At 45.1% G+C, this 61,919-nt stretch overlaps 1 long non-coding RNA gene across 1 annotated transcript; it reads left to right on the forward strand.

Annotated features, from left to right (window-relative positions):
* The first annotated feature begins 32,514 nt into the window (after positions 1-32,514).
* On the forward strand, positions 32,515-60,644 carry LOC140207703 (uncharacterized). Its single transcript, XR_011888627.1, has 3 exons — positions 32,515-32,634; positions 40,357-40,451; positions 60,330-60,644. It is a non-coding gene; the product is annotated as an uncharacterized lncRNA (long non-coding RNA).
* Positions 60,645-61,919: the final 1,275 nt, after the last annotated feature.

The raw sequence follows: 61,919 nt of genomic DNA on the forward strand, positions 1-61,919 counted from the left end.
TCCTCCTACTCCCCATCTCCGGGTCACTGCGGTTCTCCGCCTTGCTCTGACCCCTCAGCCCCTTACGGACACGACTAGTCACTAAAATGTGTCTGACTGTCAGAGCGTTGAACAGTATTAACACGAACGGGAGTAATGGCGTTAGGACGGGAGAAAGCCGGTCATATCCCACCCACCCGGGATCCGTATAGTAGCCCGGTATTTCAATACAGTCCCAGGGTGTATTGTCAATCACTTTCACAGGACGATATATAAAGACGAAGGGCACATTGTTAAAACAGAGCAGAACGCCGGTTGTTGTCAGAACCACAGGCGCAGTTTTCCCGGTGCAATATTTTATTTTCCACTTCTGGCAACAAATAGCGACAAACCGATCAAATGTAAAAGTGACGGTGAACCAGACAGAACTTTCTGTTGCTGCCTCTCCCAGGGCAGAGATCACACTGCACACGGGGTGATGTCCAGGAAAGTCCCGGGGAAGTAATAGTAACCGACCCGCCACAATATCACCGCAAACACGATGGTCAGTCGATCCGCCGCTGCCGTGGCCACCAGGTAGCGAGTGGTGCGGGTGGAGAGGCCGCACTTTCCCCGGGACAGGATCACCATCGCCACTAAATTCACTGGGAAGCAACAGAGAGAGCGAGTGAGTTACTGTCTGTCCGCTCCGTGGGGCAGCTGATTCCCGGAGGTTTAAAACGCAGAAGGCGGCGATCACCGGCGCCTCAAAGGTGCCGATGCCGGGAGAAACGTTCCGGTCCGGGGCGCTGACTGCACGGAGAGTAGGGTTCGGGAAGGAGGCCGGGAACGCTTCGGAAAATCAGTGTAAATCTCTGTCCATCAGGTTTCTGACTGATATGCAAAGCCGAGAAAGCCTTGGCAACTTTCTCAGCGACAATGATTCCCGAGATCCGGTCACATCTGTTCACACTGTCCGGTCCCGCTCAGCCCTGCTGTCTCCGACTTTGTCCACGGACAATTTCCAAAGCTCGTTGCGGATTTACTTCCCCCGTTCGCAGGCATCGATCTCCTCCTCGGCTTCCGCCCACACGGGCCCGGCTCGGCTCGCTTATTTTAAATTCTGCAGCTACTCTTCGCCGCGGCTCCTTCACACTCTGTCAGGGGATCGGATCAGAAAGTGTCCATGTTGGTTTCATTTAATATTCTCTCTGACCGGAATTACTGCGGCGTTACTTTAAATGCTCCGGTGCTGATGGTTCCGGAGCGGAGTGTCGCCTGTAACTTACCCCGTCTGACCTGTATCGGACCCCGCTGTGTCGGCTCTGAACTCCCGCTTCACTCCATCGATATCAGGACGTGGAAACAAACCCCGGGAAACAAAAACCCGCAGACACCCTCATTTAATTTATCCAAACTCCCGAAACTCTCAGGATCTAATATACAGTTGGTGTCATTTTCACGATATAAATGTGCATTTTTTTGTCAATAACAGACTGGGGAATGTTGACTTGGTCCCTGAGCCAAACTGTTGACACAGTTTGGGAACAACTGGGCTCCGAGCACCGGTCCCTACAACACCGACTGGGACAACCTGCAGGCCCAAGAAGGGTCTTGTTATTCCAGTGGCCACACATTTTCATTCCACGTCCCATTCCCATTCTGATATGTATGAAGCCATACTCAGGTTGCAGGAACAACACCTTATATTCCGTCTGGGTAGCCTCCAACCCTATGGCATGTATATTGACCCCTCTAATTTACGTTCATGCTCCTCTTCCCTTTCATACCCCATCCCTTATTTATTTTTAAAATATATTTGTTATTTTCCCCCATTGTTCTCTCTCTCTTTTTTCTCCCTCTGTCTCTCTCACTATAACTCCTTGCCTGCCCTCCACCCTTCGGGCTCTCCCCCCCCCCCCCCCTGCTTCTCTCTCCTCAGGCTTCCCGTCCCCTGATCCTCTCCCTTCTCCAGCCTCGTATCCCTTTTGCCAATCAACTTTCCAGCTCTTTGATCCACCCCTCCCCTCCTGTCTTCTCCTGTCATTTCGGAACTCCCCCTCTCCCTCCAATTTCAAATTTCTTACTATCTCTTCTTTCAGTTAGTTCTGACGAAGGGTCTCGACCCGAAACGAGACTATACCTCTTCCTAGAGATGCTGCCTGTCCTGCTGCGTTCCACTAGCATTTGTATGTGTGTTTCTTGTTCCTCCGAAATGTTTTCAGCTGTGAAATTGTTTTTTTATCAGAAATAACCATGGAGACTGAAATTTTCTAAGTTGAAATGTTGTCCTTCACTCGCTGACGTGCGTTGTAAACTTTTAACAGTGTAGAAAAGTCAAAGGATTTGAGTATGGGAACCACAAACACTACAGCCCGTTAGTTCCGCTGTATCTGTCAGTTCACCAGCGCTTGAATGCCGCCGATCCTTGAATGTGGAGGCGGAGATGCTGGAGAAGACAGCGCCCCACTCGCTACAAGGAGAGCCCGATCACGTGTCCATGTCCGTGATCTGATTGGATACATTGCCATGACGTTGATAGCAGTGTGACGTCATTCACTGGCTTTCATTTTGGAAGGGATTCAGTCGGCCATCGCAGATACACCAACAGCTTCGCACTGGGAAGCGGCCGTTCACCTGCTCCGTGTGTGCGAAGAGACTCATTCAGTTAACCCACCTTGTGATGCTCCGGTGAGTTCACAATAAATAGAGGCCACATTTCTGTCCGGAGTGAGCAAAGAGTTTTACTAAACCACCCCGGCTGCTGCAACACCAGCAACTTCACATCAGGGAGGAAATTTTGCCCTGGGAAAAGCCTCTGGCTATCCACACAACCAATGCCTCTCATCATCTTGTACACCTGCATGAATTCCCTGCATGATTGTCTCCAGGCTGAATAAGACAATGATTTCACTGTGGTTTTCACGTTCTTCAGGGCTCCGGACTAAGGCGGTTAAACTCCTCCTTCCCTGCTCTTTTCAACTTTTGGTGTCATTTTCACTAATTTCAAAGGACTGTGCCTCAGACAGTAGGGTTGTTGCAATGCACTGCTAAAGTCTGACAGCAGACTAAAGAGTGAATCTTCGATGGAGCAGAGTCAGAAACCAAAGAGTTACCAGCCTGAGTCAGGACTTTGGGGCTCCAGGAAGAGATGGGAACTAGACTTTACAAGGAGGAGGAGGAAGAGGAATCAGATCAGCAGGATGCGGCTAAAATGAAAGATCAGAAACATTTGGAAACTGGTTGATGGGAAAAATGTGGTTAATTTCTGCAAAATACTGGTGGAAATCAACAGATCAGGCAGTCAATGCGGAGAAGAATAAATGGGCAGCGTTCAGGCCGAGCCCCTTCAGCATGCATTGACTGTGTACTCCTCTGCTTAGTTGCTGCCTGAACTGCAGAGTTCCTCCAGCATTTTGTGTGAATGTGTCCACATCTCCAGCAACAGCAGAATCTCTTGTGTTTTATATCTGCATTTGTAAGAACGTTCTACTTTGGCATTAAACACGCGGAAAGTTTGCTGATATTAATTGTATTTTTTTAAGGGAGTGCTTTCTTCGTTAAAAGAGGTGCTGAGTTTTCTACACACAAAAAAAAACCTGGGGTTTGTACTTGAGCCGGTGCTTGCAGAAACTTTCAACGGCACCGTGATTAACTTGAAAGCTCAGCGTAACAACTTTCGCTGTCGCTGAAGCACCGATCGAATGCGCAGGCGTCAGGGTTTCGGGAAGTCCCGAATATCACGCATGCGCAGTACACAAAAGGCCTCGGATATCGCTGCCGGTGAGTGTTTCTCCGTGAGACCGTTTTCACCACCGACTGAGGGGCAATTGCTGTGAATCCGGACACCATGACCCCGCGATCCCGGAACAGTCCTGTTCTCTTCCCTCTCTCAGCCCCACGATCCCTACCCTGACCCCACGGAGCTTCCGGCTGATGAGGGAATGGGAGCCGATGGATCTCTCAGACAGAGCTGAGCTCCAGCCATCAAAGGGTTAGGAACTCGGAGAAAGGGAACAAAATCTTTTACATCGCCAGTTCTGATAATCACCTTTATTTTACCTCCAATCACAAACAAGAGACATTCTGCAGATGCTGGAAATCCAAGCAACACACACAAAATGCCGGAATTCTGCATTAGTACACTTTTCCACAGATGCTGCCTGGCCTGCTGAGTTCCTCCAGCATTTTGTGTGTGTTGCTTGTTCTACCTCCTCTTGTTCTGGACCTTTCTACCCGTGAGGACATGTTTTGACCTATTCACTCTGTGAAGATAATGATATCAAACACCTTTGTCCTGGGCAACAAATAGCTTTCACATCACAGATGTGCCAGACTCCAATGAGACAGACTACTGCGCCTCCCTTTATATTCATTGGCATTACCATCAATGAGTTCACCTCATTTGGGGGAGGGTTCAGGGGAAATATTTATGTACAATACAGAAACTGGTGTTACCTGTGTGTATTGCAGTGATGCAAAAGTTGCTGGACAATTTGCAAGTGGGAAGAAGTGTAGTGATATGTGGAAATCTGACTTCTTGAAGTGTATTTTAGCAAGAAAACCACATATGGACAATGTGCAAAAGCTCTGGTGAGAAAATCCTTCATTACCCATTACAGGCCTGCTGCATAGGTTGTGTGAGAGTGCAGATGAACTCGATCAAACCTAGAGGAGATCAAAGTTCCTATCGACAGTGATTTCCTAGCTGCTAAAATGAATACCTCTCTGTATAAAATTCACTGTGCACGTGTTGTCACTGGGTGAAAAATGCACAGTACAAGATTTATGTGCACACTGGTTGTTACAAATTACAGGTGACATTGGTGGGAAAGTGGGGAGACCTCCAGTGTCCCTGATGCCTTCACCTACAAGATGTGCATCCAGCTACAGCTTGTAACCCTTCACTCTAAGGAGTTGGAGCTGGAAATCAATGAATTTGGATCATCCGGGAGTTTGGGGGGCTGGGTGATACCTATGACATGAAAAGAGGTGATTTTCACCCAAGGTACAGGACACAGGAAACTGGGTGAGCATCAGGAAGTGGAATGAGTTTAAATAGCCATCGCAGAGTACTCTTGTGGTCATCCCCCACAACAAGAGGTGGACCACTTTAGAAACTGTTGGGGGGATTACCTGGCAGAGGAAAGTCAAAGGGGTGAGAGGGGATTTGTTAGTTAAGGGAACAGAACAAGAGCGGACTAATATCCTAGTGGTAAGGCTTGCTAGTGCTAGTGTGGGGGGAGGGGTGATGTGGTTAACATAAGTTGTAGGGGGAAAGGGAGCCAGAATGACAGAACAAATATTGGAGAGGGTGAATTAAACTGAATTGACTTTATTACATACATCCTTCATATACATGAGGAGTAGAAATCTTTATGTTATGTCTCTGTCTCAATGTGCAATGTGTAATTTATAATAAATAGTTTGTACATAAGACAGTCAATATAACAGAGAAATCAATTAATTAGTCTGATGGCCTGGTGGAAGATGATATTCTGGAGCCTGTTGGTCCTTTTGCTGTGGTACCTTTTCCTGAATGTTAGCAGCAGGAACAGTTTGTGGTTGTGTGATTCAGGTCCCCAATATCCTTTGGGCCCTTTTTACGCACCTGTCTCTGTAAATGTCCTGAATAGAGGGATGTTCACATCTACAGATGCGCTGGGCTGTCCACACTGCTCTCTGCAGGTTCCTGCGAATAAGGGAAGTACAGTTCCCATACCAGGCAGTGATGCAGCCAGTCAGGATGCTCTCAATTGTGTCCGTGTAGAATGTTCTTGGGATTTGGGGCTCCACCACAAATTTCTTCATCCATCTGAGGTGAAAGAGGTGCTGTTGTGCTTTTTTCACAACACAGCCAGTATGTACAGACCATGTGAGATCCTTGGTGATGTTTATGCCAAGGAACTTAAAGCTGTTCACCCTCTCAACCACTGATCCATTGATGTCAATCGGGGTTAGCCTGTCTCCATTCCTCCTGTTGTCCACAATCAGCTCCTTTGTTTTTGTGACAATCAGGGAGAGTTTATTTTCTTGACGCCAGTCAGATGTTGTTCAGACCTCACATAGAGTGAGCAATCAAATGTTCGAGCATGGTGCGATGAATGTGCAGAGCTGTGTATATCACAATGCATGAAGCATTGTACGAAATCCAGAGGAGCACAGGACAGGGATTTCTGATATTGTAGCCATTATTGGGACTTGGTTGCATGCAACAGTCTGAGGGATTTAGAGGAACAAATTTGTAGAGAGATCGCAGACCATGCCAAGAAACGAAGGTTGAGTCAGTAAGTGATTTTAACTTTACATATATTGACTGGGACTCCCATACTGTCAAAGGACTAGACGGGGTAGAGTTTGTCAAATGTGCCCTTAGTCAGTATGTAGAATTCCTGATGTAGAAGTGTGCAATGAGCTGTTAGGAAATGATCCAGGGCTGGTGACAGAAGTTAGTGATCATAATGCCATGAAATTCAAAGTAAAGATAAAAAAAATAAAGGTCTGGACCATGGGTTGAGGTTCTAAATTGCAGAAAGGTCAATCTTGATCGTATCAGAAAGGATCTGACAAGTGTGGATTGGAACAGGCTGTTTTCTGGCAAAGGAGTACTTGGTAAGTGGGAGGCCTTCAGAAGTGAAATTTTGAGGGTGTAGAGTTTGTATGAGCCTGCCAAAATAAAAGTTGAAAGGTAACTGGTGCAGGGAACCTTGGTTTTCAAGAGATATTGAGGCTCGGGATATTTTGTTCCTCAAAATGCCTCAGACTGTTGGGTGCTACCAAAACTCATTAATCAATATCATAATTCCATGCCCTGAGCCCATCTGACTTTTCTTTAGTCATCTGCTGTAGGTTTCTAAAAGCTTCCCAATAGTTTTTGCTCTATATTTTGCCATCCCTTTGGCTTTTCTGTTGGGTTCAGCATCTCATTTCAGCCACGGTTGTGTCCTCCTGCCTTTCCAATGCTTCTTTTGGATGTATCGATCACTCAGCTCCCGAATTGCTCCCAGAAATTCCAGCCATTGCCGCTCCGTTGTCACTCCTACCTCTACCCTTCCAAACAAGTTTGGCCAGCTTCTCTGTCATAGAAACATGGAGAAGTTCTGTTCGGAAACAGGCTATTTGGCCCATTTAGTCAATGCCAAAAAAACATTTAAGTTGTCTAATGCAGCTACCTGCACCGGGACCATTGCCCTCCATACCCCTACCATCCAGACCCCCATCTGAACTTCTTTGAAATGGTGAAGCTGACCTCATATTCACCACTTGAGCTGACATCTCATTCCACACACTCACGACCATTTCAGCGAAGAGCTTTTCCACCTGTTCCTGTTAAATTTTCACCTTCCCCACTACCCCACAACTTCTGGTTGTCATCCCACCGACCTCATTGGAAAAGGTTGCTTGCATTTACCCTATCTATACCCTCATAATTGTGTATACTTCCAACAAATCCTCAAAGCAATGTATAATTTCCTTGTTTATGTTCAGAGCCTTATTCAGATGTATAAGATGATGAGGGGCATTGATCGTGTGGATAGCCAGAGGTCCTCTCCCAGGGCTGAAATGGCTAACACGAGGGGCCATAGTTTTAAGGTGCTTGGAGATAGATACCGAGGGGCTGTCAGGTGTAGGTTTTTTACACAGAGAGTGGTGGTAGCGTGGAATGCACTGCTGGCTATTTGTGTGACAGGGTTTCAGTAACTGTGGGGCCAGGTCACAGATTGGAGATGGCAGAAATTCCCCATTCATATAGAGACAGAAAGAGCATCAGAGAATTTGATGATCATTCCAGGTACCAGCACTGTGCCCAGTTAGATGATGATCTCTCCTTCCAACTTGGGTTGAACTTCACTGTAACAGTGTGATGCCAGGTCACACCTTGACAACTCAAGTGATCTCATCTGAAATGTCGTCCTTCACCCATTGATGGATTTTGTAAATCTATTTACAGGTTAAAACTGACAAGGAATTTGTCTACGGGAATGTTGAACACAACACACCAGATTTGTTGTCTCTGTCCAGATATTTAAGAAGTGGAGCAAGGGATTCACTCGATCATCCTTCCTGCTCAGACTGTGGGGAGGGATTCACTCGCTCATCTGACCGACTGGCACGCCCGTCATCTTACACGGGTGAGTTCCCACTCATCTGCTCAGACAGCAGGAATGGATTCACTCGGTCATCTCAACTGAAGGTACATCAGCAAGTTCACACTGGGCAAGGCCATTCACCTGTTCTGTGTGTGAGAAGGGATTCAGTCGGTCTTCCCACCTGTGGACACACCAGTCAGTTCTCACTGGGCAGAGGCTGGTCATCTGCTGAATTTGTGGTGAAGGATTCACTCGGTCATCTGACATAATGGCTCACCAGCGAGTTCACACCGGGGAGGGACCGTTCACCTGCTCGGACTGTGGGAAGGGATTCACTTGCTCATCTAAACTGAAGGTACATCAGTCAGTTCACAGTGGAGAGAGGCCGTTCGCCTGCTCAGACTGTGGGAAGGGATTCACTCGGTCGTCTCAACTGAAGATACATCAAAGAGTTCACACTGTAGAGAGGCCATTCACCTGCTCAGTCTGTGGGAAGACATTTGCTCGGTCATGTCAACTGAAGGCACATCAGAGAGTTCACACTGGAGAGAGGCCATTTACCTGCTCAGACTGTGGGAAAAGATTCACTCAGTCATCCACCCTAATATCTCACCAGCGAGTTCACACTGGGGAGCGGCTGTTCACCTGCTCGGACTGTGGGAAAGGATTCACTTCATCATATCAACTGAAGGTACATCAGCGAGTTCACACTGGGGAGAGACCGTTCATCTGCTCAGAGTGTGGGAAAGGATTCAGTCAGTCATCCAACCTACAAGCACACTGGTCAGTTCACACAGGGGAGAGGCCATTCACCTGCTCAGTGTGTGGGAAGAGATTCACTCGGTCATCTAAACTGAAGGTACATCAGCGAGTTCACACTGGAGAGAGGCCATTCACCTGCTCAGACTGTGGGAAGGGATTCACTCAGTCATCCACCCTAATGGCGCACCAGCGAGTTCACACCGGGGAGTGGCCGTTCACCTGCATGGAATGTGGGAAGGGATTCACTTCATCATCTCAACTGAAGGAACATCAGCGAGTTCACACTGGGGAGAAGCCATTCACTTGCTCAGAGTGTGGGAAAGGATTCACTCAGTCATCCCACCTACAAGCACACCAGTCAGTTCACACTGGGGAGAGGCCGTTCACCTGCTCAGACTGTGGGAAGAGATTTACTTGGTCATCTCAACTGCAGAGACACCAGCAAGTTCACACTGGGTAGAGGCCGTTCCCCTGCTGTGAATGTGGGAAAGGATTCACTCAGTCATCTAACCTTGTGTAACTCTCACTTCAGCTAGCAGCTTAATATAGGGGGTGATAGCCCCCCAGCCGAGCCAAACTTAAGAAATCTCGTTTGGGAGGATGCTGCGTGATCTGTCCCCTGTTACCATCAGTACCCTGAAATAACAAACAGTACACAATATGTGATTAAACAATTAAGCTTTATAATTCTTACTTTGACTATATGGTTAGTGAAGAACAAAAAGGGCCCACTCTCTCCATTCGCATCTTCGCATCTCTCCCTGGCAAAAGACCACAAAAATCTCTCTTTCAGACTCACAAGAAAGAACATTTCACTCATTGGATTGCTCCGCACGCCAAAACCCTGTTATCTCTAGTCGTAACCTAAACATTGCTGCTACAGAGAAACCATTACCTCAGCAGTGAAACACTGCACCGAGGCCGTTACATTAGCAGTGAAACGTTACAGTGTGTTACACTTGTGACATACTGCTGGGTTCACACTGGGGAGAAAGTTTCAATAAGCTGCATGCTGGATATTTGTCCATCACCATTGCTGAATGCAATTTCGAGACTGACTGTCGGTGCTGAACTCTGTAATTATTACTGCTGCTCACCACGAAAGTTTGAACAAACATGTGACATAAAATATACTGAGCTGAAAATGTGTTGAATAATTTATCCATGTCTTGATCGTTGTTCATCTGCACAAAAACTACAGCTGTCATTTAAATTGTTGTAGCGAACTATAAATTTATTAAAAGCTTTTTATTATTGTCAGATTTATCGAGATAGGGAATGCATCATATTTAGCATGTCATTATTTTATTACCACAGTGTTCTGACAGACGACAACATATTAGGCCAAATAATGCAGAATTTCAGATCGAAAATACACCTCATTGTACTCCGGTAAATCCAATCGTCAGCTGAAGCTCTGAAAGAAATAGTCCTTCAAATCTGTCTGCATTTTAGTCAGGTTGCTGTACTTTCTTCTCGATGAGAGAGGAGACAAGTGAGAATGGTTGAAGTCGGTGTTGGATTTGATTTGAAGTATTTCCCAGGCAACGAGAAGGTAACATGGGCTCCATTAGGTGGCGTTGATTTCCATTAGTGAGGAGCTGCGACCACCTGCGCTCTTGCGATCTCAGGCACAGCCGCTGCCGCAGCAGGATTGCACGCTTCAAGGGTGCATCGATCAGACTTTCAAATAAGTGTAACGGCAATAGATGGGTATACTTTAAAAATAGTAAATTTAAATATCAGATGCAAAGTATAATTGGCAGCAAACTTTACAGTAAAATCCAAATTATTCTTGCTTGCAATTCCAGAACGGTGAAAGCTTACAGCATTACTGACCCAGAGACATTTTTGTACGTAGACCGTGAAATTAGGAATGATGCCCTGCCTGGTGACTTTTCCAGAAAGTTGATTACATTGAAATGGATTTGTAGCATATGCAGACTTCCTTGTTTTTTTTTTTCCTGAAATGAAACAATATCTCCAGATTCACAGTGTGGAAAAATGCTTACCTTGCAGTTCTGGAGAGGATGGCGTACTTTTATAACAGATTAGCGATTTGAAAACTGAATCGCTTAGCGTTTGAAACTGAATGGTTGCCTTGCATCTTACGGTTGCAAAACGTTGAACATATTACAGGAATAGCAGAAGCACGATGAAGCCAGATGGAGAATTTTAGACTTTCGTTGGCCTCAGACACAGGAACAGAGAATTGGGCTATTGTAAATGTGGTATCTGTATTCAAAAGCAGCAATGAGGAAAAGCCTGATACTTCTTGGTCGGGAAGTTTAAAAGTTTGTGTTAGACAATAGATTGCAAAAAGAAAAGAACGACAACATCAACAACATTTTCCAGGACTGACTATCGTATTGCGTATGCGTGTATTATATATGAGCAGTACATCGTTTGAAAAACATGACGTGAAAGTAACTTGGATGAAATCAAACGAACAACAAAAGTTTATTTTCTCATTTTAAATCAAAAGAAAGAGTATAATGGATTGTTCTTGAATCAAATATGTAATGTATGACCGAAACGTCCAGAGTTAATAGCTTAATTGAAGCAACTTTTTTTGTGTGTTCGAAGCATGATGACGCAACGTGTGTAAGGGTACAGTTGCAAAGTGTTAAATATATGGTATATTTGTGATCATTCATACTCTGTGAATTTGCATTCCGGCCTCAGAACATTACATACTTATCTTGTTCTGATTTATCCTTATTTTATTTTATTTACTGAATTAAAAATAAATATCCTGAATGGTGGTACAACGTCGGTGTCAGAACTGATACAATGTTCAAACTGAAGGCAGAGTAAGTACATTCGTTTGTTTTTTAATGAAGAAGTGTAGTATGTCACCCACATCACTTGATAGTTTCACATATATTGCTAGCAATGAGGGACATTTCCCGGAAAATAGATTATTTTATCAGTGGTATTGATTCTAAGCAGGTTTATAATTTGGTGTAAAAATTGTGCTTTCAAATATCAAAACTGAAACATGATAGTAGACAAGGAGACAAACGAGTCTCAGTTGGAAACTACAAAATAAATAAACAAGATCACAAATTTAGGAGAAAGAGCCATACATTTTTTTTCAAAGGAATTCAAACCTAACAGACTGAGCTGAACGAGCATTTCGGGAGTACAGGCGGCGACAATTATGCGGAGCAGGAGCTGATGATCCCAAATCGGAAAAAAACAAAGATTACAGTTGAGGCCAGTTCATTGGCTATATTTAAGAGGGAGTTAGATATGGCCCTTGTGGCTATGGGGTCAGGGGGTATGGGGGGAAGGCTGGGGCGGGGATCTGAGTTGGATGATCAGCCATGATCATAATAAATGGCGGTGCAGGCTCGAAGGGCCGAATGGCCTACTCCTGCACCTATTTTCTATGTTTCTATGTTTCTATTACATTGGTATCAAGAGGACCGCCTGGCCAGCGTAGCCTCTTTTTCCCGGATGTTTCCTTTCCTATTATTTGATTATTTGTTAAGGGGATTGGAAACCTGGCGGGTGCCGGCACACCGATTTACTCTACGTCTTCAGCACGGCTGCTTTAGACAATATGAACCCTCGTAAGTTTTTGTTTTGTGTGATTCGCCACGTCAGCAAACACCTCTTTAGTCATTTCCATAGATCGGACTGTTTTGGCCATAGACATCTGGCAAGCTATGACCCACTATTTTATTCCAGCGTGGATCAAGTGACAGATTTTGTTTAAAGTTGGTAGTGGAGAAAGCTGACGTCAGAAGCAAAGAAAGTCTGAATGTCAGTGTTAAAGAATTGAAGTGTGATAAGATCAGGGAGCTGACAATCAACCACGTGACTGTGAGGATCGAACATTCAAACTAAAACTCAGTTGTTTTTTTTTCTCTCGAATGTAGTGGACACAAAATTGTGAGCACTGAAAGTGCAGTAGCCTAGGTCGGCAGGTTTGCAATTCAATTTCCGTGTCATGTCCTTATATCAGAATGAAGGTCGACACCTCATGCTAATTTATGCTGAAACTTACTCTTCCAGTAAGCCAATGCTTTCCGTATTAGATTCAGCTGACAGAAAGAAATGATTTCACCACTGAACACAGTTTTAAGCTTCTGTGAGAAGGACCTCTTCCTCCCCCGCTTCAAGGGGAGAATTGCGTATTCTCTGCTGCTAACTGAAATGTTCATTTCCTGCTGCAATGTAATCAAGTGCCATATATTTCTATTGTAAGATCTATAACCGAGGCAATTCCGGGAGTGAAACAGACAGCCTAATGACCGTATATCACTGGTAGGCGGTGACCAACTCAACGGAGACGAGATATGGCCAAAATTAACAATAACAACCATGAAACTGAGAGCTGAGTGTGGTTGGAAACAACAGTCAATGACCTCAAATCGTCATTTCTTTATCTTTGAGATTTAGCAACTTCTTGTCAAGCTATCCATACCTCATTAGAATTGGGATTTAACTTGACTGAATTCATGTTTATTTTTACCGCAGCTGTTGGAGGACACGTTAGCCTTGTGTAGTATTATAGAGCGGGAATAAATGAATGACCGTGGAGATTCATCGCTCAGAGTTTTTTCAGCGAGATCGCACGCAGCTGGAAGACAGGCTGAATATCACACAGCATGCTTGCAACATTTTACTATGTGAGAAAGACATATTTCATGATCATTGCAGTTATTGGTACCTGGTAAGAGCCTAGGCGAACTAACATTTGGTCTCCATTGTGAGAAGTTTCTGGGCTCATTCAGTTACCGACAATGTTGTGACGCCGTTGTAGCAGTGAATGTAGTTGCAGTTTAACACGTAGCCTTCGCTGAAATACGCCGACAGTTGAAACAGATGTAGAGTGGAAACTCGGGGTGATGGGTTCATTTTGTGGATTCATAACAGACAACTTTGATTTTTCGATGCAAAACCGCTATCAAAGTAAATTCTTATAATCCAGAACGCTCGCCACCTTTACGTATTAATCACTGTTATTTTGTATCCATAATGCAACATGTTTTAAGTTCAAATTTAAAGGTATTGCATTGTGCTTTAAGGAATTGCTGCAATTTTGAAGGAAATGTACGAAGCGAATCACCGGTGAGATCCGGGGAGAGCGGTTGACATCGCTTGTGAACCATCGGGAGTTTCGAAAATTCAAATGAGGGCCTGTGTATATTTTAGAGTGGCAGTCCCCCGCCCTTCTCCCTCCTCACCCCCTCCCCCAACCCCACTCCATCACACACACGCACGTCCCGTTAGTCTCCAGTCCGTTCTGGAGTTGCTGCCGATGTTCAGTGCACCCTGGAGACGGCCCGTACTTGAGCTCGGGCAGAGTTAACAAGGGAGCGTCTCCTCCCTTAGCGAAGATCCGGCCCCAGTCGTGGTGGCCTACAGCCTGGAACAGCCCCTGCCCTTTCGCTCCCATCCACTGCTTCATCAATATGGAGCACGGTATAGCCTCACTTCTATTCCAGGACCCAAAGCACCCTAACCTCTCGGACGTACCGCGGGCTGCTGTTCCAGGCGCTAAGGAATCTGAAGGAGCGGGAGCCTCCTGGGACTGTGTACAAAGGGGCCTCGCTCTCCTTCCAGGCCCATCAGGAGTAGCCGTTGTTTGGGGCGTTTTTCTCGGCCTCGGCTTCTCGAGAAGTGGTGGAAGCTTTACCGAAGGGATTGGGACCTTCCGGACGGACAGAGGGGTCGCGGTAGGCTCTCCCTCCCGCTTCTCCAGCGAGTGGGAGATACTGATAAGCCATTCTGAGGCGTTCGGAGTTGATTGGGTCCTGAGAACAGGGGCCGCGGGGTGGGGTGGGAGCGTTGGACATTTCCCGCAAGTCGGACTGATCAATGAGGCACGCAGTGGAAGGGGGTGCGGGAATCCAGGTTTCCCGGCAGTCGTGGAACCTGCGGTGTTCCTGAACTGAGGATTCAGTGATCTTGAGCTCAGAAGAAGTGTAGCATGAGAGCGCGAGAATATGGATTAGGGCACTGAGGCGCCGCTCCTGGCTGTATGGCCTTAATCTAGCTCGATAGACCACTCTAACTATTTATGGAATAACACAATTCGAGGACTTCAGTAATAAATATGTACTGTATATATATTTAAGTGGCATTCACTTTGTTCCAGCAGCCTCTCTTCGTAAACAAGGAACACACACTAATTCCACAGCTCCGTGCCAGTCTCAAAGTAATCGCACTACGCAACTATTTCCACACACTCCGTTAGTCCCCAAACACATACTGCCCTGTTCATTTCCTACAGCCCCGTGTCAATCCCCAAACCAAGCTTCCTGCCCCGCTTACACCTCAAAGCCCTGTGTCAGTCCACAAATTAATCTCACTGCTCTGTTCACTCCCATCAGCCCTGTGTCAGTCTCGAAAGTTATTAATTGAGGGAAGTGGATAACGATGCCATTAGACTGGAACCTTGGAGCAACAAATCGGGAAGGGGTATGCTCTGTGAAATGCACAACGGAAGTATGGACGTGTTTTAGTCAGCACTTGCATGGGGTTCTGGATATATTTGTCTTTTGAGGCAGAGAAAGGATGGCTATTCGAAGGAGCCATGGTTGACAAAAGATGTCTAACATCTAGCCAAGAGGAAGAAAGAAGCTGACTTAAGGTTTATGAAGTAAGGGTCTGACAGGGCGATAGATAACTACAAAGTAGATAGGAAGGAAGTGGAGAAATGAATTAGGAAAGACAGAAAGGTCTTCAGAATGTCTTTGTGAGAAAAACCCCAAGGCGTGCTAAACGTGTGTGAAGAACAGAATGACTAGAGCGAGGGTAGGACTGGGAGGGATAGAAGACGAAACATGCACCTGGAGTCGGGGCAGGGTGGGGGGGGGGGGGGTAGGATAGTTCCTTAATGAAGATGTTACTTCAATATTCACCAGTCAGAGGGATCTTGCCGCTTATGAGGACAGCATTAACTGGGCAGATCTGCTGGAACATGTCGAGATTAACAGAGAGGATGCGCAAGGGACTTTTGAAAAACATTAGGATAGATAAGTCCACTTGTGTGGTCAGGATAACCCCAGGTTACTGCGGGAAGCGGGTGAAGAGATCTTCGCACCTTGGCAATGATCTTCGTGTTATTATTCACTGCAGAATTAGTGCCAGGAAATTAGAGCATGGAAAGTATTATTCCTTTTGTTCATGGAAGTGAGTAGGGGATGCCTCTGAAGATTATAGTCCAGTGAGTCTTACTTCACTGTTGAAGATGCTTCTTAGAGATAGGACTTATGAAAACCTCTCGAAGCCGAGCTGATTGGGGAAGGTTAGTTTGGCGTTGTGAGGGGCAGATCAAGTCTCACGAGTCTGGTTGACGATGTGACAAATAGTCATAGTCATACCTTATTGACCCCGGGGGAAATTGGTTATCGTTACAGTTGCACCATAAATAATAAATAGTAATAGAACCATAAATAGTTAAATAGTAATAATTATGCCAGTAAATTATGAAATAAGTCCAGGACCAACCTATTGGCTCAGGGTGTCTGACCCTCTAAGGGAGGAGTTGTAAAGTTTGATGGCCACAGGCAGGAATGACTTCCTATGACGCTCAGTGCTGCATCTCGGTGGAATGAGTCTCTGGCTGAATGTACTCCTGTGCCCACCCAGTACATTATGTAGTGGATGGGAGACATTGACCAAGATGGCATGCAACTTAGACAGCATCCTCTTTTCAGATACCACCGTCAGAGAGTCCAGTTCCATCCCTACAACATCACTGGCCTTACGAGTTTGTTGATTCTGTTGGTGTCTGCTACCCTCAGCCTGCTGCCCCAGCACACAACAGCAAACATGATAGCACTGGCCACCACAGACTCGTAAAACATCCTCAGCATCGCCCGGCAGACGTTAAAGGACCTCAGTCTCCGTAGGAAATAGAGACCGCTCTGACCCTTCTTGTAGACAGTCTCAGTGTTCTTTGACCAGTCCAGTTTATTGTCAATTCGTATCCCCAGGTATCTGTAATCCTCCACCATGTCCACACTGACCCCGTGGATGGAAACAGGGGTCACCAGTACCTTAGCTCTCGTCAGGTCTACCACCAGCTCCTTAGTCTTTTTCACATTAAGCTGCAGATAATTCTGCTCACACCATGTGACAAAGTTTCCTACCGTAGCCCTGTACTCAACCTCATCTCCCTTGCTGATGCATCCAACTATGGCAGAGTCATCAGAAAACTTCTGAAGATGACAAGACTCTGTGCAGTAGTTGAAGTCCGACGTGTAAATGGTGAAGAGAAAGGGAGACAAGACAGTCTCCTGTGGAGCCCCAGTGCTGCTGATCACTCTGTCGGACACACAGTGTTGCAAGCACACGTACTGTGCGCATGCGCCGGTCGTGTATGCAGCCTGTTACAGTTGCTCCGTAGTGTCTTACTTTTGAACTTTTGAACTCAGTTATTTGTTGTACTTTTTTCTGACATTAACACGTTGAAGCTGCACCCTCACTAGCACGCTGGACATTGATAAAGGTGGAGAAGCTCATCTGCTATAAATGGACTTCAGTAAAGCAGTTGATAAGGTTCACCATGATGGTCTCCTTCAGAAAGTAAGTAAGCATGTTATCCAGGTAAAGCTTGCTGGTGGATTTGGGATTGACTTGTCCATGGAAGGCAGAAGACGGCATTTTCTCGCTAGAGGTTCTCGCTGTTGACCGGTGGTGTTCGGTGTGGTTCCGTTCCGGGATCCCCTTGTATTAGGGCTTTTTATATAAATGATTTGGATGAGGAAGAAGGGAAGAGTTTGTATCTTTGTAGATGACATGGGGCTTGTTGGAGTTATGGATAGTGTAGAATATTATCCTAGACTACGGCGTCAGGATGCAGAACTGATCTGAGAAATTGCAGATGGACTTCAGCCTCGAATGGTGTGAAGAAATTCACTCTAGAAGGACGAATTTTAAGGCAGAATGCAGGGCTAATGTTCAGATTGTCCGCAGTGTCAAGGAGCAGAGGCATAACGGTCCAAATCCATAGATCCCTCAATGTTTCTTCATAAATTAGAGTAGTTAAAAAGGCATATGCGGTGTCGGACTTCATTAGTCAGGGTCTTGAGTTCAAGAGCGACGAGATAATGATGTAAATCTAAAATCCCTGTTTAGACCACACTTGGAAAATAGTGTTTAGTTCTGAGCGCCTCATTGTAGGAACTATGCGGAAGCTTCAGTGAGGTTGCAGAGGAGGTTTACCAGGAGGGTGCCTGGTGTACAGAGCACATCGTATGAGGACAGGTTGAGCAAGCAAGAGCTTTTCACTTTAGAGTGGAGGATGAGAACTGACTTGATAGGGGTGTACAAGATGAAATGCAGAGGAGAACAAGTGGATAACCAGAGACTTTTCTCCAGGGTGGAGACGGCTGGGATGATCGGGCATAATTTTAAGGTGATTGGAGAATAATAGGGGGAATGCCAGAGGTAAGTCTTTGTACATAGAGATTGAAGAGAGCGTGGAATGATCTGCACTACGTTTATCTCTCATCCACGTGCCTATCAAATTTGATGAACACTGAGGCAGATTAAGACCGATGTAAAAGCAATCGGGTTGCTGTCATGGGGAATTTTGACTTCCCCACTAGCAACTGGTTTTTTCTTAGTGCTGCTGATATAGATGTGCCAGCGTTTGTCAGGTACATGCAGAACAGTTTCTTAAACCAGTATTCAGATAACCTAACAAGACGGGGAGCTTGTTCAGAGGAAGCAGGTTCATGGGTCTGGTAAGTGTGATAGAAGACACTGATTATGAATAAGCACATTAATTATTTAATTTAAACATCCTTTAAATTTGAAGAAATCTGGCGACTTTTCATTCAATATTTTCATCTGATCTGATTCTCTTCCAGCTAATTTTTCAGAACCTTGGATTTGATCAGCGAGTCTCTCTTTTTTCAGTTTTTCTCTCAGGCTGGAGAATCCTGGTCTTTTTTTTTCTGTTTTGGATAGTGCTTTTTTTTTTTGCTTTCTTTTAATATAAACTTTCTAATAGTCCTTCCTTTCTTCATAAATTGATAAGAGAATGAGTTTACATTCTTTTTTTCTGTATTATACATTCTGTATCAAATTTATACTTTGTAGATCAACACTATGTGTGATTCTGATATTGTTTATTTTACCTTTTGTATGTACTGTTATTGACATATTGTCAGAGATATTCTCCTCCTGTTTGTATACACACTTCTTTTTTTCAAAAACCAATAAAAGGAATGAAAAAAGAAAGAATTATTTATTTACAAACAGTAAAAGGTTCTATCAAATACCTATCTCCCCGCCTCCCCACACAAGTTACACAAGCTACAAAACTATATTCCACAAACAGATACTTTGCCAGGAACGCGCATGGGCCCTTCGATATCTGCAGCAGATTTTCAGTGTTACTTCAGTGTCGACGCTGAGGATGAAAGAGGAGCGAGCCTGCCATACCTGATGTTCTTATATCCCTGAGATACCCGAAGTCGGACACCGGTGCCGTGGCATACAAGGCAACCAATGGCAAGCTGCTACTGCATCATTCATGCGGGCCAATCGATGACCAGCATCTACAGAAAACGTGTAAACTAAGTCCTCACATGACAGAGCTGTAGAGAACCTGGTGAGTAATGAGCCTGGCCAGGTGATAAACATTTCACTGAGTAAGCAGTTCAGAAACAGTGAACACAACACCTTAAGGTTTAACATAGCTACAGATCTCTTCCTGTTTACCCAGTATACCTTGGACTTTAGATACAACACTGAGTCCTGCTATCTGCAGAAATTTTCTGTGGGCTCAGTATTATTTGGGTGTATAAGGGGAGGATGGGAAGATGAATACAGGGTCCTGGTGGAGGACTTTGTCAAATGGTGCAAGGCAAATCATCTGCAGCTCCACGTCAGTATGTCAAAGGAGATGGTGATGGAATTTATGAAAACCAAGTCTGTACTGCTCCCTGTTACTACAGCTGATGAGGACGTGGATGTGGTGAGGACCTACAAGAAACTTGGGGTCGACAGATGTGAGTGGAGCACCAACACAGAGGCTGTGTTCAAGGAGCGACAGAGTTGCCTCTACTTCCTAATGAGGCAGTGGCCCTTTGGAGTATGCAGACCTCTCCTTCACATGATCTACCAATCTGTTGTCGCCAGTGCAATGTTCTATGCGGTGGTGTGCTGGGGCAATGACGTCAACACTGTGATGCCAACAAACTGATGAGAAAGTCTGGTTCTATGGTAGGAGGTAAACTGGAAACACTGGAGGCTGTGGTAGGACAAAGGACCCTCCGGATAATCAATTCTGAACAATGTTTCCCACACTCTGCACGCCACCTTGGCTGAACAGAGGAGCACTTTCAGTAATAGACTAAGTCAACCGCGCTGCTCCAAAAAGCGCTATAGAACGTCACTAAAATGAGTCAACCAGTAGCCGGGGAAGTGATGCCGCTTTCCTGTTAGACTGTTATTAACCTCGGTTAAGCAGAGTTCTGTTTACCAGACCCTGCTATCGCCAACACCCTGTACAATACTTCTATCACTTCTTATCTGGATGGTGCGAACTTGGAAATCTTGTAAGGTTTGACTTGTAAATTTGGACATCTTATTTTTAAGGTTTTGTTCTTTCTTACTTCTCTGCTAATATTTGTATATCTGTACACTTGTACTGTTACTGTGGCACTGAAATGTCCTATCTGTCTCTCTCTAAGGATATGCATGGCCCTGACCAGCCTATTGGCTCAGGGTGTCTGACCCTCCAAGGGAGGAGTTGTAAAGTTTGATGGCCACAGGCAGGAATGACTTCCTATGACGCTCTGTGCTGCATCTCGGTGGAATGAGTCTCTGGCTGAATGTACTCCTGTGCCCACCCAGTACATTATGTAGAGGATGGGAAACATTGACTAAGATGGCATGCAACTTGGACAGCATCCTCTTTTCAGACACCACCGTCAGAGAGTCCAGTTCCATCCCCACAACATCACTGGCATTATGAATGAGTTTGTTGATTCTGTTGCTGTCTGCTACCCTCAGCCTGCTGCCCCAGCACACAACAGCAAATAGTCTCCTCAGGAAATAGAGTACCTTAGCTCTCGTCAGGTCTACCACCAGCTCCTTAGTCTTTTTCACATTAAGCTGCAGATAATTCTGCTCACACCATGTGACAAAGTTTCCTACCGTAGCCCTGTACTCAGCCTCATCTCCCCGCTGATGCATCCAACTATGGCAGAGTCATCAGAAAACTTCTGAAGATGACAAGACTCTGTGCAGTAGTTGAAGTCCGAGGTGTAAATGGTGAAGAGAAAGGGAGACAAGACAGTCCTCTGTGGAGCCCCAGTGCTGCTGATCACTCTGTTGGACACACAGTGTTGCAAGCACATGTGCTGTGGTCTGCCAGTCAGGTAATCAAGAGTCCATGATACCAGGGAAGCATCCACCTGCATCACTGTCAGCTTCTCCCCCAGCAGAGCAGTGCGGATGGTGTTGAGCACACTGGAGAAGTCAAAAAACATGACCCTCACAGGGCTCGCAGGCCTGTCCAGGTGGGCATAGACACGGTTCAGCAGGTAGATGGTGGCATCCTCAACTCCTAGTCGGGGCTGGTAGGCGAACTGGAGGGGATCTAAGTGGCCTAACCATAGGCCGGAGCAGCTCCAGAACAAGTCTCTCCAGTAAGGTGAGTCAGGTGTTTGAGTAAACTCCCACATGGGAGGTTGATCCAGAGTGTTAAGTTGCATGGGATCCATAGGGAACTGTGTTCAGAACTAGTTTGTCCATAGGAGACACTGGGAAGTGGTTGAAGGGACTGATTCTAACTGATTTGTGGATCTTTGTGATCTATATAAATGACCTGGATGAAAATGTACATGGCTGCATCAGTAAATACGTAGATGATACAAAGATTGGCTGACTGGAAATGAATACAGTGGGATATCCTGTAGAACTGTTACAGATATGGGCAGAAAAATGGCAGATGCTCTTTTAACCCAGCCAAATTAGAGGTGCTGCACCTTGGTAGGTCAAATTTAAAAGGAGACAGTACACTGTTCCGGCAAGACCCAAAAGAATATGGTCTCACAAGCAACAAGTTCTGATGAACAGAGGGATCGTGGGGTCCAATTTCATCGCTTTCTGAGAGTAGCTACACAGGTTGATAGGGTGGTTAAGAAGGCAAAATGCATGCTTGTCTTTGAGACCAGGCTCATTACTGCAGCTCTGTCTTGTAAAGGGAGCGGTTTGGGGGTCGTTAGTTTCCTAGTTGGTTGAAAGCCGCTTCTACAATGATGGTCATTGATTGGCCCGTATGAAAGATGCAGCAGCTCTTTTCCGTTGGTTACCTGTTATGCCACGGTGCCAGTGTCCGATTTCAGGTGTCTCAGGGGTATGAGGATAGGCAGTGTGGGAGGCTCGACTCCCTTCTTTCATCCCCAGGCACTCGTGCTCACACTGACATCACAGCCATTGCTGAAGGCACTTTGGGGAAGTCTGCTGAGATATACACAGTGCCACATGCACTCTGAGCTAACTGTCTGTTTGTAAAACATTTAGTTTTCTAGTTTGTGTAACTTAGGAGGGGGTGGTTCTTAGATGTTTGGTTGACATGTTTGCAAATAAGTGGTTTATTTGCTTATTCGCAATGAGTGTCTTCTGTTGCCCTCAGCAAACCTGTGAATTTTGACCTTGAGCACAGGAACAGTCAATGGGCAGCCAGCGGGAAGGAGCTGCTGCATCATTCATGCAGGCCAATCAATCACTGGTACAGTAGAAGCGGCTTTTGACCGACAGTGAACTCTCCCATTACATGACAGGGCTTCAACTTGTCTTTGACAGGAACAGTGAATGGACAGCCTCTTCACCCATTCTGTAAATTACTGGCTTCAGACATTCAAAGCAGAGCACTGACTGTAGAAATTATAAATCAGAATATTACTTACAGCACAACAGAACCGAAAGAGTTTTTTTTAAACTGGCTAGTTCCATCCACCTGCACCACAGCCGTCAGACACCTCCCGTATCCAAATTTCACTCTAGAATGAAAATCAAACCTGCATCCAGGACTTCCGTTGGCAGCTCGTTCTACTCTCACCAATGTCTGAGCAAAAAATGTACCCCTCAGATTCGCCAAAAACATTTCACCTTTCAATCTTAACCTACGACCAATGGGGAGGGGGTGTTGAGGGGAAGACAGGGAGGAGACAGAAGGTGGGCAGGGAGCGGTAAGGAGCAGGAAGAGGACAAAGGGGTGTGTTTATACCATCTTTCAAAAAAAGTGATTGCTTGAAGTTACTTGCTACAAACTTGCTGACTGTACTCTGTACATTCTCAACCACGCTCAGCTCTGATTGACTCTCTTCCTCAAGAAGCCTCTCCCCTCTTTCACCATCTGTGAGATCATAAAAAAACTAAAACGATCTATCAGACAGCTTCTCCACCCCTTCAAACCTGACCATGTTTCCTCTGTTAAGACTCTCTCCTCAGCCCCTTCCCTCTTCACTTTCTCACATCCAGATGTCACCAGATCCGAACCGACTGTAGGAAATGTATAAATCACAGGAGGCTGTACAAACCCGTGTCCTTCTCTGTTGCATGGGTCCCTGACTTCATGTCCACCCCCCCCGCCCCCGCCCCCGCCACCAATATGCACTCGCAGCCCATGTCGGTGACGGCTGTTCCCAGACTTTCGGGCTCTGTAACAAACACAAACTTAACAGCAGAACTAGACAGTGATTAATATGAAGAGGGAATTGCTGTTTCCTGAAAGGACACGCGTGCTGTCTGCCCCAATGGACCAGATCCTCCCTAGTTTGCGATTTAATTTGCCCTCGGACCCATTCACCCCGGGGTCACGCAATGTCAATAATCATAACAAATTCTCCCAGAAGCCCCCCTCCCGCCTGTGGTCCCACACCACTTCCCACCACTTACCCTACATCCATCCATAACCTCGCCCCACTCAGACAGACAGCTCCCCTTCACTTCAATCCCCCTCCCAGCTTGGGAACCACAACTAACTGATCCCGCAGTCCGGGCTCGGGCGTAAAACTCAGATCGGGGCTGCGGCCCTGGAGAGCCTGCAACCTCCAGCCGTTCAGCAGAGCTCCGTCCCGGCCCTTTCCCACTGCCATCGACCCTCGATTTAAACAAACTCGGGATCAGTCAGTTCCTCACCGCCGCCCGAACAGGAACACCACCAACGACACCTGGGGGAGGATCGGACCGCTCCTGCACTTACCAGGAGTTCGCCGCAGCGCCACCCGTGCTCGGAGGTCGCCATGTCGCCAACAGTGGATGGAGGCCCTCGCGGCTCCACCGGTGGTGGAGGTCGCCATGTCGCCAATAGCACGGCGCTATCCATGGTCGGAGGTCGGAGCGACAACGCAGAAGGTTCGGCATTCCGGCCCTTTCACTTGGACACCCCGACCTCCACATCAACTTCGTCCAGCCGTCTCTGGGTGAACTTTAAAGATGAACAAACATAGTTCTTCTCAGCGATCAACTATCTGAATGATTCCGGCTGCTAAAGGAAGGGTCATCTCAAATTTGTCAGTGTTAATTTACCAGGAGAGGCAGTCGAGAGGTTGTGTATACACACCGCTATAATTCTGTTTTAGATTTGGATTCAGGATGAAAACGGTAATTAATTTTGTTATACCACTGAACTTATGAGAAATATCTATTAAGGTGTTTTAAAACACAACCGCACCCCCAAGTGACGTCACACTGGCACCCACACGCGCTCCCCATTCGGGATCTGTCGTCACGTGCGCCACACACGCGCTGAAACGGTTTAACGGCTGAGCAAACGATCATCTGACACCTCCCCCTCCCCCTCTGACAACAGAGGGTTTTGGATCTACTGCAATTCCCATTGGTGCCGGGTGATGTCAATCACTGGTTACACCCAATAGCGGAGGCGGACCCGCCGAGAGGGCGTTACCCTCGCTTATATCATCATCCGCTCCCATTCGAAAGCACCGTCAAAGCGGAACAAATCCCAAAGTAAATGTCCGCTTTCTGATTTATTTCCATTTCCCCCCGAGGGAAGTTGGGGCGTTTGTGAAGCGTCTCCTGCGGCCGGAGTCGCTGACGATGAGAGAGGGGGCGGACAGGATGTTTGTCCCGGTGGGGTCAAGAGGGGCTCATCTGTGGAAATGTCTGAGCCCACGGTGGTGGCGATTCACCACATTGGGGGGCAAACACCGGCAGACTGTTGACCTATTGCAATGGTCATGGCAAAGTAGGGCTAGGAGTGGTGCTGGTGGTCAACGACGGACAGGCCCGGGGTCTTACTGAATGACAGGACGAGCTGGAGGGGTCGAGTGGCCTGCTCCTGTTCCTGTTGTCTTTGTGTTTACAGAGATGGAATAACCGGACTCTCCCCAGACCTGCAGGATGTCCCAGTCGGTGTTGTAGGGACTGGGGCTTGGAGCCCAGTTGTTCCCAAGCTGTGTCAACAATTTGGCTGAGATACCAAATCCAACATAGAAACGTAGAAAACCTACAGCATGATACAGGCCCTTCGGCCCACAGAGCTGTCCCCAACATGTAGTTAGCGCAGAAATTACCAAGTGTTACCTATAGCCCTCTCTATTTCTAAACTCCATGTTCCTATCCAGGAAAACACCCTACCATATCCGCCTCCGCCACCGTTCCACGCACTTGGCACTCTCTGCGTAAAAAACAACTTACCCTTGACATCTCTCTACCTGTACATTCCTGAGTGTGTTGTTGAAGGAGAATTTATATTTATATGGCAAAATGATGCAAAATTCATTTCTTTTATTTTGTTTGATACAGAGCTGAATAATCTAACTAATCTACATTTATAAGCACAACTTCAAAGTAATTTTGTTATCAAAGTATGCCTTGTATAATGCTGAGATTCATTGTCAGCATTGCGGGCATACATAATCAATCGAAGAGACACAATAGATTCAGTGGAAGACCACACACAACAGGACTGACACAATGTAAAAAAGAGAACAGACTGAGCAAATCCAGAAAATAATAACAATATATAAATAATTGAGCAAAAAATATCTGAAGCATCAGGTGAAAGGTCCTTGAAGTTGGCTCCATGGATTGTGGGAACGGGTCAGTGATGGGGTGAGTGAAGTTAGCTCATTTGCTTCCAGTGTCCAATGGTTGTGGGCAATAACAACCATACTTTATACTTTATTGTCACCAAACAATTGATACTAGAACGTACAATCATCACATCGATATTTGATTCTGCACTTCCCACTCCCTGGATTACAAATATTAAATATTAAAAATAGTTAAAATTAGTAAATATTAAAAAATTAAGTTAAAAAACATAAATAGAAAAATGGAAAATAAGGTAGTGCAAAAAAAAACCAAGAGGCAGGTCCGGATATTTGGTGGGTACGGCCCAGATCCGGGTCAGGATCCATTCAGCAGTCTTATCACAGTTGGAAAGAAGCTGTTCCCAAATCTCGCTGTACGAGTTTTCAAGGTCCTGAGACTTCTCCCGGAGGGAAGAGGGACGAAAAGTGTGTTGGCTGGGTGGGTCGTGTCCTTAATTATCCTGGCAGCACTGCTCCGACAGCGTGCGGTGTAAAGTGAGTCCAAGGATGGAAGATTGGTTTGTGTGATGTGCTGCACCGTGTTCGTGATCTTCTGCAGCTTCTTTCAGTCTTGGACAGGACAACTTCCATACCAGGTTGTGATGCACCCCAGAAGAATGCTTTCTACGGTGCATCTATAAAAAATAGTGAGGGTTTAGGGGACAGGCCAAATTTCTTTAGTATTTTCAGGAAGTAAAGGCGCTGTTGGGCCTTCTTGGCAGTGAACTGTGCTTGGTTGGACCAAGTCAGGTCATTTGTGATATTGACCCCGAGGAACTTAAAGCTTTTGACCTGTTCCACTTGGGCACCACCGATGTAAATTGGGTCGTGCGGTCCGCTACTCCTTCTGAAGTCAACAACCAATTCCTTTGTCTTGCTGACGTTGAGGGATAGGTTATTGTCTTCGCACCGTGCCACCAGCTTCTTAATTTCCTCTCTGTACTCAAACTCATCTTTACCCGAGATACGGCCTACAATTGTTGTGTCATCAGCAAACTGATATATTGAATTTGATGGAAACTTGGCTACACAATCATGGGTGTACAGTGAGTACAGCAGGGAGCTGAGTACACAGCCTTGTGGGGCACTGGTGCTCAGTGTGATTGTAGAGGAGAGCTTGTCCCCTGTTTTTACAGCCTGCATCCTGGCTGTGGTTGATGTGTGCCATAACCAATCTCTCGAAGCACTTGATAGCAATTGATGTCAGAGCCACAGGTCGATTGTCATTCAGGCATGCCACCTTGCTCTTCTTCGGCACTGGGATTATCGTTGCCTTATTAAAACACGAGGGGATCTTAGACTGAAGCAAGGAGCAGTTGAAGATGTCAGCAAACACTCCAGCTAGCTCATTTGCACAGGCCCGGAGAAACCGTCCTGGGACGCCATCTGGGCCCGTCACCTTCCTTGGATTTATCTTCAGGAAGGCACTTCTATCGTCCTTCTTGGTGACGATGGATCTTGATGCCACCAGGTCCGGTTCATCCGGAGGGAGCGGGACGCTCCTCTTCTGTTCGAATCCTGCGTAGAATACGTTAAGTTCGTCAGGAAGAGAAGCGCCACAGTTATTGATATTCCCAGCCTTTACTTTGCGCCCAGTGATCAAATTTAGACCCAGCCATAGTCTTTTGGCATCCCTTTGGTTAGCCTGGGCTTTCAGCTTGGCTTGATATTGACTCTTGGTGCCCTTAACGGCTTTCCAGAGTTCACGCCTGGACTTCATGTAGCGACTGGTATCCCCAGACCTAAAAGCCGCAGCTCTAGCCTTTAAAAGGGACTTGACCTCATAATTCATCCAAGGTTTCCGGTTAGGGAATACCCAGATCGTCTTGCGAGACACGCAGTCCTCCGTGCATTTCCAAATGAAGTCTGTGACAGCTGAGGCATACTCATCGAGGTTAGCTGCCGAGTCCTTGAATACTAACCAGTCCACCGATTCAAAGCAGTCATGAGGGACCTCATCCGTTTCCTCAGTCCAACGCGACACTACTTTTGACACTGTTTCCTCCCGCTTCAGTTTCTGTTTGTAAGCCGGGAGGAGGAGTACGGCCTGATGGTCCGATTTTCCGAAGTGAGGTCGTGGGACGGAACGGTAGGCATCCTTGACTGCTGTGTAGCAGTGGTCAAGTATATTCGGGCGTCTAGTGGGGCAGGAGACATGTTGGTATAACTTTGGCAGCGCCTTTCTGAGGTTGTGATGCTGCTGCAAGTAAGTGTTTCGCTGTGCCTGGAACTCCCTATACTTGTGCACTCGGCAATTAAACTCAATTGAAAGTGAGAAACCTCCTGAGGTTTGAGTAGTGATTGTATCGTCAAGAGGCTTCAGGGTGACAAAGGGAAACTGAGTGGATGGGGACAGGTCAGCTGGCAAGGAGCGGTCACCCACTTCTGCAGCAGACACAGAAACACTGTGTTTATATCGTGAAGGGACTGATGTGCAGTGGGTAGGGAGGGAGGTCAAAGGTATTTACTGGAAGAGTTACTGGGTAAAAGACTGAAAATATCCTCTCACTCTTCCTTGAGCTTTGTTGAGATTGCAGCTAAAAAACTGTGTAAAATCCTGCTCTCTTTTCTCACAGAGGTTCGTTGTGCAAAGAATGAACTCCTGGAGCACCTCAGGCAACACACGCAAAACACTGGAGGAAATCAGAAAGCCAGGCATCATCTATGGAAGAGGGGAAACAATCAACATTTCAGGCTGAAATCCTTCATCAGGACTGGACCTCAGCCACAAAGGCAGCATCTGGTGACAGAAATGGTTAGTTGAGATTTTGGGTCGATGCCCTCGCTCTGGACTGTAAGTGGATGGGAGATGACCAGAGAAAAAAGGGCTGAGGTGTGGGTGTTTGACATCAACTATAGAGCGAGAGCTGGATCCAGGAGAGGGGAGGTGAGAAGTTGGAAGTAGTGACAGGGGGATGGAGGTGAGTGTTCAGAGTCACACAGGGCTGTTGAAGATGGAAATTAATTACACAATGGTTTAAGAAAGAGGTTAGGTAATATTTGTCATAGAGAGCAGAATGAAGATTCTTCATAACGATCCCAGAATGGTGTGGTAATCCCAGAAGAAAGATGAAATGTGGGAACTGTTCCTTTTAGAGAATTGAGGACTGAAAGGTGAACTGATTGAAATGCACAACATCATTAGTGGTTGAAACAGGGGCCACAATAGCAGAAAAGTGGTGGGCTGTTCAGGACTGGGAGGAGGAGAAATGTCTTCCCTCAGAGTATAGTGAATCATGAGACTCAAAGGGCTGTGAAGACTCAGTCAGACTCCTCACATAAGGCAGACGTCACCAGATGAGCAGGGACTGCAGAAAGCACGAAACTGAGGATCGGGCAGAAATCTCAGGCGGCACCTGTGGAGGGAAATGAACAGCTGACATTGCAGACCCAGACTGAGGGTCAGGGGACAGTGAGGGGAAGGGGTGAGGGCAGAGCTGGGAAGATTTAGGTAAGTGTGAGGTGGATCCGGGGGAGGAGAGTGATGAAGGGTGGAAGTAGTAATCGGGCCTGGGAGATCACAGAATAAATTTACTCTGAAATATGAAATGAAATTACACACAGGTCACCATATGCAAACCTGAGATTTGTTTACTTGTGGGCATACACATTAAATTGAAGAACCAGAATAGAATCAATGAAAGACCGTTCCCAACAAGGCCGACAAGCAAACACTGTGATAAAGACTATTGTGCAAATAAAAAAGTGATCCCCTGATGAGGACAGGCTCATGGACGTCTGGGTCCCTCCTCCTGAAGTCACTAATCAGCTCCCCGGTCTTGCTGACATTGAGTGAGATGCTGTTATTGTGGCAACACTGGGCCAGATTTTCAGTTTCCTTCCTACATGCTGATTTGTCACCACACTTGTTTCGGCCTATGCCGGGGCTATCATCAGCAAACCTGAATATGGATCGGAGCTGTGCTTAGAAGGGTAACTTTGAAGGTATGAGACGTGAATTAGCTAAGATAGACTGGCAAATGACACTTAAAGGGTTGACGGTGGATATGCAATGGCAAGCATTTAAAGATCGCATGGATGAACTACAACAATTGTTCATCCCAGTTTGGCAAAAGAATAAATCAAGGAAGGTAGTGCACCCGTAGCTGACAGGGGAAATTAGGGATAGTATCAATTCCAAAGAAGAAGCATACAAATTAGCCAGAAAAAGTGGCTCACCTGAGGACTGGGAGAAATTCAGAGTTCAGCAGAGGAGGACAAAGGGCTTAATTAGGAAGGGGAAAAAAGATTATGAGAGAAAACTGGCAGGGAACATAAAAACTGACTGTAAAAGCTTTTATAGATATGTGAAAAGAAAAAGATTGTTTAAGACAAATGTAGGTCCCCTACAGACAGAAACAGGTGAATTGATTATGGGGAGCAAGGACATAGCAGACCAATTGAATAATTACTTTGGTTCTGTCTTCACTAAGGAGGACATAAATAATCTTCCAGAAATAGTAGGGGACAGAGGGTCCAGTGAGATGGAGTAACTGAGGGAAATACATGTTAGTAGGGAAGTGGTGTTAGGTAAATTGAAGGGATTAAAGGCGGATAAATCCCCAGGGCCAGATGGTCTGCATCCCAGAGTGCTTAAGGAAGTAGCGCAAGAAATAGTGGATGCATTAGTGATAATTTTTCAAAACTCTTTACATTCTGGACTAGTTCCTGAGGATTGGAGGGTGGCTAATGTAACCACACTTCTTAAAAAACGGAGGGAGAGAGAAACCAGGGAATTATAGATCGGTTAGCCTAACGTCGGTGGTGGGGAAAATGCTAGAGTCAGTTATCAAAGATGTGATAACAGCACATTTGGAAAGTGGTGATATCATCGGACAAAGTCAGCATGGATTTGTGAAAGGAAAATCATGTCTGACGAATCTCATAGAATTTTTTGAGGATGTAACTAGTAGAGTGGATAGGGGAGAACCAGTGGATGTGGTATAATTGGACGTTCAAAAGACTTTTGACAAGGTCCCACACGGGACATTAGTGTGCAAACTTAAAGCACACGATACTGGGGGTATGGTATTGATGTGGATAGAGAATTGGTTGGCAGACAGGAAGCAAAGAGTGGGAATAAACGGCACCTTTTCAGAATGGCAGGCAGTGACTAGTGGGGTACCGCAAGGCTCAGTGCTGGGACCCCAGTTGTTTACAATATATATTAATGACTTGGATGAGGGAATTAAATGCAGCATCTCCAAGTTTGCAGATGACACGAAGCTGGGCGGCAGTGTTAGCTGTGAGGAGGATGCGAGGAGGATGCAGGGTGACTTGGATAGGTGAGGTGAGTGGGCAAATTCATGGCAGATGCAATTTAATGTGGATAAATGTGAAGTTATCCACTTTGGTGGCAAAAACAGGAAAACAGATTATTATCTGAATGGTGGCCGATTAGGAAAAGGGGAGGTGAAACGAGACCTGGGTGTCATTATACACCAGTCATTGAAAGTGGGCATGCAGGTACAGCAGGCGGTGAAAAAGGTGAATGGTGCTGGCATTTATAGCGAGAGGACTGGAGTACAGGAGCAGGGAGGTACTACTGCAGTTGTACAAGGCCTTGGTGAGACCACACCTGGAGTATTATGTGCAGTTTTGGTCCCCTAATCTGAGGAAAGACATCCTTGCCATAGAAGGAGTACAAAGAAGGTTTACCAGATTGATTCCTGGGATGGCAGGACTTTCATATGATGAAAGACTGGATGAACTAGGCTTATACTCGTCGGAATTTAGAAGATTGAGGGGGGACCTGATTGAAACGTATAAAATCCTAAAGGGATTGGACAGGCTAGATGCAGGAAGATTGTTCCTGATGTTGGGGAAGTCCAGAATGAGGGGTCACAGTTTGAGGATAGAGGGGAAGCCTTTTAGGACCGAGATTAGGAAAAACTTCTTCACACAGAGAGTCGTAAATCTGTGGAATTCTCTGCCTCAGGAAACAGTTGAGGCCAGTTCATTGGCTGTATTTACGAGGGAGTTAGATATGGCCCTTGTGGCTAAAGGGATCAGAGGGTATGGAGGCTAGGCTGGTACAGGGTTCTGAGTTGGATGATCAGCCATGATCATACTGAATGGCGGTGCAGGCTCGAAGGGCCGAATGGCCTACTCCTGCACCTATTTTCTATGTTTAGCCACATGGTCATATGTGTAAAGCAGAGGGCTAAACGCACAGCCTCATGGTGACCTATGCTGATGAGGTTGTGGAGGAGATGTTGCTGCCAATCTAAACTGACTGGGAACAAACTTTTGAGAATCTGCATATCATGAGCTGGTCCCCACCACAAGTAGGAGCTGAGGATTCCAGAAACCATTTCAGAGTCTATCCTCTAAAGGACCCCTACATGATTCGTTACTTTTCGATGACTGACATCGGGCAATGATTAATTAACAGTAATAACAATCGATATAAAACTGACCGGCGTCTGCAAGGCAGCCGCCGGAGCGTCCAGTAGCACAAGGGTATATTGAGACCAAATTTGAAACGTATTGTTTAGGTTTGAGGGGGTGATAGTATTAAATGCCGAGCTGTCGTCGATAAAGAGCATCCCGATGTTTGTACCTTTGCTGTCCAGATGCTCCAGGGTTGAGTGAAGAGCCAGTGAGACGGCAACTACTGCAGCTCTGTTGCACCGAGAAGCACACAGTCGCGGATATCATGCTGCGCATGCGCTGATCTCCGGCTGGGCGGCCGTTTCCCTCCGTCCTTCCGCATTCAGTGTTACCTCGGTCCGGAGTTTGGGGAAAGTTTTCGCCCGTCGAGAGAGGCTCCCGGCTCACCGGTGAGTATTTGCGCCTGTCGCGGAGTGTTGCTGGTCTGATATTCGGCAGTGTCCCCAGTTCAATTCACCGAACAGAAAAAAACACTTTAAAACGGATAAATTGTACTTTCCGGACGTAGCTCCACTTGTATGAGTTTCTGCCTTGTTGGCCCGTTCAGGCAAGTCAATCAGATACAGATCTGACACACACTCTCGTTTTGTACAGCCTGTGATTCCTGATTCTTACTCTTTATAGTGTTGCCGCCGCCCACTGCAATGGGAGGATAACAGAAGCCACATCCCGCCTCCCAAACTTACTGTAATTTAAAAAGTTCACCAGGGCCCTACACGACTTATCCGTCCCTGAATATCCTGCAAACAAGCCACCCCAGATCTACCCCATAAGACAGAGGACCAGAATTAGGCTATTTGGCCCATTGAGTCTGCTCTGCCATTACATCGTGGCTGATCTAATTTTCCTTCTCCCTGTATCCCTTCATGCCCAGACTAATCAAGAATCTATCAAACTCTGCCTTAAATACACATTAAGCCTTGGCCTCCACAGCTGCCTGAGGCAAAGCATTCCACAGATTCATCGTCTCTGGGTAACGACATTCATCCTCATCTCCGCACTGAAAGGACGTCCCTCCATTCTGAGGCTGTGACCCCTGGTCTTAGACCCTCCCATAAAACGGTCCCGAGCACTGAATCAGCACTGAATAGCACTGGCATATGTTATGGAACTTGTTGTTTTGTGTTACATCCGTTAACATTTTCTAGAGTCTGGTAACATCCAGGATCGCATCAAACTCCTGATGAAATATAGCGGCTGTCATGCTATTTGTAATTGTATCCATATGTTAGGCCCTGCATAGATCTTCAAAGATGTTGACAAACTGAAACTTGAAGCTGCTGGCACCACCCTTCCACTGCTCTTCCCTCTACTTCCCCTTCCTGAAATCCACAATCAATTCCTTGGTCTTACTAATTTGAGTGCAAGTTTGTTGTTTTGTTACTGTTCGACCAGTTGATCTACCTCACAGCTGTACACCTCCTTATCACCATCTGAAATTCTGCCAACAATAGTTGTGCCATTGGCAAACTTCTGGTTGTCCTTTGAGCTGTGCCTAGCCACACAGACGGGTGGAGAGAGAGAGTAGAGCAGTGGGCTAAACACGTATCCTTGAGGTGCACCAGTGTTGACTGTCAGGAAGGAGGAGAAGCTACTTCTGATCCGCATAAACCATAGTCTCCCGATGAGGAAGTTAATAATCCAGTTTCAGAGAGAGGAACAGGGGCTCAGGTTTTTGGTGCTTGTCAATTAGAATGGAGTGTATGTTTGTGATGAACGTGAAACTGTAATCTTTAAAAAGCAGTCTGATGTAGGGTTTACTCTTGTAGTTCCATCTGGCCAACATCTCCCTCATCTTGAACCAAAGATGTTAATCTTAGGATCATTATCCTCCACTCATTCTGTTGACTACACATGGACACCTAGCAGGTGTGCTATGGTCACATTATATACAGATAGAGGTAAAATTTACCTCAGAGGACACTTTCCAGTCCTTGGAAAACTTGTGCCTGCTGTTGATATGTAATACGACTGTCCCACCAATGCATATGGCAAAAAAGACTTGATTACTCACAGGCAGAATAAACAGTTCTCATTGGCACTGAATCTATTAAGTGTTTTCACGACACTTGACAACAATGTGAATCCCTTTCAAAGGGCAGGTTACATTATTCCCCCATTGTGGAATGTGGAACTCTGCAGCAACATAATAGTCATAGTCATGGTCATACTTTATTGATCCCGGGGGAAATTGGTTTTCGTTACAGTTGCACCATAAATAATAAATAGTAATAAAACTATAAATAGTTAAATAATTTACATATTATTATACCAGTAAATTATGAAATAAGTCCAGGACCAGCCTATTGGCTCAGGGTGTCTGACCCTCCAAGGGAGGAGTTGTAAAGTTTGATGGCCACAGGCAGGAATGACTTCCTATGACACTCTGTGTTGCATCTCGGTGGAATGAGTCTCTGGCTGAATGTACTCCTGTGCCAGCCCAGTACATTATGTAGTGGATGGGAGACATTGTCCAAGATGGCATGCAACTTAGACAGCATCCTCTTTTCAGACACCACCATGAGAGAGTCCAATTCCATCCTCACAACATCACTGGTCTTACGAATGAGTTTGTTGATTCTGTTGTTGTCTGCTACCCTCAGCCTGCTGCCCCAGCACACAACAGCAAACATGATTGCACTGGCCACCACAGACTCGTAGAATATCCTCAGCATCGTCCGGCAGATGTTAAAGGACCTCAGTCTCCTCAGGAAATAGAGACGGCTCTGACCCTTCTTGTAGACAGCCTCAGAGTTCTTAGACCAGTCCAGTTTATTGTCAGTTCGTATCCCCAGGTATTTGTAATCCTCCACCATGTCCACACTGACCCCCTGGATGGAAACAGGGGTCACCGGTACCTTAGCTCTCCTCAGGTCTACCTCCAGCTCCTTAGTCTTTTTCATATTAAACTGCAGATAATTCTGCTCACGCCATGTGACAAAGTTTCCTACCGTAGCCCTGTACTCAGCCTCATCTCCCTTGCTGATGCATCCAACTATGGCAGAGTCATCAGAAAACTTCTGAAGATGACAAGACTCTGTGCAGTAGTTGAAGTCCAAGGTGTAAATGGTGAAGAGAAAGGGAGACAAGACAGTCCCCTGTGGAGCCCCAGTGCTGCTGATCACTCTGTCAGACACACAGTGTTGCAAGCACACATACTGTGGTCTGCCAGTCAGGTAATCAAGAATTCATGACACCAGGGATAAAACCACCCTTTAACATCACCATCTGTACCCAGTGCTCTGTTGGTCAGTGTAAGACATGTAATGTGACATAAGGGTCCCTTGTCTTCAAGCCATTCTTTTATCTGCCCTCCTGATACCCAGTTTGGTACTTGATATGGATCAAGTTGTAATAAATTTGTGCCAATCATGGCTATTAAGCATGTAGACTATGTGGCACAAATCTCAGTCTTTTGTGTTTCCTTCGTAGTTGAGTCTATATGGTCAGTAACCAGGTTTGTTGTTCCTTGAAGGGGCTTCACTGCATCCAGAGTTACCTGGGATACGTCATGAACAATCTGATTAGTCTGGTACTGATCTTGATAACCTTCTCCAGTAATACCGTATCCTGTATTTTCTACTGAAGGGACTGTATTTAGCTTTCTAATTCTACTATATTTAAGGTAGTAACAGTGAGTACCCCTGAGGCATAACCTGCTTCCAGTAATTCTAATCATCGCCGTTTCCTTCTATCAGGTTTAAACTCTCTCCTGCTTCGTTGCCTTCCAAGAATGTGAGTGAATAACTGTCTCATTGTAGGCGAGCACCATTATTTTGGTTTGATTAAAATTTACCTGCAGGTGCTGGTATCTTGGTGCCAAAGTGACAAATTTGCTTGCATCTTCTAACACTAATCCCAACCCCTCTGTGTTACCCTGGGCTCTGGTATCATTTAAGTCACTTGAGGGTGTGGGGTGGTGGATGGTTGATGGTCTAGTAGTTTTGAAAAACCTGAAGGGTCCTGGGCCTTGAAAGTATAACTTATCCATGTCCTTTCATGCCCTTCCCATCTACTATCCTGGTGTACGATGTCCTCCTGTGAATATTTTATAATGATTGAAACGACAGTTGAAAAATGCTTGGTGTGACCACCTCAACCGATAGCCTCTTATGTGAGTCGCTATCCAGCTCAATGTTCACATGAGTCTGCTCTCACCGTACTGTAACCTTACCATGGCTATCATTACCTGAAAGCTGTTCAGTAAGTGGGCCTAAAAGCTGATAATTATTATTTCCTCTGCGATACTTCATCTTGAGAATTTTATTTCAGATCTGTACATTTGCAACTTTTGGAATTTGGAAGGTTTTTGTCCACGCCCATCACACCATTCTCCCAAGCATAGCACATATTTGAGTCCTCTTTCTCTTTTGGTAGACCCATAAGCCTAACCTGTTGTTCCTTCTGCCTTCCGATCTCACCAGTCTGTGGCAGCCATTCCTGCCCATTTAGCACCTTGCTTTGCAAATCTCCTTCCAACTTCTCTATTTTTGTTTTGATTCAAATGGTCCCTGTAGATAATCTGCTGTCATATCATAATGTCCGTGCTATTCTCCAGTACCTGAAGGTTATCTGCAAGGAAGGCAGAAAATGTTAATATCCTTTACAACTGCATCTCATCCCTACAGTGTCAGGGCAGACTGAACAAATCATTTCGATTCGACCACCCAGCAACAGCTGGATAAATGTGTGTGTTAAAATGGTGGGGCAATTAATGGCAAACTGCTTTTTGAAACAACCTAGTATTTAAATTGGTAATTTGCATGACAAATACTATGATTGCATCATAACTATTTTTAAAGGAAATTCAAATGTAAAAATTACGATGTCTAAAGTCTTGAGCAACATATTTTATGTTCTGTAAAAAGAAGGCACTCTTGTGAGTAAAAACAACTTTTAGGATTGCTCCCCAAATATTCCAATCTTCCAAAATGTTAACTTAAAATTCCTAATTTAACTGTCTACCTATGGGCAATTTCCCTCTGAAATGAGAGGGTCTCATATCTGGAATAGAGATGCAGAAATTTCCGTTACCTTAATCTGGATTCTACATGGCCAGTGTGGAATCTGGGTCTCTATGTGACAGTTTTCATTGAAAAAACATAAAGTAACACTAAACGAAAACAAAGACAGGACAGAACAAAAATCCATGCTGGTAATTTTCTTCTTTCAATACCTTCGTAAGTAACTGCAAAGGTTAGAATGAACAGTTAATTCCCACTATGGAAAACTCCAACATTTCTTTTGGCACCATGTCAGTGCGCATCGGCATTCTTAGGTCCCATTGTTCCACCTCAGACCTCAGTCCCCTAACACAGACTGTGTAAGTTTTAGCCTGGCATGTCCTGTCAAAGTGCAGCACCTTGCAATTGTCTATGTTAAACTCCACTTGTTATTTTTCAAGCAACACACACAAAAAATGCTGGTGAACGCAGTAGGCTAGGCAGCATCTATGGGAATAGGTACAGTCGACGTTTCTGGCCGAGACCCTTCGTCAGGACGATCTGAAAGAAGAGATGGTAAGAGGTTTGAGAGGGGGAGGGGGAGATCCAAAATGATAGGAGAAGACAGGAAGGGGAGGGATAGAGCTAAGAGCTGGAAAGTTGATTGGCAAAACGGATACAAGGCTGGAGAAGGGAGAGGATCATGGGATGGGAGGCCTAGGGAACTTGGTAGTTCTACAGTCATTCTACCCCTCGGCCATTATGTTCTCTAATGAGTCAGTCTATAACCCGGGAAGTGAATATCCCCTTCAGTTAGATTGTTTGAGGCAACTTATTTTTTGTTCTTTTCTTACTTCTCTTCTAATGTTTATGTATCTGTGCATTTGTAATGCTACGGTGCCATTGCAATTTCCTTTGGGGTCAAAAAGTATTGATCTATCTGTCTTAGCCTCAGCTCCACTTTCCTACCTGTTCACAGTAACAATGGAATTGCAAAATAACTGTGAGGACATACTCCTCCCCAGGAAAGTGAAACGTATTCCATCACACACCTGACATGACTGATATGTAAGCAGCTAAAGAACTCTTACAAAAGGTGTCAAAAGATTAGTCTCATGTCTGGGGCTCTTCTTTCGTAGCTCATTCACTGGTGAAACTATGTGCTGTGTGCTGATTTCAATTATTGTATCACATTGCCAATTCATTAGCATGGGCAACATGCTATATTCTCAGTGAAGGTCCACAATTTATTTTTGAAACCTTGCATGTAAGACTGTAGATGGAAACGACAAGCACCATTGTGCATATTTGCACATGAAGCAGCTCCAAATTAAGTACTATGGTGCATATGTTTCCATAGCTGTGAGAATCTCACAAGTCGCAAGTTGTGTTTGAAACTTCGAACACAATTCACTCTCTTTTTCACTATTATAGATCCTAAAACATGAGAATGGAATAAAGCTGCTTTTTCTACAGACCTGTGAGTTGGTTTTTATCTGTTTGTTTCATTTATTGGTTCCATTCCCAGAGCACTCATCCTCCGCTGATTCTTTTATGAGAAATGCACGATTTGAGGAAAATTGCCAAGTATTGACCATTTTTATACATGGCTTTTCAACATTCAAGTTAGTCCAGTAAGCCTAGTAGGTTGTTAAGCAGAGGTATGGCTGATTAGCTCCGATGGAGAATCACAGAACCATCCAACAGTGCTTCTCCTTCAGTCCAAACTAGCAACTGCCAACAAATAATTTTCATTTATATACGCCAGGCCTCATTGAGTACTTTTCTACTAATTAAATTTTCAGTACATATGAACCTGCGATTAAGAAGAAGGGTAATTTAGATGGAAATTTTGTTCCTATTTGACAATGTATCGTAGCGATGGGTTATACCTGTACTTAGAATGAGCCAATGTCCTTCTAGGCAGGACTGGTAGAGCTTCTGAGGTCAATTTAAACTCGGTTGGTCAGGGGATGGGAAAGAGAGTGTTAGGTCAGATGGTGGAGCAGTTGATATAAAGGTCGATGCAATGTTCAGAGAATGATAGGCTGTGGAAAGGGTATCACTGGATGAGTTGAAATGTGTTTAATTCAGTACAATAAGTATTTAAAATAGGAATAATTTAGAACATGTTTCAGTCTGTGCATGATACATGCTATCACCATTACACAGACATGACTGTTAGATGGGCAGGATTGGATGTCTGATGTAGCAGGGTTTATTTGTTTCAAAGGCATATGGAGGGAGGTGAAAGGAGGACAAGTGGAATTGATATCCGTAGCTGCAGAAATGAAGGACATCGGGGGGGAGGGGCATATGGTGTGGATGAAAATCAGAGAAGTGGAAGAGAAATCACTCAGTGTATCCTATGGTCCCAGACCCCCCCCCCCCCACCACCCCCACCACCACCACCACCACCACCACCAAAAAAGCCCACCAGAACAATGAGAAGCAGGTAAGTTGGCAGGTTTTGGAAAGATGCAAATATCACAGAGTCATTGTCTTTGTTGACTTCAATTTCCCTAATATTGGTTCCCATCTCCTGATTCAAAAATGTTAAATGGGACACAATATGCTTGGTGTCCAGGAACGTTTCCTGACTTACTATGTGGTTGGGCCAGCTAGACGGTTTGCCATACTGTATCTAGTACAAGGTAATGAACCTGGTTCGGTGACAGAACTTTTCGCAGGTTTCCTTTTCGTAGATGGAGACCAGAACTAGGGAATTAGATTGAGGATGAGAGGGAAAGATTTAAAAGGAATATGAACAGCAATGTTCTTCATGCAGAGGCTGCTGATTATGTGGAGTGAGATGCCGCAGGGAGTGGCAGAAGCGGTTTGCACGAGTACATGGAGGGGCAGGGCATGAAGGGGTGTGGGCCCATCACAGGAAATTGGGACCATCGTGGTGGGCATCATCATCAGCATGGTCTCGTTGGGCCAAAGGGTCTGATTCCGTCGGGTATTGCTCTGTGACTCTATCATTGGGATGCGCTAGATATCACTGGACAGACACACAGACATGATGCAGTAACTGATGGAAATGGGGAAAGCTTGGTCCCTGGGCCAACCGCTACTCTGATATGGGGGATGGTGATACCATCATACTTTGTAAAGTAATCATACTCTCAATGACTGATTTGTCTGCTTGTTGTGTGCAATTCACAGAATCACCAGCAGGTGGAGGTTTCCTGTGCGGGGATAAAAGTGTAAGCAAGAAGACGACAATCAATAATCGTTGGTCAGAATCAGAATGGACACAGGTATAATCACTGGGATCTGTATAATTAAACGTATAATTATAAAAAAGGCCAGTGAAAGAGACATACACGGGTGCTAACGGGAACAGAGAGAAATGCCATCTAATGGGTTCATCAATCCTGTAAAGCGGCCTTGAGCACTGGAACAACCAAACAGGTACAGCACTGCAAATGGTCGAATTAGTCTTCTCCCCATGCAAAGCTTTATGAGGAAAGGGATCAGGAGGCCCTGAATCAGGCGGCTATGGATGAAATGCTGACAGCTTTATGACAACGGTTCTTGTAGGCGATGTAAGAGTCCAGGGAACAGACAGGATCTGTTTCACCAGTAGACTGTTTCTAAAGTGGTAGATTCCTCTACCTTGCAATTATAAAGGTAACATCGGATGATTGGCAGATTTCCAGGAGTTCACAAATGCGAGAGTCTAGTTTGTGTTCTGGAATGGCGTCAGTCAATTTCTCATCAGTTTTCGCTGTTGTTGCCCAGAGGAGATGAGGGAAGTTTCTGTAGTGTGTTTTCCTGGCTGACATGAAGGGGATAGTGAGAGGTGGTGTTGGATCAGGAGACAGCTCTTTGTAGATAAGTTGTATTTGCTGACCTTATGGTCTGTTCTGATGTGTTCTGTTATTCACTGATGAATGTTTGGCCTGAGGACCAAAGGTGAATTGGTTTCGTCAAAAAAATATTTCACGTTATTCGGTGAAATGGGACAGGACTCTGAAGTATATAGAGAAAACTAGTAGACAGTGTGTGAGGGAGGATAGGCAGGGGGCAGAGATCAGGAGTACTCAGACCAAAGATGTAGGGGACAAGGAAGAAAAAGATAACAAAGTTGTTCGCTACATTAAGGATAAAAAGAGAGTAAGAGGTGGAGAGTTTCTTAAATGCATCTATTTTAATGCTAGGAGCATTGTAAGAAAGGTGGATGAGCTTAGAGCATGGATCGATACCTGGAAATATGATGTTGTAGCTATTAGTGAAACCTGGTTGCAGGAGGGGTGTGATTGGCAACTAAATATCCCAGGATTTCATTGCTTCAATGATAGAATAGGAGGGGCAGGTGTTGCATTGCTTGTCAGAGAAAATATAACAGCGGTCCTCTGGCAGGATAGATTAGTGGACTCATCCAGGGAGGCTATTTGGGTGGAATTGAGGAATAGGAAAGGTGTAGTGACACTTATAGGGGTGTATTATAGACCACCTAATGGGGACCAAGAACTGGAGGAACAAACTTGTAAAGAGATAGCAGATATTTGTAGTAAGCATAAGGTTGTGATTGTGGGAGATTTTAATTTTCCACACATAGACTGGGAAGCCCATTCTGTAAAAGGGCTGGATGGTTTGGAGTTTGTCAAATGTGTGCAAGATAGTTTTTTGCAACAATACATAGAGGTAACAACTAGAGAAGGAGCAGTGTTGCATCTCCTCTTAGGCAATGAGATAGGGCAGGTGACGGAGGTATGTGTTGGGGGGCACTTTGGGTCCAGTGATCACAATACCATTAGTTTCAGTGTAATTATAGAGAAGGATAGGACTGGACCCAGGGTTGAGATTTTTGATTGGAGAAAAGCTAACTTTGAGGAGATGTGAAAGGATTTAGAAGGAGTGGATTGAGACAATTTGTTTTATGGGAAGGATGTAGTAGAGAAATGGAGGTCATTTAGAGGTGAAGTGTTGAGGGTACAGGATCGTTTTGTTCCTGTTAGGTTGAAATGAAAGGTTAAAAGTTTGAGAGAGCCATGGTTTTCAAGGGATATAGGAAACTGGGTTCGGAAGAAGAGAGGGATTTACAATAAATATAGGCAGCTTGGAGTTAATGAGGTGCTCGAGGAATATAAATAATGTGAAAAGAATCTTAAGAAAGAAATGAGAAAAGCTAAAAGAAGATACGAGGCAGCTTTAGCAAGTAAGGTGAAAATAAATCCAAAAGGTTTCTACAATTATATAAATAGCAAAAGGATAGTGAGGGATAAAATTGGTCCCTTAGAGAATCAGAGTGGATGGCTATGTGTGGAGCCAAAAGAGATGGGGGAGATTTTGAACAATTTCTTTTCTTCAGAATTCACTAAGGAGAAGGATATTGAATTGAGTAAGGTAAAGGAAACAAGATGGGTAGTTATGGAGTAAACTTAGCAATTATTGGCCTTTGAGTTTGACGTCAGTGGTGGGTAAATTGATGGAAGATATTCCTAGAGATGGTATATATAATTATCTGGATAGACAGGGTCTGATTAGGAACAGTCAACGTGGATTTGTGCATGGAAGGTCATGTTTGACAAACCTTATTGAATTTTTTGATGAGGTTACGAGGAAAGTTGACGAGGGTAAAGCTGTGGATGTTGTCCATGTGGACTTCAGTAAGGCCTTTGACAAGGTTCCACACGGAAGGTTAGTTAGGTAGGTTCAATCGTTAGGCATTAATATGGAAGTAGTAAAATGGATTCAGCAGTGGCTGGATGGGAGATGCCAGAGAGTAGTGGTGGATAACTGTGTGTCAGATTGGAGGACGGTGTGCAGCAGTGTGCCTCAGGGATCTGTACTGAGTCCAATGTTGGTTGTCATATACAAACATTTGTATATTAATGATCTGGATGATGGGGTGGAAAATTGGATTAGTATGTATGCAGATGATACTAAGATAGGTGGTGTTGTGGATAATGAAGTAGGTTTTCAAAGCTTGCAGAGAGATTTAGTTCAGTTAGAAGAGTGGGCTGAAAGATGGCAGATGGAGTTTAATACTGATAAATGTGAGGTGCTACACTTTGGTAGGACTAATCAAAATAGGACATACGTGGTAAATGGTAGGGCATTGAAGAATGCTGTAGAACAGAGGGATCTAGGAATAATGGTGCATAGTTCCCTGAAGGTGGAATCTCATGTGGATAGGCTGGTGAAGAAAGTTTTTGGTATGCTGACCTTTATTAATCAGAGCATTAAGTTTAGGAGTTAGGATGTAATGTTGAAATTGTACAACGCATTGGTAAGGCCAAATCTGGAGTATTGTGTACAGTTCTGGTCACTGAATTATAGGAAAGATGTCAACAAAATTGAGAGAGTACAGAGGAGGTTTACTAAAATGTTGCCTGGGTTTCATCTCCTAAGTTATAGAGAAAGTTTGAACAAGTTATGTCTTTATTCTTTGGAGTGTAGGAGGTTGAGAGGGGACTTGATAGAGGTGTTTAAAATTATGAGGGGGATTGATAGAGTTGACGTGGATAGGCTTTTTCCATTGAGAATGGGGGAGATTCAAACAAGAGGACATGAGTTGAGAGTTAAAGGGCAAAAGTTTAGGGGTAACATGACAGGGAACTTCTTTACTTAGAGAGTGGTAGCTTCCAGCAGAAGTGGTTGAGGCAGGTTTGATGTTGTCGTTTAAAGTTAAATTGGATAGAACCATCCTCACAACATCCACCCGATCTCGGCCTTTCAACATACGATGGGATTCAATGAAGTCGTCATTCATTTTAGTTTGAACAGACCCTGAGCCATCAAACATTCCTCGTACGATAAGCCATTAAGTACTACAATCATTTTCGTGAATGCCCTGTGAACCTTCTCCAAGGTCAGCACATCTTCTTTTAGGTAACGGACCCAAAACTGCTCAAATTACCACTTGTGGGACTACACGTGCCTTAAAATGGCTCGGCACGACAGCTTTTGCTTTTGTATTAGCCGTCTTGAAATGAATGCTAACATTGCATTTTCCTTCCTCCTCACGGATGGAACTTATAAACTAGCCTTCAGGGAATCCTGCTAGAAGACTTACAATTACCGTTGCAACTCGGAGTTCTGAACTTGAAAAGAAGCAATTCCAATACTGTCCCCTGAGAAACACCACCACATCACCAGCGGCCAATTGGAAAATACACCTTTGTTTCCACTCCTTGCCTCCTGCCAATCAGCCAATCGTTTTATGTTTGTATATTTCCTGTGATACCATGAGCTTTTATCTTGTTAAGCAGCCTCTCGATTGTGCAGCACCTTATCAATGGCCTCCTGCATATCTAAGTATCAAACATCTGCTGAATTTCATTTGTCTATCTTCTCAGTTATTTCCTCAAAAATGACAGGAGACTTGTCAGGCAGAGATATTTCCTAAAGGAAACCATGCTGGCTTTGGCCTACTTTACCATGTGCCTGCAAGTACACTGAAACATCATTCTTAGTAATGGATCCCAAGTCCCCAACCACTGAAGTCAGGTAAATGGTCTATAATTTCCTTCTTTTGTCCTCCCTCTCTTCTTAAGGAGTGGAGTGACTTCTGCAATTTTCTAGTCCTCGGACATCATTCCAAATTCTAGTGCTTCCTAAATAATCACTACAAATGTCTCCATAATGTCTTCAGCTGCCACTTTCATGAAATGGGGCATAGCCCATCTGTTCCAGGTGACCTATCTACCTTGTGTTGGGCACATGGCCAAGTCGTTAAGGTGTTCGTCTAGTTATCTCAAGGTCGCCAGTTCGAGCCTCATCTGTGGCAGTGTGTTTGTGCCCTTGAGTAAGGCACTTAATCACACATTGCTCTAGTCTGTGCAAGGAGTGGTGCCCCACACGGACATCCAGTCTGCGCCTTGTAAGGCATGAAAATGCCTGATGCAGGCCTCTCATGGTCTGAGTCGACGTTCCCTCCCCTCCCTATCTACCTTAAGGCTTTTCAACTACCCAACACCTTCTCATTAGTAATAGCAACTACAGTCAATCCTGCCTCGACACTGTACAATTTCGGGAAGACTGTGGTGTTTTCCACAGTGAAGACTGAAGCAAAATAATTATTAAGATTATCCGCCATTTCCTTGTTGCCATTATTACTTCTCCAGTGTCATATCCACTATTACCCCTCTTTCCTGAAGCTAATTGCCTTTGGCTGTCTAAGTGCCAACCATTTTGATTGCCTCCAGGAATGTATTATTATGTCTCGACTCTGTCCTGCCACTGGATCCAGATGGGAATTGTGAAGAGAGAGTGAGGCTGATGCTACGCAACTCTCCCTCACTTAAATCCAAATCAAGCACTAGTCTCGACACCATCATAATGATGTCGAGGTCCTCACCAACATTAACGATGGACGAACAACTATTATGTATGATGCAAATGGTAACGCAAGTCAAATGGTTGGATTGGACTACTTGTGAGTGAATGGGAATGTATAATTGGCTTGGATGTCAGTGCCTCATTACCAGGTTGTTACACATAACAGATAGAGCAGACATTCAAGTCAAAGACCAAAATGTTGCGAAAACATATTCCGGTGGCATAAGACAGAATATCGCAAAATGTTATACAAGTAAAGGATGCCGGACAAAGGTGGAACATTTAAAAAATCATCGGTGACAGAATTGATCAGAACTGAATTGACTTTACTTTTACATCCTTCACACACGAGGAGTAAAAATCTTCAAGTTACGTCTCTGTCTAAATGTGCAATATGCAATCATACTAATTTATAATAACTTATAATAAATAGAACAGTCAATGTAACATAGAATGTAACAACGTAACACTTAAATCAAGCTAATCAGTCTGATGGTCTGGTGGAAGAAGCTGCCCCGGACCCTGTTTGCCCTGGCTTTTATGCTGCGGTACCACTTCCCGGATGGCAGCAGCTGGAATAGATTATGGTTGTTGTGACTTGGGTTTTCAATGATCCTTCAGGCCCTTTTTTCACACCTGTCTTTGTAAATGTCCAGAATCATGGGAAGTTCACAACTACAGATGCACTGGGCTGTCTGCACCACTCTCTGCAGAATCCTGCAATTAAGGGAGTTAGAGTCCCCATAACAGGCATTTCAGGATGCTCTCAATTGTGCCCCTGTAGAAAGTTCTTAGGATTTAGGGGCGCAAACCAAACTTCTTCAACCGTCTGAGGTCAAAGAGGCGTTGTTGTTCCTTTTTCACTGGACAGCTGGTGTGTACAGACCACGTGAGATCTTTGGTGATGTGGAATCTGAGAAACTTGAGGCTGTTTACCCTCTCAATCACAGATCCATTGCTATTAATAGGGTTCAGCCCGTTTCCATTCCTCCTGTAATCCAACATCAGCACCTTTGTTTTTCGCTTTTTTGCAACATTAAGGGAAAGGTTGTTTTCTTGACAACACTGTGTCAGAGGGATGACTTCTTCCCTGTAGGCCACCTCGTTATTGTTTGAGATAAGACGAATCAATGTAGTGTCATCGGCAAATTTAATTAGCAGATTAGAGCTATGGGGGCGACACAGTCATGGGTACACAGAGAATAAGGGCTGATTTATACTTCTGTGTCAATGCGTCGCCGCAAAGCTGATGCAGAACCCTACACGAGAGTTTGTGTTGCTGCGACGCGCACCTCTCCCAAAATGTAACCACGTGTCATGGCAATGCAGAACGCAAGCTGTGATTGGTCCGCTTGGTAGCATCGCATTTCATCCTACGCTGCAATAGGTTCCCATTGGGTGACTGAAGGGCAGGGAAGGAACTCTGGCTGCAATGCTTTCCATAAAGCTTTACAGACCTCCGAAATTATGGAGGACACATTTCGCATGAAAAAAGACGCTCACGTCTTGTTTACCCCGAGACTACTATGAAGCCTTGCGCGGGCAGGTGAGTGCGCATGCGTGAAGTGCGCGAATTGCAGAGCGACGCAGACACACCAACGCACAAGTATAAATGCTCACAACACTCGTAGGCCACTTGCGTAGGTTACGGCGCGCAGTTAACGCAGAAGTATAAACCAGGCTTAAAGGAGCGGACTTAGTACACAGCCCTGAGGGGCTCCTGTGTGGAGAGTCAGAGGGATGGAGGTGGGGGAGCCCACTCTTACCACCTGTCAGTGATCTGACAGGAAGTCCGGGATCCAGATGCACAAGGCAGGGACAAGGCCGAGGTCTCTGAGCTTCCTGTCGAGCCTGGAGGAAATTATGGTGTTGAATGCAGAACTGTAGTCCAAGAACAGCATTCTCACATAAGCATCCTTCTTCTCCAGATGTGTAAGGACGGTATGTAGAACAGTGGCTATTGTGTTGTTGGTCAATCAGTTGTGTTGGCAGGCGAATTGCCTGGGGTGCATTTTAGGTGGTAGGGTTAGTGCAGTTGCAGTCCTCTTAGAGCATTGCGGTGAGTGCGACAGGACGCCAGTCGTTCAGACATCTTACCTTGGTCTTTTTTGGTACAGTGTCAATGGTGGATAATTTGACACAGGAGGGCACTCTACACTAGGAGAGGGAGAGATTAAAAATGTCTGTAAACATACCTGCCAGCTGTACTGCGCACATCTTAACTATTGGCCTTGGGATGCCTTCTGATCCCGCAGCCTTGCGACTGTCCACTCGTTGGAACCATCTGCGTACCAGAGCCTCGGAGATGACCGGGTTGCAGTTTGTAGCCGTGGCTTTCCTGGGAGGCTCAGAGTTAGTGACATCGAACTGAGTGTAAAAGCGACTGAGCTCATCTGGGAGAGAGGCTGCACCACTGCGTTTGGCTTTGAGGTCTGCGATGGTGTGCAACACTCGCCACAAGTCACATGTGCTATTCAGAGAGACTCATGACTCGGTCTTGTCCCTGTGTGTGGTTTCCCAGCCTTGATGGCTTTGCACAGTTTGTAGCTGCTTTTCTTGATCTCCTGCTGATTATTGGCAAGGTAAGGTCTGTGTCGCGCAGTAAATCCTGCTCGCAAGGAACTATTGATCCAGGGTTTCTGGTTTTGAAGGCCCTAACTGGCTTCTGGGGGACAACATCATCGATGCATTTCCCGATGAAGCACGTGACTCTATCCCTAATCTCGAAGAGATCTTCATAAGACCATAAGACAAAGGAGCAGAAGTCGGCCATTCGGCCCATCGAGTCTGCTCCGCCATTTTATCATGAGCTGGTCCATTCTCCCATTTAGTCCCACTCCCCTGCCTACTCACCATAACCTTCGATGCCCTGGCTACGCAGATACCTATCAATCTCTGCCTTAAATACACCCAATGACTTGGCCTCCACTGCTGTCTGTGGCAACAAATTCCATAGATTCACCACCCTCTGACTAAAAAAATTTCTAAGCATTTCTGTTCTGAATGGGCGCCCTTCAACCCTTAAGTCATGCCCTCTCGTACTAGAATTCCAATGACATTCCAATGTTCGTCATGGAAGCAATCCTGCAGCATGGAGACCGATTGGTCGGACCAACAGTGGACATCTTGTATCAGTTTCTGCCTGTACGTCAGGAGAAACAGGATCAAACAGTGATCTGATTTTCCAAAAGCTGGGCGTAGGAGAGCTTTGTAAGCGTTGCGGAAGGGAGAGTAGCAGCAGTCGAGTGTGCTATCTCCCCGAGTGCTCACCCAGATGTACTGACAAAACTTTGGAGAGAGTTCCGTCAGCGACGCTCGATTAAAATCACCGGCGATGATGAAGGCAGCCTCTGGGTGTGCAGTCTCCAGCATGTTGATGGTCTTGTACAGTTCCTTAAGAGCTAGGTCAGCATCAGCCTGCGGTGGAATGTACACTGCTGTGATGATAACAGCCGTGAACTGCCTGGGCAGCCAGTAGGGGCTACACAGTGGCGCCAGTTATTCCAGGTCGGGAGAACAAAAGAATTTGAGGGCATGCACATTCCGGGGATCGCTGTAAGCACTTTTGACCATGAAGTATATCCTTCCTCCATTACTCGTCCCAGAGAGGTTTTTTGACTATCTGCCCAGAACAGGGAGAACCCAAAGGGTTCGATAGCGAGGTCTGGTATTTCCATCATCAGCCAGGTCTCCACGAGCCACAAAATGTTACATACCTTTGTTTCCCACTGGTAGAAGATTCTGGCTGTCAGTTCACACAGCTTGTTGTTCAAGGGTATGCGAGGGAGCCTTGGCCGATTAGCACGCAGTCTCAGCCACACCAGGATGCCATCCCTTCTCCCTTGCCTCCGGCGCTTGTTCCGATGCCGTGGCGTTGTCAAGATGAGTCTCCCATGGATCGCGCGAGCAGGGGGTCCCAGTGTAGGAAAGGCGGCACCTAGTGGGTAAGTACCATCTTTCCGATGTACAGAAGTGTCAGTCCATTGTATGTGATGTGACTATCAGCTACTTGAACAGAAAATGCGAAGAAAATTGTAGAAGTTAGTAGTATACTGAAGATTTGGAACAGAGCTCTCAACACGGCCACCGTACGCAGCGTCATCTTTTTGCATCTAATTTTTTAAATCCATCTTGAACAATCGGTCTCCAACCAGATCGCATGCTACGTTTTTTCTTTTCATCTCCCGCTGAACCAAAACCAATCTTATTGTTCCTAATGAAAAAAACCTCCTGCTAATTGATGGCACACATTCAACATCATCCCTTATCTTCAACAATAACCGAAGGAGGCTAAAAGCAAAACAGTCCCCTCCTACAGAACTACCAGACGAAACACCTGCAGTATAACAGCAAAGACGTGAACCAGGGCATTACACATTCATCACAGGAATAAAATGAACGTAATCATTGGAGAATGCATAACCGCATACAACTAAATCTCACTTAACAACGACTCGTGGAGTGATGATCGGCAAGGTCATGGGGACATTTTTTGGAACCACATTCACACAGTATTCCCCACTGCCAGACATGTTCACTGGCTTCAGCAGCAACAACCTGTTGAAGATGATTAACTCAGCCCGCAATGTTTATGCATTATCAATAGACACGGTGTTTACTGATCCACTGGGCAATTGTTTCCCATTAAAATTCAGTTTTCCACTGCTGAGTTCGGCTGCACAGAAAGGAAAACATTTCCCCGCCAGTGACATTTATCTGGTTCTGCTCTATGTGGATGAGACTCACCTGAGGAAGAGCAGATATAGATAGACTACAGAACTGTACTTAGCTCAATAACTGCAGATCCTTAGGGACTGTTTGGCTCAATAAGATTGTATCTTGTAACCGACTCTTCTTTCCTACAACCACCCGCTGCACTGTTTGATTTCCTGACTATCTGAGAGAGTGTCGTTCACCCGCAGGTAGGAAGAGACAAAGAACAAGCACTGAGAAATCATCCCAACAGCAGGGCCTATCTCTGTTACACTCGGAGACTGAGCCGTAGATATTGGTCTTCGGTTCAAATGATTGGATTATGGCGTCATAAATGGCAGAGCCAATTGAATCAGCCCCAATCAAAGGACAAATACTCTTTGAATATTTAGTTCAAATGTTGTTAACTGTTCTGCAGTTATCTGCCAGTGTGCTCAAATAGATTATTATCTGTTTGAAGTATATATCAGTCGAAGCAAGCAGCTGAGAAGAAGGGAGTGAGGAAATCAAGTAGAAAAAGTTTTTTTTTAAACACTGCTCGGGGAGAAGGGTCTGCACTGCGCAGGCGCGTGACGTAGTGCGCCAGGGTTTAAAAACAGACCACCATATACAGCGACCATCGTTGTAGCGGCCATCGTCAGAGTGGACTGAGTCAGAGTGGGACGGCTTTGGCTCAACAGGCTTTGGCGAGAACGGGCAGAGGCCAGGGTAGGTTCCCATTAGTTTTTTTGTTCAGATTGTCTAGCGTAGAGAGAATGCCAGGCAGGATGTTGGAATGCTCCTCTTGCAGGATGTGGGAAGTCACGGAGCCCTCCGGTGTCCCTGACAACGACACCTGCAAGAAGTGCATCCAGCTGCAGCTCCTGACAAACCGAGTTAGGGAACTGGAGCAGGAGCTGGAGGACCTGCGGATCATTCGGGAGAATGAGGAGATTATAGATAGCAGCTACAGGGAGGTAGTTACGCCAAAGGAGCAGAGGACAGGTAATTGGGTTACCGCAAGGCGAGGGAAGAGGAAAAGGCAGGCAGAGCAGGGTTCCCCTTTGGCCATTCCCCTCAACAACAAGTATACCGCATTGGATACTGTTGGAGGGGATGAGTTACCTGGGACAAGCTGCAGTAGCTGGATCTCTGGCACTGAGTCTGGCTCTGCAGTGCAGAAGGGAGGGTGGAAAAAGAGGAGAGCGGTAGTGATAGGGGATTCGATAGTTAGAGATACAGATAGGAGGTTCTGTGGTCGTGACAGAGAATCCAGGATGGTTTGTTGCCTCCCGGGTGCCAGGGTCGAGGATGTCTCTGATTGATTGCATGACATTCTGAAGTGGGAGGGTGATCAGCCAGATGTCGTGGTGCACATTGGTACCAATGACATAGCAAGGAAGAGTGAGGAGGTCCTGGAGAGTGAGTATAGAGAGCTTGGTAGGAAGTTGAAAAGCAGGACCTCAAGGGTGGTAATCTCAGGATTGCTACCTGTGCCAGGTGCCAGTGAGGGTAGGAATAAGATGCTCTGGAGGAGGAACAAGTGGCTGAGGAACTGGTGTAGGGGGCAGGGTTTCAGATTTCAGGATCATTGGGATCTCTTCTGGGGCAGGTTGGACCTGTACAAGGGAGACGGGTTACACTTGAACTACAGGGGGACCAAGATCCTTTCAGGGAGGTTTGTTAGTGCTATTGGGGAGGCTTTAAACTAGATTTGTAGGGGGATGGGGAGGTTTTAAACTAGATTTGCAGGGGGATGGGAACCAGAGTGCCAGAGCTGACAGTGAGGCTGGGGTGAAAATAAATGATGTTAAAAGTTCAAGCAAAGCCGCAAATAGAAAGGTTGTGAGTGGTGGTAAAAATCTTCTGCGGTGTATATATTTCAATGCTAGGAGTATTGCGGGGAAGGCGGACGAGTTGAGGGTGTGGATTGACATGTGGAATTATGACGTTATAACAATTAGTGAAACTTGGCTACAGGAGGGGCAGGACTGGCAGCTTAATATTCCAGGGTTCCGATGTTTCAGATGTGATCGAGGCAGAGGACTGAAAGGTGGGGGAGTAGCATTGCTTGTTAGGGAAAATATTACAGCAGTGCTCAGGCAGGACAGATTAGAGGGCTTGTCCACTGAGTCCTTATGGTGGAGCTGAGAAACAGGAAAGGTATGGCCACATTAGTGGGATTGTATTACAGACCACCCATAGTCAACGAGACTTGGAAGAGCAAATCTGCAGAGAGATAGCAGGCAACTGCAGGAAACATAAAGTTGTGGTGGTAGGGGATTTTAATTTTCCATATATTGATTGGGACTCCCATACTGTTAGGGGTCTAGATGGTTTAGAGTTTGTAAAATGTGTTCAGGAAAGTTTTCTAAATCAATATATAGAGGGACCAACTAGAGGGGATGCAATATTGGATCTCCTGTTAGGAAACGAGTTAGGACAAGTGACAAAAGTCTGTGTAGGGGAGCACTTTGGTTCCAGTGATCATAAGACCATTAGTTTCAACTTGATCATGGACAAGGATAGATCTGGTCCTAGGGTTGAGGTTCTGAACTGGAAGAAGGCCAAATTTGAAGAAATGAGAAAGGATCTAAAAAGCGTGGATCGAGACAGGTTGTTCTCTGGCAAGGATGTGATCGGTAAGTGGGAAGCCTTCAAAGGAGAAATTTTGAGAGTGCAGAGCTTGTATGTTCCTGTCAAGATTAAAGGCAAAGTGAATAGGAATAAGGAACCTTGGTTCTCAAGGGATATTGCAACTCTGATAAAGAAGAAGAGAGAGTTGTATGACATGTATTGGAAACAGGGAGCAAATAAGGTGCTTGAGGAGTATAAAAAGTGCAAGAAAATACTTAAGAAGAAAATCAGGAAGGCTAAAAGAAGACATGAGGTTGCCTTGGCAGTCAAAGTGAAGGATAATCCAAAGTGTTTTTACAGGTATATTAAGAGTAAAAGGATGGTAAGGTATAAAATTGGCCCTCTTGAAGATCAGAGTAGTCGGCTATGTGCGGAACCAAAAGAAATGGGGGAGATCTTAAATGGGTTTATTGCGTCTGTATTTATGAAGGAAACTGGCATGAAGTCTATGGAATTAAGGGAAACAAGTAGTGAGATCATGGAAACTGTACAGATTGAAAAGGAGGAGGTGCTTGCTATCTTGAGGAAAATTAAAGTGAATAAATCCCCAGGACCTGACAGGGTGTTCCCTCGGACCTTGAAGGAGACTGGTGTTGAAATTGCGGGGGCCCTAGCAGAAATATTTAAAATGTCAGAGTCTACGGGTGAGGTGCCGAAGGATTGGAGAGTGGCTCACGTTGTTCCGTTGTTTAAAAAAGGATCGAAAAGTAATCCAGGAGATTATAGGCCGGTAAATTTGAAGTTGGTAGTGGGTAAGTTATTGAAGGGAGTACTAAGAGACAGAATCTACAAGCACCTGGATAGACAGGGACTTATTAGGGAGAGTCAGCATGGCTTTGTGCGTGGTAGGCCATGTTTGACCAATATATTGGAGTTTTTCGAGGAGGATACCAGGAAAGTGGATGAAGGGAAGGCAGTGGATGTTGTCTACATGGACTTCAGTAAGGCATTTGACAAGGTCCCGCATGGGAGGTTAGTTAGGAAAATTCAGTCCCTAGGTATATATGGAGAGGTGGTAAATTGGATTAGACATTGGCTCGATGGAAGAAGCCAAAGAGTGGTGGTAGAGAATTGCTTCTCCGAGTGGAGGCTTGTGACTTGTGGTGTGCCACAGGGATCATTGCTGGGTCCATTGTTATTTGTCATCTATATCAATGATCTGGATGATAATGTGGAAAATTGGATCAGCAAATTTGCTGATGATACACAGATTGGAGGTGTAGTAGACAGTGAGGAAGGTTTTCAGAGCCTGCAGAGGGACTTGGACCAGCTGGAAAAATGGGCTGAAAAATGGCAGATGGAGTTTAATACAGACAAGTGTGAGGTATTGCGCTTTGGAAGGACAAACCAAGGTAGAACATACAGGGTTAATGGTAAGGCATTGAGGAGTGCAGTGGAACAGAGGGATCTGGGAATACAGATGCAAAATTCCCTAAAAGTGGCGTCACAGGTAGATAGGGTCATAAAGAGAGCTTTTGGTACATTGGCCTTTATTAATCAAAGTATTGAGTGTAAGAGTGGAATGTTATGATGAGGTTGTATAAGGCATTGGTGAGGCCGAATCTGGAGTATCGTGTTCAGTTTTGGTCACCAAATTACAGGAAGGATATAAGTAAGGTTGAAATAGTGCAGAGAAGGCTTACAGGGATGTTGCCAGGACTTGAGAAACTCAGTTACAGAGAAAGGTTGAATAGGTTAGGACTTTATTCCCTGGAGCATAGAAGAATGAGGGGAGATTTGATAGAGGTATATAAAACTATGATGGGTATAGATAGAGTGAATGCAAGCAGGCTTTTTCCACTGAGGCAAGGGGAGAGAAAAAACAGAGGACATGGGCTAAGGGTGAGGGGGGAAGTTTAAAGGGAACATTAGGGGGGGCTTCTTCACACAGAGAGTGGTGGGAGTATGGAATGAGCTGCCAGATGAGGTGGCAAATGCGGGTTCTTTTTTAACATTTAAGAATATATTGGACAGATACATGGATGGGAGGTGTATGGAGGGATATGGTCCATATCAGGTCAGCAGGACTAGGCAGAAAATGGTTTGGCACAGCCAAGAAGGGCCAAAAGTCCTGTTTTTGTGCTGTAGTTTTTCTATGGTTTCTATGGTTTTCTATCTCAAACTGAATGTTCCTCACCAGCCGGTGTGAAGAGATGAAGAACAAGAGCTCCATCACTGCCACACCGAGAGAATGCTCCTGTCTCTGTTACACTTGGAGACTGAGGTGCATTTTCTGGTCTCTGTGCCAGTTCACTAGTGTCTGTCATCTGAAAAGCCAGACTGAATGGATCGTCGAGTGAGAAGGTGGAGAAGGAAATAACCCAAAACACAGAAGTAGCAGAAGGCCTTTCAGCCCTAACTCTCCTTCTGTCATGCTTTACCAGCTCATGTGACATTTTCCTCAGGGGGTGGGGTGCGGGACACACTCCAGTCCTCATTGAGGTGGTGGAAGTGGTGAGCAGGTTCAACCAATCTGCTTGGCCTCGCATATTTATACATTCACATCAGCGGGTGTACTTGCTTAGGAGATTAAAGAGGAGACTGGAAAATGTCGACAGATCTGAACAGCATTCCAGCTGGTTTCAACACCGGCTAGTATACAGGCTCCAAAGCACAGGATCGACAGAGATTGCAGAAGGTTGTAGACACAATCACTTCTACCACATATCTCACCATCATAGTCATAGCACTGTTACGTACCCTGTAACAGATTAAAGAACCAGCAGAAATGGAAAACACCTTGGAGTCTGGTATTGCTGTTAACTAATGCTATTTTATTGGTAACTACGCAATACAGTAATATAAATTCAGATAAATCAAACAGGTTAGCAAAGTTCATGCATATATAAGTGTGGAAATATAAAAACCAAGCTTCTTCAAGCCTAGGGAGTAAATGGATACAGTCTTACGACGATGGGTAAATGAAATCAGTTCAGTTCGTGGTATTGAGTTCAGTAATGATGGAGAGAGAGAGAGGTGTCGTGGTTGTCTGAGTAAGCCGATGCCATCGATCCTTCCTGTTGTCCTCCGAAACTTCCAAGTTAGCCAAACTTGACCAACTTAAGAGCACCGTCTTCGAGTGATAGTCTACCAATCCAGGCAAAGGTTAGACACACTGGTAGACTCCACAGGGTCTCTCTTTCACGCACTAATAATCACAGATCGATCCCTCACGATCGATCCTCAGTCCCACTCTCGTGGGCACCTGAACAGGATAGTGGTAACTTCACCTTACCTTAGTGCATCTGCGTGTCCTGTGAAACAAGCAATTACGCTAGTTCAGATACTGTTGTGCTGAACACCAGCTGTCCATCAAGTAGCTCCTCCCTTCTCTCTCTGTAGGAACTCAGAAGCTAGCAGTGGCCTTGTAGAAATCCCGATCAAACTGTGAGCAGTCTTTGTCCATCTCTCTCTCTGTCTCACACACACACTCTCACACTCGGTGCTGTACAGCTGTGTGCTCTCTCTTTTTAAAAGCACAATCCATCATGAATAACTCAGGATATCGTCACAGCACAATACCAGGCCCTTTGACCCATATAGTCCACACGAAGTCATTAATCTGCCGAGTCGCATCCACCAGCACCTGTAACATAGAGAGCCCTCCGTATCCCACCCATCCATAGGTTTATTGCTTATTCATTTATTATCAGTGTTCTTTCTTTCTTTGTTGTTTTTGCACAGTTTGTTGTCTTTTGCACACTCTTGGTGTGGTACTTCACTGGTTCTATTATATTTATTATTACAGTGTATAGATTTATTCTGTCACAAGAAAATGAACCTCCGGGCTGTTTTATTGTGATATAAATGTGCAGTGATAATAAATTTAATTTGGAACTTGAAGAGTCCTTCAATGTAATGGATGAAGTAAAGTTGAGAGAACTTATTCCCCCCCCCCAATTCCTCACCCCTTTTGATGCGGCCTATGACTGTGGTGTCATTGGAACTCTGCTTAGCTACAAAATCATAAGTAGAACAAGGAAAAGAAACTTGTTTATTTTAAACTCTCACTTGTACTGAGGAGAATGTGGAACAAATATCATATTTAGCCAGCCACTTTAGGCACAGGTTAATCGAGCAGAAGATGCAACCGCCTAAGGGTACGCTCAATATTCGAGGACAGCTTCTGTCCAACTGTTGGAAGATTCAAGATGCAGGATTGTTTAATGATATTTGCAGCACACAAATGTAAGGGAAAACAAAGTAATTTTTATCTCAGATTCAATGCAGCACAAAAAAACAATAAAATGAAGGACACAATAATTTAAAATAACAATAAATGTAAACACATAAGATAGCTTGTATACATGGATTGGTTGTACATTCATAAGTTGATGCTCAGCGTAGTTGTGTCTGTACATACGGTGACTGACAGGAAATGATAAAGCAGTGGTGATGGCTGTGTGGAGGGGTGAGATAGTGGGTGGGGATGTTGATCAGCCTTACTGCTTGGGAAAAGACAAATATCGGACCCTGTATGACTAGATGGACTCCTGAACTCACAATCAAACTCGTTACGGCCTTGCACCATAATGTCTGCCTGCACCGCACTTTCTCTGTAAATGCAACACTTTATTCCGCATATGCTGGTGGACCACGGCGACCTGTTCTAGGCTGCTCTCAAAACTTCTAAACATTTGGCACTAGTTCTTACCTACTATTATCTATTTATACACACACACACATGCACATACACACACACACACACACACACACACACACACACACACACACACACACACACACACACAGCTTCAGCAATCAGATTTCGGAACTGTCCTTGAGCTCATGAACAGGACCTCAGAATTCTTCTTTTATTTGTTTGTTTCCTTATTTATTTACTTTCTTGTTTGTGAATTTATTTATATCGGCAATATTAGTTATTCGTTTCTGTGTTTCTTTCCTCGCTCACTTGTTTATTTTCTTATTCATTTTTCTTGTTTGTTTACTCATTTATTTATTTGTTCATTCATTTGCTTACTTAAGTAAGAAGTAAGTTCATAAATACTTATCTACTTACTGCGGTCTGCGAGCGTTTAGGTCAGCAATGAAGGTCCTGCAAGCACATCTTCACGACGTTAATTGAGTTGCAGCTTCTAAGAGACAGTATTAAGCAACTGAAGCTGCAGCTGGGTGAACTTTGACCAACACAGAAGAATGAGGAGGTGATGGATATGTCACTCCTAAGCTCGAGAAAGCGGGTCCCTGGGTATCTGTCAGAAGATGGAAAAGGGATAGTTGACCTTTGCAGAACGCCCCTGTAGCCTTACCCCTCAATAATCAGTACACTGCTTTGAATACTATTAGAGGGTTGTCTTACCAGAAGGAAGCCGTATATGTCTCCAGCACTGAGTCTGGCTCTGTGGCTCAGAAGAAAATGGGGCGGGGGGGGGAGAACAGGAGTGCAATAGTGACAGAAGATTACTTAATTAGAAGAGTAAAAAGGAGATTCCATGGAGGTAAAGGGGACACCCAGATGATAATGTTGCTATCCTATTGCCAGGATCAGGGATATCTCGAATCGGGCCCATGGATTTTTTGTATTAAATCGTACATACTGGTGTCTGCATCTGAGAAAATCGAGGATCCAGTTGAACAGGGAGCTATTTGTGGTGCCTAATGATTTGTTTTGAGGGGGTGCTGAGTTGTACTCAATGTGAACCACTCTCACCTATGCATATTTATTGTACAGTTGTTCCAGTACTTAGTGACCAGCCAATTAAATTACATCTGGTGTCGACCAGCTGTGATGCTGGGCAATTTGGAAAAGAAATACTTCATTCCTCAGGCAGGGGTTCATGTTTTTCATGAGCAAACTCCCGAATCACTCCGTACAATGGATGCTAGTGCAATAAGATGTTAGGCTTTGAGCAGATAACCGCGATATTCTGCGGACCGGTATGACTACAGATTGCCTGAAACAACGTGGTACGTCAGACTGCTGAATGTAGACAATGAAGTCCATAGACTCAGCCAATTAGCCACCCAGGACAAACACTTTATTGGAATAGTATCTGGGGCCAGGCTGCTTTGTCTGTGTGCAAGTAAGGTGAGAACAGTCAGATTTTGGATTTCCGCTAATGTGGTCTAGGGATGAAACAACAGGCATTCTGGATAGTAGTGCATCAGTCGTCGAGTGTGCTGGGTCCTCAGGTGCCGCAGGTGATGTGCTGATGTAGTTGGGCCGAGACTTATTCAAACTACCTGATTAAAGGTGTCTGGCAAAGATATGAAAGCCGTCGCGGTATGTCATTTCTTGCTTCTTTATAATGATATTAAATACGCCCAGTGCTTGCTTGACATCTGCCTTTGGCAGTACATAAATGACAGTGAGGATCACGCCGGGGAACTCCCTCGGTATGTAGGATGGTCTGAGTCTGGAGAACAAGAATGAAACAAGAGCTCTATGTCGGAGCGCCGCTGCTTTGTTCTTGCCTGATGCTGCTGACCGGTCCATCTCAGTGAAACAGAAAACACAATAATCACTTGCTTCCCTCCAATACAGCAATCTTACCTCTAGGTCCTATGACTTACACTCCAGTGAAGGTACATTGGCCAGGAATAAATTGAATGACTGAATTGAGTTTTTTACTTACATCTTTCGTATACATTGTCATTGTCGTAGTCATACTTTATTGATCCCGTGGGAAATTGGGTTTTGTTACAGTTGCACCAACCAGGAAAATAGAGTATAAATATAGCAATGTAAAGCCATAAATAATTAAATAATAATATGTAAATTTTGCCAAATGGAAATAAGTCCAGGACCAGCCTATTGGCACAGGGTGTCTGACCCTCCAAGGGAGGAATTGTAAAGTTTGATGGCCACAGGCAGGAATGACTTCCTATGACGCTCTGTGTTGCATCACATACCTCTCCGTCTGAATGTGCAATGTGCAATTACTTATGGTAAATTATAAGGACTCTCTGAAGAAATCCCTTGGCGCCTGTCACATTGACCATCGCCAGTGGTCTAATCTAGACTCCGATTGCGAGGCCTGGCGACGCACCATTCACCGAACTGTCTCCTCCTTCGAGAACACACGCAGGGCCGGCATTAAGGACAAAAGGAGAGGGAGGAAGAACCGTGACACAGCAGCACCAAACCCAGAACAGAATTTCCCTTGCAGCTGCTGTGGCCGGTCCTGCCTATCCCGTATTGGCCTCATCAGCCACCAGCGAGCCTGCAGCAGACGTAGGCAGCCCCCTTCCTAAATCTTTGTTTGCGAAGCCAAGCCATGATGATGATAATAACACGAACAACAGGACAGTCCATACAATATAGAAATACAATTGTATCAGGGTGAGTTAATCAGTCTGCTGGCCTGGTGGAAGAGGGTGTCCCTGAATCAACAGATTGGTGGATAGATGTAGGATAGAAGATTGGTTTACAAGAGGCGATCTGCGTTTTCAGCTGTATATAGGTTATAAATATCTGTAATTACTGAGCTACTGTGCGTACATTTCTCTAGTTTTTGCACCTTTGTCACTTTACCCTCATACGATTTGCTCTTCCTCAGGTGAGTCTCAGCATTTTACCATCAATGTAGAGCGCAGAAAAATATATGCAGCCATCGGGGGAGAAGCCTTCTTTTCAGTGCGGCCATCAGGGAAGATCTCAAGTGGAAGCTGGACCTTCAATGGGAAAACTATCTGTCAGTGGATCGATCAATTCGTGTCCATTGATAATCCCTATACATCGCGAGCTGAACTATTCACCTCCAATGGGTCGCTACTGCTGAAGTCGGTGAACGAGTCAGACAGTGGGGTGTACCGTGTGAACATGCTTCCAATCCGTGGCCCAAAAACCTTAGCGACCATCACTCTCGAAGTCACTGGTAAGTGAGACTTTGGTCTTGTTCGCTCATTTATTGAAGGGCTGCTCTTTTTTATTTGTTTTATCTCTACTTTCCAACTTACTCTGTTACACTGTAAGTCACTAATCTCTTGAAGGTTTATCTTTTGTTGATTAGGAAATGTTAGCCAATGCATAGGATAACTCTGCCCTACATTTACTATGGGATCTTGCCGGTTAGGCGTCGGCTGGATGGACAAAATAAGATCATGGGGGCTTGTGGGTGTGGAACCCAAGGCCGTGTGACCCTAGCTCAACCTAACTTTCACATCTGGCATGATTACACCAGTTTACTTTAAAAAAGAACTACTCTTCGATACAGAACTTATTTCAATTTTTCATTTGTTACCATTTAGTATTCGAACTGGATTATCTCATTACGCGTTTTGAATCACATTAATTCTTTAATGTGTGTGTGTTTGTGTGAGAGAGAGACTGTATGTGTGTACTTGTGTTTTTGTGTGTTTGGTATTGAGTTGATATCGCTTTGTATGAACTTGTGGGCAGTTTAACCCCTGCCCGTCAGCTGAAGTGTTCTGTGACGCCCCGGAACACACTGCCAACAATGTCACAGCTCTGGAACACAGAAAGACTATTTCAAAATAGACATACAACACAGAAGTTCAGAATCAGAAGATAATCCCACGTTGAAATATACAACGATTAATAGGAAAACAGAGGTTGTGAAAAAATGTGTTTATCGGGGGTGAGAAGAATGTGTTTTGGCACCTGATGAAATTAGCAACCTGATCAAATGTCACGTGTGTAATGGCTCACGTGTTTAACTAGAAAGTTGCTTCTGTTGCTGCTGGCAAGGATGGAGTTCAGGTGAAGGATGCCCATTAGCTTTCAGTGCGAAGCAACTTCCAGAAAATCCATTCAACCACGCTAATTGTCCTGAAAAAAAAACTCATGATACAGCCAGTGCTGTGTAACCTGAGCTTCCAGATTCTGCTCAGCCATTTCAAATAACCACAGAGGAAAAACTTCTCTGGTGATGAAAAGACAAAATAATGCGGATGGCATAACTCTGAACTTAAAAAGACAAATTATCAGAAACATCAGCAAGCTATGCAGAAATTATGGAGAGAGAAATTTAACACAGTAGGCGTTCAGATGGATGACATTTCCTCAGATGCTGTTTTGAGAGATCAATAATGTTCTCAGCAAACCATGTTCTGTTCCTGTTCTGCCTTGGATCTGTGCTCCCAGATTCTCCAGAACGGGAGAATGTACGCACTGTCGCAACTTGACG

Source organism: Mobula birostris, chromosome 13 (assembly GCF_030028105.1).
Source record: "Mobula birostris isolate sMobBir1 chromosome 13, sMobBir1.hap1, whole genome shotgun sequence".
NCBI lineage: Eukaryota > Metazoa > Chordata > Chondrichthyes > Myliobatiformes > Myliobatidae > Mobula > Mobula birostris.